Here is a 72089-nt window from a genome sequence, read left to right on the forward strand (position 1 = left end):
TAATTCAGTAATGAATAAATGTATGTCACACTTAGATAAGTTATGAAATACTACAGGAAAGAAAGGATCACTTAATTTGTACTTTGGCTTATAATTTTTATGAATTGGACCCAGAAAATTGATCAAAATATTTGTCCAGATCGTCAGCGTTTATTTCCTTTTCACAGGCACAGCACTTTCCTTCCTGTTCATGGATTGTGCTAGCAATCGGGTTTTTGGGGGTCGACCAGTACATGTAAAACAAGCTCGTAGTTTTTTCCTTTAGTGATTTGCTGAATTTTTGTATGCAGTCAGCGCCTATAAAATTATACAAAATTTGAATTAGTTTTTAAAATACTAAGAAATTAATTATTTATTGTTTTTACATACCTTCATATGTTCACAATTCGTTCAGATCCGAATTATATTTATGTGCTATATAAAATGATACGGCACATGCAGTATGCTTCTGCACTTTTCTTGTTGACGACGTTGAAGACGAATTTAGGCATGTTCTATAGTTTTCAAGAACAGCCTCAATATCGGCATATATCACCACCGGAGGAGATAATTTTTTATGAAAGCCCTTGAATGAAGTTGTAGTGTTTGGTTCAGGGTAAAACGAGGCCACTTTTCCGCATTCAAGTTTGTTGTGGGTAGTATTATTAACTGTGGAAAACTGTAGACAGTTATCACAAAAATATCCTCCTGATTTTGCCTTGGAATGCTGTGAGTAGCATAATCTTTTTACACTTGTAATGTAAGCGTAATGCATACTGTCCTGGCTTACGTTATTTATTCCCAATATATTGATGTGGTTGGTTTGAATACATTTGGTTCTAAACGTTGGGCCAATAATTTTATCACCATCAGCGTCGATCTCATAAACATTTATACTGAAGTCTTTATTAATTTTCTCGAAATGGATAATCCCTTTATTCGTTATTGGAAACTCGATTCCTGAAAAATCCAATCTTATTCCGTCATATACAATTATTTCATTATTAATATTAATGTGGTAAGTTGTGGGCTTTGTCATTTTCTCTCGTGAATACTTTTTTTGCTTTGCTGTTGTAAAGGAAGCACTCTCATGAGTTTTGTTAGCTATGAATGCCAGTATGCACCATTTGAAACAAAATACGTCAGTATTCTGTACGTTTATAAATGCATTTCTGGCTTTTATATTCTTCGGGGCCTGAATGTATCCGCTAGCAGGAATGTTTTCTAGCTTTATTATAGTAATTTCAAAATAATTGAAATTTTTTATTCCCCAACCAGAGTCTTTTTCTTGAAACTCACTGATAATGCTTTCATTTTGGTATACAGATTTATAAGATGTCCCAAAATGTTTTGTTGTTTCAACAGTAACTCCTTCGTCTGTTTGTTTAATATAGGTACCATAAACTCTTAGGTTGAATTTAATGGCTCTATATTCTATCATGCAATGCTTTATAATTTCAATTATATTTTTTTGGCAAAGCTGATAAAAATCTTTTAAATCAATAGTGTTTTGGACTGTACTATTGATTCGATATGATTTAACAGGAAAAACAGTTTGAGAGTTAAGAAGAATTATGTTTTCATTATTTTTTACTTCTCTGGCTGATGCATTTTTATGCTTATCGGTCAATATATGTTGACGTTCCCTTGATGCAAGATATTTATCACCACAAGTAGGACATAAAAGTTCTAATTTTAAATCATTTGTATTTTCGCTAATCTTAGCTTTTTTTCCTTGTTTGAGTACTTCCTTACCCTCATCCCTTCTCATCCGTTTGAGAGCATTTGATGATGTTGTGGGATGATCGTCCAAATTATTTTGCCTACTAATTGTGGTTGCCGTTTTTCAGCATTCATTAAAACATTGAAGGCATTTATAGGTCCATTACAATTTTGATAGTGCTCGTCAAATTCATAATTATGAACTAAGCAAGAGCATAAGTCACACCTTATTTTTGATTTACACATTAAAACCCCGAAGGCATTCCGAGGCTTTGAGCACTGAGCATAATGAGTTTCAAACTCACTCATCTCCACATTTTTGGTGCACAAATCACAAGCAATGAATGACTCCATTTTTAGGGTTTTGGTTTTAATATTTTTATTCAAAAAATATATTGTTATATGTTGTAATGTTGCTAACAATTTTCACCCACTCGTTATAAAGGTAAAAAGCACAATAATGTTGTTACCAATTTTCACCCACTCGTTTAAAAGGTAAAAAGCACGATTAGAATTGTTAGGCGCGATTGCAAGGAACGATGTGGATCTAATTATTTTATTAGAATACAGTACTGAGGCATTTGAAGAACTGATCCTGAGCAATTTGAGTGGTGTCATTTTTATAGTCCAGAATGTTCACTTAACAGGTTGACATCTACAGGGAGTGCATTCAGGCATGTTGTACTCCTAAAACCAATCCGATTGGTTCTCGAACATAAGGAGCAGCCCAACACCCCAGTGGAATGGTTATTAGAAGGAAAACGAACACAAGGATTGATAACAAGTTACCGGGGATGAACGTGGTGTAGGAGGGGTCTGGATGTAGGTAAATATCAAAGGTGTGCAACTTCGACATAGGTTAAGGAAAGGCAATCTCTGTGTAACAATCAGTGTGTTTGGTATTCCACGGAACCCTCCCTTTTTATTGCATTTCAAATATTGTGACCCCTCGTTATCTTCTGAGAATGAGCAGGAGAAAGTGAACGTGCGTACCCACGAACCCGAATCTCACCCCTACCCTCGAGTCCTTGCTCATGACTGCTTGTGCGCGAAGGTGTGAAATTTTAATTTTGTGAGTTTTTTTCAAAATGTGCAGTTTTTATTTTAGAACAGAGAAAATTATACCATTGGAAAGGGCTTGAAAAATGCTTTCCAATGACACCAAATTTTTTTTTTTTTTTTTAGTGAGGGGGTTTACTATTTACGGTAGCGGAGGTCATCGTCGTTTTTTGCCTTTTTCAGTCGAGTAGTGGGAATATACGGGAGGAGGCAGAATTTGAAATTCGGTACAACTTTCCGCTTCAGTGCACCGTTTTAAGAAATTCTTAAAACTAAACTTCTTATCCTACACATAAATATTATTGGGTGGCCTTTAGATATAACCCTGAACATTAAAGTGATTCTTCAGCTCATTTTTCCTAGACACACTCCTCAAAAGGAATCGTATAACATATAAGAAAAACTAGAGTATAAGACCGCAGCGGCGGTCATCGCAGCGGCAGTCTCGGCAGCGTCCAAACCTCCGCTGCGAAAACCGCTTCCGTATATTCCCACTACTCGACTGAAAAAGGCAAAAAACGACGATGACCTCCGCTACCGTAAATAGTATACCCCCTCACTAAAAAAAAAATAAATTTGGTGTCATTGGAAAGCATTTTTCATGCCCTTTCCAATGGTATAATTTTCTCTGTTCTAAAATAAAAATTGCACATTTTGAAAAAAACTCACAAAATTAAAATTTCACACCTTCGCGCACAAGCAGTCATGAGCAAGGACTCGAGGGTAGGGGTGAGATTCGGGTTCGTGGGTACGCACGTTCACTTTCTCCTGCTCATTCTCAGAAGATAACGAGGGGTCACAATATTTGAAATGCAATACAAAGGGAGGGTTCCGTGGAATACCAAACACACTGATTCTGGGATGAGTATACGCTTGCAATTAAAAACAACTCATACAAAATACATTTAAAACCGCCTAAAAAACCTCCGCAACCGCTTTTAATAGCTACTCACGGCAAATTCACATTGAAATACAAGCAGAAACTAATATCCCCGACAATGAAAATACTGCAGAGGAAAATATCATTGTCGAATTGACTAATCATCTACATTCTGTATACCCATCAGTTCCAAAGAATCGGGACGATCCAATTCAGAATGGGTAGAGTTTTATAACACATTACTTGGGGGGCCTTGGCCAATTTATAAACAACTTTGAACCAAGAGCTTTTTTCTATTCTTTAAACAAAGCCTCCAATTGATTCCCACCCAGATCAGTTTCACACTCTCCGCTTCAAACGGATTCTGTAAACATCCAAGCTGATATTGTAAACACCAGAGAACCAAAAAGGGACCTCCAAGTCCGCTAACGTAAACATCGATTTCCGGCAGAATTTTAATTCTGCAAAATTTCAATTTCAAATTTAATAGACCAATTTCATCATCCTATTTTCCGACTATCTTGAATGATTCTCTTAATCAGATTTTTGAGTTAAATCTCTTAAGCCGAGGTTTGATTGTGGATTATTAAACCAAAGTCAGGCTTTCCATTTTGGAATCCGAATGGATCGGTGAAAATTGATATCGGTACTAATAGCAATTGTGTAAACTAGTGAATAAGAAATAGCAATAAAAAATATATTGTTTTTTTTTTAATTCACTAAGCAATAATTTAATTTGTACGCCTTTAAACTACGATTTGTGCAAATAAAACCGTATAAAAATTATATTTCAAAGGTTTTTCATTTAGATTTTTTTCAGCCTTATTTTTTTTTGATTTCTCAAGAACGGCCCTAACGATTTCAAATACAATTTTAAATTATTTAGCCATTCCACAACTCTTGGTATACGAACCTCTTTTGTAAAAATAAACGTTAACACTATTTAAAGGTACTAAAAATTTAAAACGATGTTAAACAGCACAATATTAGAAACTAGTCTGGCGCGTAGTGTATTTTGTTTAACATTTAATATAACAACCAGCGCATGTTCTCTCTAAGCGCCGGCAGCGCCCTTGCACTCATTGCACGGACAGACGGACATGGCTAGATTGACTCGTCTAGTGACGCTCATCAAGAATATATATACTTTATGGAGTCGGAAACGTCTCCTTCACTGCGTTGAAAACTTCTGTCTGAACTCATTATACCCTCTGGATGGGTATAAAAACACCGAAGATATAATTTTTCTTAACTTTTTGCCCTATAGTTCCTATGGCAGCTATATGATACAGTTGTCCGATCCGGCTGGTTCCGACTTATATACTACCTGCAATAGAAAGAAGACTTTTTGGAAAGTTTCAGCCCGATAGCTTAAAAACCGAGAGACTAGTGTGCGTAGAAACGGACAGACAGAAGGACGGACAGACGGACATGGCTAGATCGACTCGTCTAGTCTCGCTGATCAAGAATATATATGATTTATGGGGTCGGAAACGTTTCCTAGTTTTTCTAGAGCTTTTTTTAACAAAAAACATGCCTTCTGATGCTGCAGAACCACCAGAAACGCAGAAACGCCCTTCCTAAGTTTCAGTTCTCAAACGTAGACAATAGAAAAAGAACCAAGAAGGGCATTATTGTAAAAGAATAAACTCTGATAGTTCAAGCTATCCACTAGCCTATTGGAAAGAAAGTAGAATTTGCCGTTTTACTTATTTATTTTCAAAAAAAATTGTTATGTTTTACAGAGCAATTAAAGTGACCAGACAGCTCTGGTTTTGTGCGTCCCAGCAACTTTGAATGAGATTGAGATGATATTTTTGAAGGCAAGCCAAATAAGTTCCGAGCGCATGCCATCACTAAAGTTAAACGTAGCTCACCATCTCCTATTCATTAACAAAAAAATGGGGACTGCCGAATATTATGTGTAATTTAAAGAAAATCTGGAGTCTACGTTTTTATGCTTTTCGATATTATTTTTATACTCGTTACTCGTAGAGTAAAAGGGTATTCTAGATTCGTTGGAAAATATGTAACGGGTAGAAGGAAGCGTTTCCGACCCCATAAAGTATATATATTCTTGATCTGGATCCGGGTCGATCTAGCCATGTCCGTCCGTCTGTCCGTATGAATGCTGAAATCTCGGAAACTATAACACCTAAAACAGCCATAATTGCCAAGCCCACTCTAAATCCCAAAAACGGCTTCAACGCTTAAATAGATTCGTGATTAAAAAATGTCTGATACGGCGGACTCGGTTGGGGCTCAAAATGAATTCAAAAGTGACGTTGACCACTACCGAGTCTAATCCCAATCTATTTTCCGGAAAATGAGCTCGATTATATCTTATTAAAACAGGCATTTGATTCTGCGCAGACATTGTTGGAAAGACTGGATATTGCAGAGAACTCGAGCGACCATCGGATTGAATTTGCCGAGGTTTTCATGGATGTGAAGGCGAATCTAAGCCGAGGCTCATCGCAAGTCACAATTGTCGGCTTCAACCGCTGCAAATCCAACATCTATTGACATCACTAATAATGCGGATTTTTCTTTTCTAGGAAGCCTCGGTTGCCAAATCCTACTCTGACTGGCCGGATTTTCTTGCGACTTTCACTACGGTCATCAGAAATGATGTTAAGCTAAGTAACATTGAAAAACTACAAACGTTCGAGTTTGGACGGCGTGGCTCTGGAAACTATACGCTCGCTCAAGCCCTCGAATGCTAATTATAATGATTTGATAATAAAGTTTTACACTTTCAGGTACACGTTCAGGAAATAATCGATTTAAAGGGTGTCGAAAAGGGATCGTCAAAGGATCTTCGGAAACTCAGTGATTTCGTGAATTCGCATCTGCGAGCCACTAGGACCCTGGCCACTACGCAACACATTTTGGATGAACTTTTAATTTACATCGGAAACTGGATCGTAGGACTCGGAAAAAATAGGAAGAGGACTTGTTAATCACTGAGCTGTCTACCTGGGATGCTATGAGGTCGTTTTTGGAAAAGATGTGAAAGATGATGGAAAACTTGTATCAACCCTTGGTAACTCAAACACCAGGCCAGCAGGTGGGAAAAAACTTGCACAAATATAAGCAAAATACACATATTGCTTATGCTACTATCTCAAATCACTTGATATGTTTATTTTGCGATGCACGGGATCATTATTTGCCAAAGTGTTCTCGATTTTAAAATTTGAGTCTGAATCTTCGACTGTTTGCGCAAGGGGCATAGTTTGCAGCAATGCAAGTCGACTCCCTGTAAATATTGTCGCATGAAGCACCATTTATTATTACACATGAACCATGACCCATCCCCAACATCCACCTCATATTCATCTCCATCATGTGAACCATACTTGAGCTCTCAGGCATTACCATCTACTTCATCAGCATTAGTATCATGTTCGCATACATCATTGCACCCTGATCATCATTTACTAAGCCCTTTACCCAAGACCTCAAATATTTATCAACTACGTTTTGCTTCCAACTGCTATTATCTACTTTAGAAAAGGAATTTAGGTATTTATGCCTTGCCGAGCAATTTTAGATTCGGCCTCCCAGCTAATCTTTATATCCTTTCGCAAGCCTCAATGATCGTCATTTTAATCAATCACAACGAATTGACCTTTTTCGAAATAATTTCTATGGGACAAATCCATTTGGATCGGGCTTTGCCAACTCTTCAGAACACGAAACTTGGTTGAATAGTCTCTGGAGGGTTATCATCGAACATGCTAACTCATAAATCGGTTTTAAAAGCCAGCATCAAGGACCCAGCTGATCATTCCGATGACACACTTGCCTTCATAGTAATTTTTAGAATTTGAGGAAATTGAGGACTTTACTACGTCTAAGCCATCTTTTTAGCGGAAGACTTGCGAGATGTATGAGGAGGTATTTGAGCCTGCTATTGGCACGATAAAAATCTTTAAGGCAAGCATTTACCTTAAATTGAATTCTTTACCAAATTTCTTCAAGAGCAGGCCAATTCCGTTTGACCAATTGGATAAGTTCAAGGCAGCGCAGCGTCTCATAGAAGGTATTTGGAATCCCATAATTTTAGCTTACCACAAAAGCTAGGTAGAGCCCTACGAATCTGCGGCGATTTCAAGAAGACGTCAGTTCCCAATTTAACATCGAGCACGTATTTCTGCAAAATTGACTTCCCAGATACTTACCTACAAATGGAGTTAGACGATGCAGCGAAATAAAATATGGTTGTCAACACGTTGTTGGGTCTCTTTCAGTACCAACGTTTGCCGTATTTAACAGCTAGCGCTCCAACTACATTCCAGCGTCACCTTGAGCAACTTCTAAATGAACTAGAAGGTTGTGAAAATTATCTCGACGATATAATTATTTCGGGTCCTGCAGTGGATCAAACCCTTGCCAGACTTGAACAAATTTTATGCGTTTTACAGGCGAATGGCATAAAATTTAAAAAAGAGAATTGTTTCTTTCTAAGGGATGATATTGAGTACCTTGGGAGAAGTGTCAGTGCTAAGGGCATCCTTCCGGATTTTTCAGGACTAGAAGCCGCGAATTAATTAAAACGCCCTCTAATCTACAACAGCTGTATGCGTTCATGGGAAAAGTGAACTATTTCAGCTATTTCATTCCAAATTATCTAGTTACTCCTCAACGAGAATCTTTCGCTTATTTTAGCCACAAATGAATCCTCTTTCGGCAGCCCTCTCAATCATATTTGGGGTAAAGAAGTTTTATCAGTATTTATATGGCAGGAAATTTATTATTATAACTGATCACAAGCCGTTGGTTACAATCTTTAATTCTAGCAAGCATTTTCTTACAATGACTTCTAACAGACTCCAGCGTTGGGCTATAATGTTGATGGCTTACACTTTTTATATTAAATATCGCTCAACCACAACTCATGGATACGCAGGCACAATCTCACGTATTTCTCAGATCCCCTTTTCGATAAGGAAGATAACATCGCGTATATCTTGTCAAAAAATGTCGATATCATCAACGAAAATCTGAAAAGCAATATAATTTTGAAGAGAGTATACAACTTTGTATGTGGCTAACCAGAACAATAGAATGATCCCGAAATACTACCTTACTTGAGCCGCAGATTTGCCTTGACGATAAACAACAAGCTGCTATGTCTTCGTTCTGATGTCAAAAGAATTATTATTCCTCGCAAGCTTCGAAGTAAAATTCTGTTACTTTTTCACGACGGTCACTGGGGCATGAAAAAACTATCACGTCAGCATGTTTGGTTGCCAGGTATTGACGATGATATAGCACAACTGACTAAGAGTTGCAACAGCCCCGGTAAAAGAGTTTCAAAGTTGGTCGAAAGCTGGAAAAGGATACACATAGACTTTGCGGGCCCTATATTTGACTCAATGTTATTAACTACATTCATAACCCAAATATAATCGACTACAACTGCAAATACTAAACAATTGTCATAATGGATAATGGACCGCAACTCACTGCAGAAAGCTTTAAGGAATTTTGCCTTCAACATGGAATTAAAAACCTAGCAACAGCTCCTTATCACCTAGCATAAAATGAACTTGCTGAGCGCTTCATCCAAACCTTAGAAACTTCTGTTGGCAAAAACAGAAAGAACGCTTATTCAGTAAAAACAGCCATTACGAAATACCTTGGTTCGTATTATTTCACCCCGAACATAGAAGGAAAAAGTCCTGCAGAACTTCTACATGGTCGCCCAGTGCGTACGGTCTTATGTCAACTCTCTCTCTCTCTCTCTCTCTCTCTCTCTCTCTCTCTCTCTCTCTCTCTCTCTCTCTCTGTCTCTTTCTCCAGTCCACCCAAGATTCCAATAGATAAACCTCAATCGTCACAGCCACGTCAATCTGGTATCCCCATCCGCAGCAGTACTCGTTTGCGGCAAAAAGTCAACCGTTTTCCACCCCCATATTTCAAAACGCGTGAATCTACTAATAAAATGTAAATTTAGGGGAGAGATGTTATGTATATTAGTCATAAAATCTTGGCCGTTTGCCATATACTTTATCGATATTCTATGTTATCATGTACACTTTACCCAAAGAAACATAAAAGTTTTCATGGTAGAAATTTTTTTTCTGAAATCTGAAATTATCGTTACTATTTCTGTAGCGTTCTTCCTTGTTATTATTAAAAATTATCAGTAATTGGTAAAATAATATAATATAATTTTCAGAATATTTCCTGTAATTAATGTTTAATTTTCTAAAAATCGGAATGCTCTGTTTATACAAAAGTTTCCTCGAAAACGAGATGCTAGAGTAATGAAACATCTACTTCCTTTCTTTTCATTAAATTAAAATCGTTTTAAAATATTAAAAGATGTTTTATACAGGGAAAGATGAAAGTATGATTAAAAATAACGAAGATATAAAAAGTTTCATTTTATTTAACTTTAAATCATCTGACCGTTCCTATAGTAGGTTCCTATAGTTCTTTTTTAAATTGTATTGGGAGTTTTATAAAATTAAAAAAATGATATTCCCAAAAGTATAAGTTAATAAGTCAAAAAACACCGAGGTATAGAAATTATCAATCCTCAGCAAGGCAAACGCTATATCCGATACCCCTTATTATCAGTTACCTGTGTCACAAGTCATCAATTTTGGCCATGTTTGTTGGTTAATAAGTCTGTGCTAGTGACATATATATAAATTTACTTTATAGTGCTTATAGTTTATAAAAAAAATTTAAACAGCAAAAGAGAAGTGGAGATATACAAGCAGCAAAGCGGTATTGTATAGCCCCACCTAACGTTTTGGCCATTTGTGGGCGTTAGAGTGTCAAACTATTTTTTTGGTCAATCGATAGGTATTGATAAGACTAAAACATTTCAGAAAAAACAACTAAGAAAGTTAACTTCGGCAAGCCGAATTTAATTTCAATACGATACTTTGTTTCATATTATTTTCCCACCCATTTTCGGATCTTTCCGATTTTGATAAAATGAAATTCGAAATTCAGAACTAATTAAAAAATGTTACTTCCAAGCGTAGGGGGTTACGTGTTAAAAAACACCGAAGACATAATTTTTTTTTAACTTTATCTACGATAGTTCTAATGGGAGCTATAACATATAGTCGTCCGATCCGGCTGGTTCCGACTTGTATAAATCGACTCGTCTAGTGATGCTGATCAAGAATACTTTATGGGGTCGGAAACGTCTCCTGCACTGCGTGGCAAACTTTTAACTGTAATTATACCCTCTGCAAGGGTATAAAAATTCAAGTTCTGAAAAGTATTGACCGCTTAGAAAAAATTGAAGTCCCAAAACTCGATATAAGGTAAATGCTCTATGGAGTGCGACACTGAAATCATCACCATTGAATCATTATTTATTTTAGTTTTTTCGGGAGCTAGAGCTTTTCTTATATTTTAAAAAATGTTATTAAATTGGGAATTAATGAGTTACCAGATTAATATTATATGTAAGTACTAGTTTAAAGATTAAGTCCGTATAATATTCATTTGGTATTAAAAGTTTGTTTATTGAAGTTTTATGTTTATATGTTCTTCATCCAATATTGGATTTTACAATAAAGACCTTAATATAAAATCTGCTCTTAGAAAAAATAATGTTGTCTCACTTAATTTAATTTTTTTTTGAAATGGTATAAGGTTTGCTTTGTTCTTGTTTATCAGTTCAATATTCTCCGTTTGTAAAATTAGCTTTACCGATCAGTTTCATTATTAACTTATTTAGTGCTTCTGTGTCGTTATATATAGAACATATTACCCTAATAAATAAAAATAATTATAAATATTAAGTGCCAATATGGCCTTTTGCATACCTTTTTTTATAATTTTAATTACTCGTTACTTATTGTTGTGTGCTGTTGGATTGGGACCTGTTCACTGACCACAAATAAATTAAAATAATTTATGCTAGTGCTATGCTTAATATGGATAATTCAGATTGTTGAAATATGTTTAGGTGGCTACAAAGAAATTAAAATAAAAATGTTACAGCATTGAAAAGTTTTTTAAGCCATCATTTTTTCTTAGCAAAATTAAGGCAATTAAAAGTAATAGGAAGTGATTTGTATATTAAAACAAATGTTCGATTTTTATAATACTTTTGCCATTTATATTTTTGTTGTATGATAAATATTCCAAGGCCTAACCTCTTTCTTTTTATATTTATTCTGGGTCTTACCTCGAACTTCAGAGATAAAATTTAAACTAATTTCAATTAAAATTTGTTTGGACAGTCTTAATGCTGATTGGGTAGATGCCTCAAACCCTAAGAAGCCTTTGCAAATTGGATAACCGAGCTCATTCTTATTACTTTGGATCCAGCTCTATCACCGTCACTAACAGAAACGACTGCACTTTTGATGGAAGAGCCATTCTCGACAGGGTCTTTTCCCCCCACAGACTTTTGGATATCCGTTTGAGCGTCGTCCCCTTTCATGTAGTGTTTGCGCTTCCGGAGCGGTAGCGTCATAATGTTCCGGTCTGCCATCATTAGGGAGTCGCTCTCCGGCGAAGAACTTCGTTCGGGTGACTCAGTGCTCGATCGGAGTCCGATTGCCGCTTCAACGCGTCGCACGATGTCCGGATTAGGTAAAGCGGATCTGAAGAGAATAAATTAAAAATTATCAGCTGACATTATAAATTCAGAACTTAATGGTTGGTACCTTAAAACATTAACGGTTTAGAACTTATATATAATAAGGTTAATATATTTATTGAGCAAGTTTATGTACAAGTATATACGTATACTCGTATTTTTAAAATCAGTAGGTGATTTAACGAAACGATTTAGAAGATCTTTTAACCAAAATATAAGTCTTCTATATAAAAAAAAAAGAAGGTTAAGACCGAAGTGGTGGGAATCATACATACTCATATTTGGGAACCGGCGCATAGCCTTTGTGCAGCCCGTGGCGAGCAAGATCACCCCTATTAAAGTGTTCTATCAGCATGGTTGCTTCATGAGTGTCATCGTAGTTGGTCGCGAGATCACTGACATTCAGAATACGGACTTGTGACTGGTGCGTCTGAGCCCGCATCTCAGTTGAAGGTAAGGATCCGTGCCCACGACGAAGTTGCATCATTTGCCAGGCGGCAGCATGCACGTCCTCATCCTGTCTGTGATCATCAATTTCATGATGGCGACGCGCTATATTGGCTGCTTCGAGCAGGGCGGGATTAATTGTAAGGCCAGGGCCTTGGGACTGGATCTCGAGAGGAGCGTGGTACAAGTCTATAGTTGGCACTGGAGCGGGGTTCTGACCTTGTTGAATGCTTAGGTCGGTCGGCCTCTCATCCGTATGGCTGCTGCGGGCAAGCTGGGCGCTGGAAACCCCGCTGTCCCGGCTTAAGGCATCCGCCTCCATATGGACAGGCAGGAAGAGGCACGGTAAGGAAGGAGGTGAGGCCTGACTGCTTACCGATGGCGAGTACGTGGAACTTATCGAACTGGGCGAAAGCGGAGAGGAAGAAGCGACAGGAATGGCAGGTGGGTCGTCTTTGGTTCCACGTGGCTGACGTGCCTGCCGAGGTTTCTTCGTGGTCAGCGGCGAGCTAGTCGACGATTGGTTGCTACTCTCAGAGTTGCTGCTGACTGAACCCAATAAAACTGATGTTGCCGAGACTGAAGCCTCCGCCTCATCGGGGATTTCATTGGCGTGCCCCTTGATATGCGCCTCCATCTCCTTTTTGTTCTTGAACGTCTCGTCGCAGATGGTGCACTTGTAGCACTTGGAACCGTAGTGCTGCACACGGTGCAGCTTGAGCACGTGGTTGTATCCAAAATCTCGGAAGCATATGTCACAGTGGTAAGGTTTCTCGCCTGTGTGTGTTCGTGAATGCACCTTGAGCTGCTTGGAGCAGGTAAAGCCCTTTCCGCAACCCGGCTCCGGGCACTTGTACGGCTTCTCTCCAGTGTGGGTGCGCATGTGGATTACCAACTGACCGGACTGAATGAACGTCTTCTCGCACACGGCGCACTTATGCGGCCGCTCGCCTGTGTGAATGCGCATGTGACGGTGCAGCTTCCCGGAGTGCTCGAAGGCTCGTCCGCACACGTCGCACTTATACGGCCGCTCCTTTGTGTGGATACGGCGGTGCACCTGCAGGTTCTCTTTGACGCTAAACAGCTTGTGGCAGAACTCGCACTCAAACGGGCGCTCGCCAGTATGGGTACGGTAGTGACGGATCTGCAAGAAAAGGATAAACTATAAGTAAGGATAACTATTTATTGTTAATTGTTAGTAACGCATTTCTAATATAGCTTTTGGGTTTTATTCATGGGTTTGCAATATGACCATTTATTTTTAGGGAGTACTGTTTTGTTGTTGTTGTTTGGGGAGGTAATAAGCTTGAATTTATCTATGTTGACGGCAGTCCACATAGTGATAAAGCGCACCAGAAGGGTGTGGGAAGGCAAGCACTGTATATACACGAAAAAATGAAAATCTACAGTAAACCAGTAATTCTAAAAACTTTAAGAAGATCAATTGGTTTGGGAGAAAGAGTGGTGAAACTGTAAAAGTGAAAAGCGTCGAATGACACATCAACTGCCAATATCGGATGCTACTTATCAAAATAAACACGGAAGAACGCTATAGTCGAGTGCCTCGACTACCAGATACCATTTCCTCAGCTTAAAAGGGAAAACAGAGAATATTGTTTCTAGCATTATATATGCAGGCGCTACAGTCTTTCGCGAATTGTGGACGTTAAAGGAATATGCATGCCAAGTCTTCTAGCTTTTATAGTTTCCGAGATCCCATTTATATCTCATACATTCCGACGAATCTAGTATACTCTTTTACTGTACGAGTAACGGGTATAGAAATGGCCACATTTATCAGTTCACAATATTCTTGATCAGGATCACTACATGAGTGGATCTAGTCTGTCTGAAAGAGCTAGAGGCGTCGAACCTGGAATGCAGATTCCTGGGCTTTCTGCGCAGCGCAAGTTGGTTTCAGCAGGGTGCCACGCCCACTCTAACGACCACAATTCGGAAAAGACTGTAAATTTTTTGCGTTTGAGCCAAACAAAATTTTGCCACGCCCACTCTTATGCCCATAAATTGTGAAAGATTTTTTGGTAAAAACAAAATTTTAACTGAAATGTATTAGTATAGAATAGGTATCGTCGAGTAACGAGTAATTATAATATAACATCTTTTCAGTAAAATCAAAAATCCGCTCAATGTCAGATTAAGCCCACTGTTCACATTACCGTCTCCTAGACATCAGGGGCAGAAGCCAAGGGGGTTGCGGTAACAGCATGCATAATTTCCCCTATTAACACCCACCCCACTCCGTACATGTGCAATATCGGCAAATTATAACTCTTTTTTTTTTTTGTAAACTTTATTGAGGTGAGTTTAAGGCTAAAACTGCAAGAATAACTTGATAATATCAAAGCGCGACCTTGGAATTTTAGTGAAACTTACCAGCCTTGCGGGAACAGCGAATGTTTTTTGGCATATGTTGCACTGATACGGATCAGCTCCGGCAGCAACGTTGGCCAAGGGCTTTATGGTCGGACTCTTGGGGATACCCACTGGCAGACCCGCATTATTTAGCTCGATAGCAGCCGATGATAGCGTCGGAACGACAGTCGCTCCTCCTCCGCCATTCAGCGGCTCATCAGCATTTTTAGTGTGTGACTTGGTGTGCGAGGTGTGGGCCGACTTGCTACCAAAAGTCATGCCGCACTGGTCGCATCCAAACTGCGGCTTTTTGCGTACCTGCGTCACCGTAGGATATTCTGAAAACACTGCAGAATGCTCTGTCTTGATCGCCTGAGGGGGTGGGGCTGCTGTTGGAGTCTTGCTCGTAATGCATTCATGTTTCTGCTGCTGGATGTCCAGTTGATAACTGACAAACTGCTGCTGCTCCTGGTGATTGTGGTCCTGCAGCTGGAGTTCAAGTTGCCGCTGCTGTGGCGTCTGCAGCAGTTCAAATTGCTCTTGCTGGCCACCGGTCAGTGGCACTCCGATACTCAAACTCGTGGTCGTCGCCGTCAGTGGAGGCGTCCCTTGAAGACAAAACTCCGCCTGATTAGATTGCTCCGTTTTAATGAGCAGCTGGCTTGCGGAATAGTATACCATGTTAATTGAATCTGCAGAAAGAAAGATGAAGAATAATGTTTAAATTGTATTGTTTGACTCTTATAGGAATAAAAAAAAAAAAAAATTATAATATCCAATCAAATCATTATATCTGCGCTATTCACAGAAATTATACGGTGGGATTCGGCGGATATGAACGTATGCATTAAATTGATAATTGGTTCCTTGTACGTTGCTTTAGAAACCAACATTTTTTTTTGAGTAACATTTTTGCTTTGCTTATAGTTACATTTTTAATAAAAAACCTGGTGGAACGCTTTAGTCGAGTGCATAAATATAAGCAGCAAAGCAATTTTGTATATAATGTGGGCGGAAGACAGATATAAACATTTTGTCCATTTGTGGACAATCTCTTCTTAAGTCAATCGTCATTTCAAAAAAAATGTTCTATCCGAAAAACTTTGGCCGGCTCAGTTTTGGGTGGTTTGTGGGCTTAGGAGTGGGCTTGGCAAAACATTTTTTGAATCAAACATGAGGTATTAACGAGACCAATACATTTCAGTAACAATTTTGTTTCTGTTCATACGGACAGACGGACGGACAGACGGACGGACAGACGGACGGACAGACGGACGGACAGACGTATGGCTAAGGCTAGATCTATTAGGCGTGTGATTCCCTTAACGTGGTAAAGGGCGATCGCACTTTAATAAACAAAACTACTAATATCAAATGTTTTTTACAAAAAATATAAACATAAAATAATTTGGTTAATTTGACACGCTTCAGCGAAGTATTGGCTGCAATTTTAAGCAATAAAGGAAGTTCATTTCGCAAGCCGAAGCTTTGACAGCTATAAGTTAGAGTCATCCGATTTTATTAAATTTAATTCGAAATTCAGAACTAATTAAAAAATGTTATTTCCATATTATTTTCCTACCAATTTTGCCATTGTTTCTATGGCAGCTATATGTAGTCGTCCGATTTTGATAAAATTAAATTCAAAATTCAAAACTAGTTAAAAAATGTTATTTCCAAGCGTAGGAGGTTATATTTTGAAAAACACCAAAGATATATGTATACCCTTGCAGAGGGTATAATAATTTCAGTCAGAAGTTTGCAACGCAGTGAAGGAAACGTTTCCTACCCCATATATTCTTGATCAGCGTGACTAGACGAGTCAATCTAGCCATGTCCGTCTGTCTGTTTCTACGCAGTCTCTCAGTTTGAAGCTATCGGGCTGAAACTTTCCAAAAAGTCTTCTTTCTATTGCAGGTAGTATATAAGTCGGAACCAGCCGGATCGGACAACTGTATCATATAGCTGCCATAGGAACTATAGGGCAAAAAGTTAAAAAAAAATTATATCTTCGGTGTTTTTATACCCTTGCAGAGTGTATAATGATTTCAGTCAGAAGTTTGCAACGCAGTGAAGGAGACGTTTCCGACCCCATAAAGTATATATATTGTTGACCAGCGTCACATAACGAGTCGATCTAGCCCTGTCCGTCTGTCCGTTTGACTGTCCGTTTCTACGCAAACTAGTCTCTCAGTTTTAAAGCTATCGGGCTGAAACTTTCTCAAAAGTATTCATTCTATTGCAGGCGGATCGCACAACTATATCTTATAGCTCCCATAAGTACTATCGCGGAACAAATTTAAAAAAAATTATATCTTCGGTGTTTTTAACATACAACCTTCTAAGCTTGGAAATAAAATGTTTTAATTAGCTCTGAAATCGAATTAAATTTTATCAAAAATGGACGACTATATCATATAGCTGCCATAGGAACGATCAGAAAACAACCGGCTTCTTATCCGGCAAACCATAGTACATTTTTCTCGACAATGCTGCCAACATTTTTGCAAAAGCGGCATGTTTTTATATTTTTTCTTAATAACTACAACTTCTTTTCTTAATAACTACAACTTCTTTTAATATGAAATTTTTACCAGAATTAGATTTTCTTATACTCGTTACTCGTAGAGTAAAAGAAAAATACTAGATTCGTCAAAAAGTATGTAACAAGTAAAAGGAAGCGTTGCTGACCCGATAAAAAATATATATTTTTGATCAGGATCCCTAGCCGAGTCGATCTAGCCATATCTTTCTGTCCGACTGTCCGTCCGTCCGTAAGAACGATGAGATCTGGACAACTATAAGAGCTGAAATATTCAGACTTGGCATGCAGATTCCTTTGTTTCCAACGCAGCGCAATTTTGTTTCTAACGCCCACAAGCAGCCCAAATCTGTGGTGGCCACAGTTCTAATTCAAAAAATTTTTTTTTGCTAAAGTGTATTTGTCTTATCAAAACCTTTCGATTCATTAAAAAAAATACCATTCTAACGCCCCCAAACGGTTAAAATGCTTAAAACTGTCTGCCGCCCACATAACATATACCAAAATACCTTTTGCTTCCTTAAGCTGAGTAACGGGTACCTGATAGTCGAGGCACTCGACTATATCGTTTTTCCTTGTTTTTTATTACAATACTAAGTACCGTACTATAAATAATTCGTTAACATAACATTTCGATAACTTCTTCGAAACTTGGTATTCTAAAATTCGAGCAAATTGGTACTACTGCCAGGCTGGAAAGTTTGCAGACGTTTTTTTAACAAATTTTTTCAAACCGCTTTTTATATGCTTGTACTTAAATATAACCCGAAGTAAATATTAAATTGTAGTATGCAGATAGATCATAGATTTCAGTAGTGTTGTCTTAAATAAAGTTATATTCTTAGCAAGCATTTGTAAGTTGGTATATTTAATCAAAACGTCTGTCAAAATACGGAGGATTTAGAAACCGTCAGAAATGACGTATGTGACACCGAAACTTGCTTCCCGGTGGAAAATTGGTTGGAAGAGATTTCTGTGACACCCCCGAAAAAGTCAATAAAAATTCGATAATTATTCAATACTCGATATTTGGTGTATTTGTCCAGCCCTAACCATTTTTCGAATTGCTCGAATTTCTGTGATACCTACTGTTTTCCGAACCAACTGACACCCCTGGTAGGGTGAACAACTACAAGAGATTCAGATCATTTTATTAGGTTTATACTCTTTACATGTACTTGATACAAAAATTGTATATTGTATTTAGAAAAAAGGATTTAGCATCTGGAAGGAACAGTCCTTGATAACGTGTATATACACTTTCCCCTCGCTTAACACGGATTTTCTTACACGAATACAAAGTAGATTTAACCCGCTAAAAACCTCTTTCTTACACGATTGCAAAATATCAATATATATATTAAATTGCTGTCAATAAACGCGTTAGTGTATTGGCGCTTGTGTCATACGGATGGGGTGCTTCTCGAAAAAAGGTTCTCCCACATTTAATGTGTCATATGTAAAGTGTATTTTAGTAGCCGCACAAACATTTTGAGCTTTGTAGACGCGTAAATAAAAAGTTAAGTTATTAGCTGTGACAGACCATTTTTTTTCAACGCGTTGGCAGCTTTTGTAAATTACACAATATTCCTTATAGTTAAAACTGTCAACATTAAAATACCACCTAATCAAAGGCTTTTGTAACTGGTTTTTGTGTAAATATAAAGAAAACTAAATCTTCAAGTTAACTTTTATTTTTAAATACAGCTACAAAATTAGTCTCGCTCTTTCCACTATTTTATAACCGTTACTCATAGAATAAAAGGGTATACTAGATTCGTCAGAAAGTATGTAACAGGTAAAAGGGAACGTGTCAGGCTCACTAGCCCAGTCGAACTAGCCATGTCCGTCTCTCCGTCCGTCCGTATACACGCAGAGATCTCGGAAACTATAAGAGGTAGAATATTCATACTTGGCTGATTCCTGGGCTTCCTACGCAGCGCAAATTTGTAACTCTTACAGTTTTTATGGTAGAAACAAAATTTTAACTGAAATGTATTTTTCTCATCAATTCCTATCGATTCACAAAAAAAAGGTCCCACGCCCACTCTAACGCCCACAAATGGCCAAAACGCTTAAATCTGTACTAAAAAAAAAACGGTAGGTGGTATTCTATATCGGCATCACTAGCCTTGTCCCCCCATCCGTCTATCCATATGAACGCTCTGAATCATATCAGCTATGCGCTCAGATTTCAATTACTTTGCACTACATCACTGCAAAATTATAATCACAGAACGCCTTATCGAAGCTGACATTCTTTGAAAAGTGGTGCTAATTTTAACAGGAATTTCCTAAGATTGATCATTGCTTAAAAATGTTCATACATTGAGCACAGTTACGCAGTTCCTGTTTTCTTCTTATTAATTGTTATTTAATTTACTCTTATTATTTTTATTATGTATGCACTATTTGTTTATCAAACAAAAACAAATCTTAGGAAGACAGCACAAAATGTTTCCCTTCTATATAAAAACTAGTGTCCGTGGCAAAAATATTATATATTATTATATATATTATAATAAATATTATGAATGCACAAAAAGGACGAATATTCAGTCTTACTTTTTTTATCAAATATCTTTATATGAAAAACATGACAATTTGATATGGGGGATTCATATATTTTAATAGATATGATTTTTTTATCATATCAATATCAATGCGTATTATTTTATATGAAAATTGATGGGAAAACATCAAACTGGTATTATAACTATTTTTCTCTGATTTGGACTCTGCGTCTCGGGAAAAAAGTCTATATTTATGACTTACACTCAACATAAAGAAATTGGAATACTCTTAAAGGGTGGCGATAAAGGGAAAACCCACCCTTTGAACTTATTCTACGCACTTTGTTTTCCTTTCGGTCTTTGTAAAAAAAAGGGGAGAGAGATAAAGAGAGAAACCAGTATATTTGGGAGCTCTATGGTGTCCAACCGGCGTTTATTTCCCCCTGTCGTTCTGCTATCTCTTTTACCTTCTAACTCAGTCTTGTTATCCCACACAATCCCATACCTTCTTCATTAACGAAAATTGCGTATACCGAAACAAAATGGCGTCCCGAGAAAACTTTTATGGTCTGAACTTTTACGGAAATAATGCCTTCTATGTAACTTAGTTACCTTTTGCTGATGATGTTCTTATGGCAGTCTTTGTAGTTTTGGATTTGTCAAGAAACACAGTGTTCGATTTTTTTAGAATATTTTTAATCCAAATTTGTTTGGGGGCCCAAGTTGTTGTTTTATTTTTGCTTTTATTCATATTGTTTCTAATACCTGTGCGTATTAATATTTTTAATTGTTAAATAATTTGGTTGAGCGTTGTAAAGATTCTTAAATATTTTTTTGTAATTTTTGTAGAGATCATTTAGTTTATTAATGTGTATACTTGATGTGGCTCTAAAAATCAGACTTCCATAGCAGCCATAAGAATATATACTCGTTTTATACCTATTGTTGTATTTTTAAACAAGAATTTTCATTTGACGAGTGATTTTTTCCTTAATCAGATTTTTTTTGATGATTTTAATAATTTTTTTCATATCCTTTGATTGTTGCACAGGAAAGATGTGTCGATGGGGCTGTATATTTTGCGAAGGCTGCTGCTGATGGTTTCGGTATTGGTAGTGACCGCCTTGACTCGAGCCCTTATTCATGCGCATTTTTCTAAATGATCTCAAAATATCGTTCATTGAAAAGTCGGTCATTTTAAAGGTGTGGGCCCGTCACACACTGACAACACACGAACAAACACTTAACGCAGTAGTAAAGGAATCGAAAAATGTTCTCATCGCTAGTCACGAGGTTTTCTCTTTTACGGTGTAACTGAGACTGGTGGGTGAGTTCCCGAAATATCTACCTCAAAGCCAAGAAAGACCTCTACTCGGAAAAACCAACCACCAACAAGCGTAATTCCATTTGATCTGAGTTACCCCTCTATTGGAAAATGTTTGAGAGCAAACTAAAGGGAAATTTCCGAGCGTTTTTTTGTTTGAGTGCTTTGTGACTTTGAGACAACTCAAAGTTTTACGGTACAACAGAACTTGTTTTAGTTTATGACACAATTGGTATTTTTAAAAAGTAAACATATTATCGGAATTAAATGTGTTCTAAACTGTTTTTATTAATCTTTATTGTCAAGATTCAATATGATTGGTTAAGTCGGGTTGATTGTTTAGGTTTGATGGTTTCCTATACAACAGTCATATAAACTATACACAAAAATAAACAATTTGTATAATATTTAAATGATCCGAATTGGACATTTTTGGCATCAATAATAATTATCATTAAATAGTTTTAGCAAAACAATAATGCTTTCACACTTCTACCAAATCTTTAAAAATGAGGTCGCGACACATGTTTTAGAACATAGGCGTTTTTGTGCCATAGAGTGGTCGCGTCACGCTGCCGAAATAAACCTTAGATTCTTAGTGCCTTAAGAATCTACACGCCTTTCTCAACTTTCTAGCTTTTATATGAACGTACATTGCGAGATTGACTTATCCTGATTAAGAATATATATACTCTTACTTAAAAAAATCTAAAATACCCTTATATATTACAGTAACAGGTATAAAAATGTCCATCTGGTTCTGAAAACTTTTTCAACTTAGATGAGAAGGCTATTTTATCTCTTTCAATGTTATTACTATCAATGACATATTAGTTATCAATTTATAACAAAAAGAATTATAACAATAAATTTAAGAAAAAGAAGTTCGCGAAATGTCAAGAAATAGCATATGGGAGACTGAATATTGGAGAGACAATCGATAATAACTTTTGATGATATCTGCGAAAGATTTTGTAGAAAGCCGGCCAGTTTCCACCATCGACGACCAAACGTTTGTAGGGAGCTCTCCAAAAACAGAACAAGTCCGAGAAACAAATGTTGAATTACAAAGTTTCAGTGAGGGATGGTAAAAAAAAACATTATTTTTTGTTGCTGATGTTTATTCGGCAGTGCGTTGAGCCAGCGTTAAAGTTCATTAACATTCGACGCCAAAACTATTTCTGGGTTTGTCTGGCTGGTGTCAAGAGCATGATCACCGATTCCTCGCTTTGGATGCTAGCACTTTTTTCGGTATCATGCAAAAGGTATAACTGAAAAAATATTTCGGGGAAAAATATATTATCTATTATGAGCTGGTGAAAGAGTAGGAGAGGTGCAGTGCTGTTCCTTAGAAAAATTAAACTACCGTTACTTTGTTGGGATAGCTCTGAAATAAAGTGACTTTAAACTGGTCTCTAGGGGAAATTTATCTTAGTTAGCTAAGTAAATACTTAAAATGTTAAGTATTTGGTTACTTTTGTTGTCTTCTTTGGGGACTTTCAATGTCAATGAGCATGACATAAGCCAATTGTAAGTTTTTCCTCTCTTTATTATTCGCCATTTGTCGCAATAAGATTTTTATACCCTTGCAGAGGGTATTTATTGATTTCAGTCAGAAACTTACAACGCAGTCAAGGATACGTTTCCGACCCCATAAAGTATATATATTCTTGATCAGTATCATTAGACGAGTCGCTCACGCAAGCTACTCTCTCAGTTTTAAAGTTATCGAGCTGAAACTTTCCCAAAAGAATTATGGGGAAACAAATTTTTAAACAAGAAAGGATTTTAACTTCGGCAAGCCGAAGTTTGTATACCCTGGCAGTTATAAAAAATAATCAACTTTAGTAAATAATTTTTATACCCTCGCAGAGGGTATAATGATTTCAGTAAGAAGTTTGCAACGCAGTGAAGGAGACGTTTCCGACCCCATAAAGTATATATATTCTTGACCAGCGACACATAACGAGTCGATCTAGCCATGTCCGTCTGTCCGTCCGTTTCTATGCCAACAAGTCTCTCAGTTTTAAAGCTTTCGGGCTGAAACTTTCCCAAAAGTCTTCTTTTTATTGCAGGTAGTATATAAGTCGGAACCAGCGGGATCGGACAACTTTATCTTATAGCTCCCATAGGAACTATCTGTAAAAAAAATTTAAAAAAAATTATATCTTTCGTGTCTTTTAACATATATCTTTTTAAGCTTGGATATAAAATTTTTAAAATAGTTCTGAATTTCAAATTAAATTTTATTAAAATCGGACGACTATATCATATAGCTGTCATAGGAACTATCGGATAATTCGTGGGAAATAATATGAAACAAATTATAGCTTTGGGGCTTTTTGACATATTATCTTATAATATTGGGAATATACATTTTTATATTTTTAAGAATTTCGAATTCAATTTAATAAAATTATTGATTATTTTTTACAACTGCAAGGGTATACAAACTTCGGCTTGCCGAAGTTAACTTCCTTTCTTGTTTCATATTATTTTCCCACCAATTTTCCTAGCGTTCTTATGACAGCTATATGATATAGTCTTCCAATTTTGATAAAATTTAATTCGAAATACAGAACTAATTAAAAAAAGTTATTTACAAGCTTAGAAGGTTATATGTTAAGAAACACCGAAGATATAATTTGTTCATATTATTTTACCACTAATTTTCCGATCGTTACTATGGCAGCTACTTGATATAGTAGTCCGATTTTTATAAATTTTAATTTGAAATTCAGAACTAAATAAAAAATGTTATATCCAGGCTAAGAAGGTTATATATCAAAAAGCACCAAAGCTATAATTTGTTATATATTATTTTCCCACCAATTTTCCGATCGTTCCTATGACAGCTATAAGATATAGTCGTCCGATTTTGATAAAATTTAATTCGAAATTCAGAACTAATTAATTAATGTTATTTCCATGCGTAAAAGGTAATATATTAAAAAACACCGAAGATATATTTTTGTAAATTTTTTCCCCGACAGTTCCTATGGAAGCTATAAGATATAGTTGTCCGATCCCGCTGTTTCCGACTTATATACTACCGGCAATAAAAAGAAGACTTTTGGGAAAGTTTCATACCGATAGCTTCAAAACTGAGAGACTAGTTTGCGTAGAAACACACAAAAAGACGGACAGACGGCACGCTGATCAAGAATATATATACTTTATGGGGTCGAAAACGTTTCCTTCACTGCGTTGCAAACTTCTGACTGAAATCAATATACTCTCTACAAGGGTATAAAAATCATATCTTTGGTATTTTTCACATATAACCTCCTACTCTTGCAAATAAGATTTAACAATTTCAAATTAAATTTTATTAAAATCAGACGACTATATCATATAGCTTACATTGGAACAACCGGAAAATTGGCGGTAAAATAATTTGAAAAAATTATATCATTGTATCATCATATATCATATTACGGTAAACCTTTCTAATTAGTTCTAAAATTCGAATTTATTTTTTTCAAAATCAGACGGCTGTCATAGGAAAGATCCGAAAAATGAGTGGGATACTCTATTCTATAATATTGGGAATATAATTTTTTATATTTTTAAGAATTTTGAATTAAAATTAAGAAAAATTGGACGACGCTTATATAGCTGTCAATGAAACAGTCAGAGAAATAATGAAAAAATTGTATTTTTAATATAATTCAATCCAGCAACAATCCTTAAAAATTTTACATGGTCTTACTAACGTTGATTATTTCTTATAACTGCAAGGGTATACAAACTTCGGTTTTTGGGTATTGGTATTGTTCTACGACTTTTTGAAAGAACAACAACTTTTGATATACAACACTTTTTGTCATAAAAATTGCGGCTTGGCAGATATTGAGCGATAAAAAGTTCGAGTGTCTGCATTTCAGTATAAAAAGTATATAATTGCTTACTTGAATACCCAAAACTATGCAACAGTCATTTGATGAGGAAAAATTCTTGTTAGATATTTATACCCTTGTAGAGCAGTGAAGGAGAGGTTTCCGACTCTATAAAGTATATTAATCAGTATCACCAGATGAGAAAATCTAGCCATGTCCGTCTGTCCGCCCGTCCGTATCTACGAAAACTAGTCTCTCAATTTTAAAGATAAATGGCTGAAACTTTCCCAAAAGTATTCTTTTTTTCCATGTAGTATATAAGCCGGAACCAGCCGGATCGACTGCTATATCTTATAATTCCGAAAGGAACAATCGGACAACAAATTTAAAATATTTTATTTATAAACTAATATTGATGTTATCTGTGTATCCGAAACGTGATTTGTCTCCGATGTTAGTAATATGTCAATTATGTGTAAAAGTTTTAATCTTTTCTTTTAATTAAATTTTTTCTCTCCGATCGTAGTCGTTAAGGTAGAGGAGTTGCTATTTATATAAACAAGAAAGGTAATTTAAATGCCGTTTAGATGATACTATACTTTTCTTAACTCATTCTATATATATTGAAAAGGCGAATTTTTGAGGAAATTTACTTTTTAGTAACTGTAAAAAATTTCAAAATTGTGAACAATATCGTTGCCTGCCATTTCCAGAAATGATCTGATATTTTTCACGTAGAACATTAACATTGACTACAATGACTATTACATAGAGTATAGGGTATATTGACTATTGAAAACGCCACAAGACAGATAATTTTAACAACGATTTTAAATAAAATAGAAAATTGGTCAATGGAAGCATTTCAGAGGCGAAACGAAATTACTACATACATAAATTCCGACATTCAAAAAACGATAAAGATACATGTTAAATTTTAAGAGAATTGGGGTTCAGCATTATTAAACAAACTTTAAGCTGTGATACTGATCTTGATGATCTAAGTCATAAGTTCTTTCAAACGCCATTACTTGAAAGAACTAATAAAACCTACCTGACATCCCTTGAATCTTGTGGTGAAAATAACTGTTGTAGAAGGGTATTATAAATTTCGTCAGAAAAAATGTATCAGGTAAAAGGAAGCGTTTCCGACCCCATCAAAGTATACAAATTCTTAATCAGGACCACTAGCCGACTCGATCTAGCCATGTCCGTCTGTCCGTATGAGCGCTGAGATCTCTTAAAACTAGAAGAGCTCGAACAGTTAGACTTGACATGCAGGTTCCTGGGGTTCCAGCGCAGCGCATGTTTGGTTCAGCGTGGTGCCACGCCCACTCTAACGCCCACAAACCGCACAAAACTGTGTTGGCCACAGTGTCATTCTAGAAAATTCTTATTTGCTAAAACGTATTTGTGTCATTAAACCCTTTAGATTAACCTTAAAAACGGGTCAAATATTTATTTGATGTTTATATATCTCCATTTTTTTTCTCCTCAAGCCGAGTATCGGGTATCTGATAGTCGTGGCACTCGACTATAGCGTTTTTGAGCGGTTAATTGCTAACCAAATTATGAGTTTTACAATATTTTATCAGAAAAACTGCTGTTATAAAAATTACTAAAGATATTACACTACAAATGGATATATACAATATAACTTTATTGACGCTTTTAGACTTTAGTAAGGCTTTTGACACGGTAAACCATGAAATTCCTTTAACTAAACTATCGTCTTTACCTGTTTTTAAGCTCTGCCACAAGTTTTATGAAAACCTAATTATCTCAACGATCACAACTAATAGTTACACAAGAATTTAAATCATTTATTCTGTTCATAAAAGTCCATTCTTAGGCCTCTTTTACTAAGTCTTTATGTTAATAATTGCCAAATATTCTAACAAAATGTGACATGCACATTTATGCCGACGACTTCCAAATATGTAAACTGTCCTGTTAGCCAAATTAATGAATGTGCTCGTGTGTGCAATAGCGAAATAGATGATCCTTAAACCCCCTCAAATCAAAATGCATAGTAATACATAACCGATTTTTTAACACAGATCATGTGGAAAAACTTTTCTTAAGTGGTCAAATTAAACTATGTACATCGGTAGAGCAAGCCACTTGGGGTTGACAACAAATTCCACTCTATCCTGGAAAAAACACGTAAATTGTACAATTGGGAAAAATTGTGGTATATCTACAGAACTTAACTACCCGAAATACTTTTTATCAATAAATTTAAAAATCCGAAAACTAAGCTGAAACGACTACTATTCTATGGAGTCTTTGGAAATTGTGATGCTACTAGCCAGCACAAACTCCATGTAGTGAGACATATATTTAATCGCAAAGGCACAGATGCAACTTTCAACATTTTTGATATGCCTCTAAATGTCTGGATCGAATACAAAACGGTAGTACAAAATATCTCGTTAGCAAATTAAAATTCAGTGCTTCCAACAGAACAAGTAATCTAATTTGTCAAAAATAAGTCATGCCTATGCTGAGAAACACATTTTTTATCTTTAAACTTCTTTTTAATCTTTTCAACATTAAACTACCAAATCCATTTAAAACAATTAATTCTGCCACGCAATTCAAAGCGAAATTACACACACATCTTTAAAACAGTATCTAATTCAAAACAAAACTAAGTACTTAAGAATTCAATGTTTCATATGTCATAGCTGTAATGTTGTGTATTAGAACTATATAGTTAAGAAATTGTTATTATGTTCATGAAGTAAATTGAATTCTGAATAGCACACTAATTTTAAGTATTCTTCTACTTTTACCGATAGGAAGAGTTAAAACAAAATTAAATAAAATAAAAAAAATAATTTATCATAATCGGACGACAGTATCACGTATCTGCCATAGGAACGACCGGAAAATTTGTGGGAAAATAATATAAAACAAAATAAAGCTTTGGTTTTTTTTGACATTGACAACTAATTGCATACCAGGACTTTAAGAAAATCAATTGGTTTGGGAGAAAGAGCGGTGAAAGTGTAAAAAATGTATAAAATTTAATGTGTTGTGGTGGGGATAAATTCCTTCCGCTATTTGCCTAATTATATTCTCACTTAAAAAACGCCTTAACTGTCTAAATCGGAAAAGACTTTTGTGACGAAAATGTAATAAACGATCTACTATATAAATACATTAATATTTTATTTTACTTTCTATATTTTTACTTTTGGCATTTCAATATGCCATTGCTTAGTTGTTTAATTTTAATGAAGCGTTCCAAATGTAAAAAATTTAGAAAGTGTATTTATTAAGTAGATCGTATATTAGTATTATATTACTTTCGTCACAAAAGTTGATAACAGAGCTTTTGTTTGTTGAAGGTCAACTATATCGTCGATCATCACTATATTTTTACCTCGTTAAGTTGTGTTTCAATTTGATTTTAAACTATTGGAAATATAATTTTTTGTAGTTTTAAGAATTTGGAAGTATTTAAAAAAAAACTTTTTTTGAATATCAGTGAAGCTAGCAAAAATACCTAATCATGTTTTTTACTCAAAACTGTTTTACCCCGTGAGCTGCGGCCAAGTTTTCAGTGTTTCGCAGCACAATAAAAATAGATAATCAAAAATACGTAGCCTGCGAAATATAAAAAGTCTCCTTACTTTTTGAACACAGCTCGTATATAATATTTCGTTCAAAAAAAATAAAATAATAAAAAAATGTTTTCCGGACACTTTTTCACTTTCACTTTTTTCCGGCTGAGGCAGTTTTAAAAATGACAAATTCCTTCGGACAAATGACAACATAGCTGCAGGCTAATGACATATTGTCGGAAATGACTGCATATTTGAAAGCGCCAGTAAACTGTAGCTAGGAATGTACCTATATACATAATTAAAAAAATAACACATTAAACAGGATTAAACTTTCATTAGTTTTTATTTTATTTTTTAAGTTTAGGAACACAAATAGTTTTAATTGTTTAGGGGATAGTTTTTTTTGTGCCTATTTCTCTAAATTTGGATGTTTGGTTTTGTCGCACAAAAGTAATTAAGTAGTCCAAACCTCTTCCTTTTGGCGCTTCTGAAATATATAAGACAGAATTAATATTATTAGGTTTGGTTTATTATTTGTTTGTTAATAGTTACAAATCTTACTCAAATTTTTGAAGAACCATAATATTTATATAAAAATACGCTTGAAAAAAAATGTTCTTTCATTTCACAGACTTAAGCCAAAAAAATGGGCTTATACATTTCACAGATTGGTTTTTGATTTGAGCTTGCACTTTACACTGTAAATATGTATTTGCAATCACATTTACCTTTTCACTCAATTTTATAAATTTCAACTTTGATAAGTCCGCTTCACTTACCTTATATAATATAAGAAAAGAAATTAAATTATTTGGTCGGCGGGAGCCTTGTATGTAAACTACAAATTATTTACAGGAATTAATTTAGTACTGTTTATGTTTACCGATACTTAAATACATAGATAGGTCGTTGTATTATTTTGACATCAATAATTCTAAAGTTCTTAAGTGATAAATGATTTTCTTCGAATTTCTGAAACATTTAAAGTATGATATTTTTATACCTTCTGCAAGGGTATAAATATATCATTCTTGATCAGCGTCACTAGACGAGTCGATCCAGCCATGCCCGTCTGTCCGTATGGAAACTGAGATCTCGGAAACGAAAAAAAATCGAAGGAGAGTAACCCCTGGCATGCAGATTCCTAGGCTACCTGCGCACCGTAACGCCCAAAGTTTGCGAAAATCTGCGCCTACAGTTTTTATAATAGAAAACAAATTTTATCTTAAATGTGCCACGCCGATTCTACGCACAACCGCCAAAAACAGTGGTGGCCGCAGTTATCAAGCTAGAATTTTTTTTGCTAAAATGTATTTGTCTCAATAATTCTAATCCGTTGACCAACAAAAATTTTGCCACGCCCACTCTAACGCCCACAAATGGTTTAAACGCTTAAAACTGTTTGCCGCACACATAACATATACTGAAATAGCCGGAGGATGGCGCCTTATAATATCACTTTGTTGTTAATATATCTCAATATCCCTTTTGCTCCCTTAAACTGAGTAACAGGATCTGATAGTCGAGGCACTCGACTATAGCGTTCTTCTTTCTTTTTGTACCCTTGCAGAGAGTATATAGATTTAAGTCTGAACTTTGCAACGCAGTGAAGAAAACGTTTCCGACCCCATAAAGTATATATATCCGTTTCCGTCTGTCCGCCCGTTTCTACGCAAACTAGTCTCTCTGGCTGAAGCTCTTCCAAAAATCTTTTTTCTATGGCAGGTAGTATATTCATAAGTCGAAACCAGCCGGATCGGACAAATATATCTTATAGCTCCCAAAGGAATTATCGAAATAAAAATTTAAAAAAATTATATCTTTGGTGTTTCTTAACATATAACCTCCTGCGCTTGGAAATACTATTTTTTAATTAGTTCTGAATTTCATAATACATTTTATCAAAATCGGACGTCTACATATTTGGCTGCCTGAATGATCGAAAAATTGGTGGTAAAATAATATGAAAAAATTATATCCTAATGTTTTTTTTATCGTTTAACCTTCTACGCTTGGAAATAACATTTTTTAATTAGTTCTAAAATTCGAATTTAATTTTATCAAAATCGGATGACTTATTATATAGCTGTCATAGGAAAGATCGGAAAATGGGTGGGAAAATAATATGAAACAAATTTTAGCTTCTATAATATTGGGTATATATGGTATATAAATAATATTATGGTATATAAATTATTAATTTTTTAAGAATAATGAAAAAAAATTAATAAAAATCGGACGACGGTCAGAAAAATAATGAAATTATTATACGACCCCATAAAGTATATATATTCTTGATCAGAATAACTAGACGAGACGTTCTAGCCACGTCCGTCTGTCCGTCCGTCCGTCTGTCCGTCCTTCTGTCGGTCTGGCCGTCTGTGCATCTGTCCGTCCGTTTCTACGCAAACTAGAGTATCAGTTTTAAAGCTGTCGGGCTGAACCTTTACCTAAAGTCTTCTTTCTATTGCAGGTAGTATGGTCAAAAGTATTTTCACAAAATAAAAGTAATCGATACTCGTAACTTGATCTTGCTCCGCTTAACTTTTGGCATCAATGAAAAGGTAATTTATGATCGTCTTGGTCGTCTTGAAAATATAAATAAACAAAAATAATTGAAATTTCAAAAAACGGTGATGAAATATTTTTTTTTAATATCCCTGAAGCCAGCAACAATGCTTAAAAATGTCACACGGTGATACTAACGTAATATTTCTTTTAACTGCAAGGGTATACAAACTTCGGCTTGCCGAAATCAACTTCTTTTCTTGTTTAAATATTTTTTTGATCATTCACATGTGAGCTATATGATTCGTTTGGTTGATCCGGCGCGTTCCGACTTATCGTTTACTACGTGCAACTTTTTGTTAGGTTTCATCCTGAAAGCTGCCAAACTCAGGCACTGGTTTTCGTAGAAACGGACTGACGGATTTGGCTAGATCGACTCGTCTTGTGTTGCTGATCAAAAAAATGTATACTTTATGGGTTCGTAAACGACTCCTTCACTGCGTTGCAAGCTTCTGAGTGAAATTATGCAAGGGTATAACAAAAACTTTTGAGGTCAAATAAAAATACCTCGTAACGAGGTTACGGGTCAAGGCGATCACGCACCAACGACGTACAAATGTTCTGTTCCGACTTTTGCAAAGATTGCTTGTTACTTCGTCTAAATAAATACACTTTTTTTAATGTTTTCATCCAACACACAGAGGCGGATTAATACAAAGGTAAACATAATAAGGACAATATTTTTGGTAATTTTTAGGCCATACTCTGCGTAAAAAGTTACAATTTTGTACTTATTGCAGGACTTGAACCGCGAAAACAAAAGAGTTTCGGACGCACCTTTTGTCCCCTGAGCCAAGCCAATATGATTTTATATTGCGGCAAAATGCTTTTAATGGTTAAAAAAATTATTTTGATACTACGTATTCTTGTTCTAAGCAGCCAATTACCTAAAATCTGCCAAAAGTGTCCATATTGGTGACCCAAAATTTTAGGTCATGGAATCCTAAATTTTAGGCCATATATGAACTTAGCTCTTGGTGTAGGCCAATTTTACCTAAATTCTAGACTGTTTTTGGGCAGTTTAGGTGATTTTTCTTGCTGGGTGTACCATCGAAAAACAAATTTATATTATTTATTGTACAGTATACATTGTACTAATTTGTATATTATTATTCACAATGCTTTCTATCTTTCAGATTCGGAGAAACCATTTCATAATCGAATAACTGCTTCTGGATTGCAGTCATTTCCAACTGGAATTCATCACTGTGTGTCCCGGCCGCTGTTGTTCAATGAAAGTGTTGAGTCGCAGAGATCGAGACAAGCTTCCCACTACACCCTAAAGCAACGCTTAAAGGAAGGCTGCCGACACCTTATCTATGTATTTACTTATATAAGTACATATGTATATTTATATGTGTGCAAATTGTTTGCCGCATGGTACAACTAAGTATAATTGTACCATGGTTATGGTACGCTTATATATTACCCAGCCAGGAAACCTCTTTCGTTCTGTTCTTAGTCCCCCAACTACAAGGTTTTTTATTGGTGCTATTGCAAAAGTCACCGCAAACAATATGATTACTCATTGAAGAGAGCGCAGATATTGTGATAAGAGATTGGAAGTGGAGAGAACGAGCCAGTACGCTCATCGGTAATGTATTGTGGATGACTAGAGCACGTCCTCCTTACGACAGATTGGGTTTTTTGCTACACAACGACGGAGTCAAAATTCCATGCACGCCCTCCACGTGTAGTTCAAGTTCAAAAAACCCCGAGAACGATTAAAATAGCGTACGTTGCCACTGCCCCACACGAGTCGCTGTGGCGGGAGTGTGAGAGTGCAGCCGAGCTATGTATGTCGCCGCCTTCGACTACGCTACAGTTGGCGAAGCAGTCTACCTGTTTCTCTAAACAAGCTAATTGACTTCTGAAGTAGCTCAGCAGTGAACATACGTACAAAGCTTTGATTTTTACTTAAAGTCGAGCGATAAACGTATGAGTTTGTAAATAGTAAACTGAAAATAAAAGCTTTAGCTGTTAAGGAAACATACAAGAAAAAGTCGATTGGTAAAATTAGAGCCGTTCCCAACAATTACATTTTCAATTTTACCGATCAAATAGTGATTCTTACGTAATTTGTAACTATGAGAAAAGGCAGAATTGAGCCAACCGGTGAATTGTAGTTAAAAACATACATATTTAACAAAATATAAAAATTTAATTACCGGTTGCTTGTAGATTCGTCGGAAAGTATATAAAAGGTCAGGTCACAAAAGGTCAGATCAGGATCAATAGCAGAGTCGATCTCCGTCTATCCATATGAACTCTGAAATCTCGGAAACTATAACAACTAGAATTTCTAGATTTGGAATGCAGGTGCAAGTTGTTAGTTTGTTTCAACAGGGTGCTACGCTCAATCTAACGCCAACAAACCTCTTAAGAAAGAAAGCTATGATGGCAGAGCAGACATTGACAAATACATTTATGAGTGTAAAAAAACAACAACAATCAATAAAGTGTTATTGGGAATACCTAAAAATTAATATAATAAACAATTTAATGCAGCATTGCCAAGTGTTATATTAAATGCTGTCTTTTTTGCTTATTCTCCGCATGGGGTCGAACGAAGTCGTTTCTTTTCTTAAAGATAATCAAACCGAATCGATTCGGACCCGGGTAAACTTTTGAAAGGGACTCCAAAGATCCAAAAAAGAAAACGTATGCAATATTTTACAATTAGTTTAATATCATATTCACTACAATTTTCCGATTGTTCCTATGATATAGTCGTCCGATTTTGATCAAATTACTTTAAAATTCAGAACTAATAACCAAGTGTTATTTTCAAGCGTAGGAGGTTATATTTTAACAAACATTAGATATATAATTTTGTCATATTATTTCCCACATATTTTCCGATCGTTCCTATAGAAGCTATATGATATAGTCGTCCGATTTTGATAAAGGTAAATTCGAAATTCAGAACTACATAATTAACTAATGTTATTTCCAAGCGAAGGAGGTTATATGTTAACCAAGAAAGGAAGTTAGCTTCGGCAAGCCGAAGTTTGTATACCCTTGCAGTTATACGAAATAATCAACGTTAGTAACAAGTAGTAACGTTCAGTGATATTAAAAAAAAATAATTTCTCTGAACGTTTCTTCGACAGCTATATGTTACAGTTTTCCGATTTTTAATAATTTTAATATGAAATTCTTAAAAATATAAAGATCTTTTTTCCTAATATTGTAGAATAATTTGAAGTTTAGAACTAATTAAATAATGTAATTTCCAAGCGTAGGAGGTTATATGTTGAAAAACACCAAATATATAACTAATTCATATTAATTTCCCACCAATTTTCCTATCGTTTGTATAGCAGCCATATGATATAGTCGTCCGATTTTGATAACATTTAATTCGGAATTCAGAACTAATTAAAAAATGTTACCTCCAAGCGTTGGAGGTTATATGTTAAAAAAAAAGCTATAAGATATAGTTGTCCGATCCGGCTGCTTCCGACTTATATACTACCTGCACAAGTAAGAAGACTTTAAGGAAAGTTTCTGTCCGATAGCTTTAAAACTGAGAGACAAGTTTGCGTAGAAACGGTCGGGCAGACGGACATGGCTATATCTAGTGATGCTGATCAAGAACATACCTTTGTTAACATCAATCTTTATGCCAAAATTTCTTTAGGTTGAACAATTCGTTAAAGAAGCTATAGGCATCTATACATAGTGTGCCATCCCCGAAACAGCCGACGTGCTGCATACATATCTCTCTCGCACTCTTTTAAGCTAAAAACAACAGTTTGAGCTCACATTTTATCCGTTCTTTGTGATCATTTCACATTCGGCACTTATCTTTCCGTAATTACTGTATTAGCCTAATTTTTATAATGATTTCAGTCAGAAGTTTGCAACGCAGTGAAGGAGACGTTTCCGACCCCATAAATATATTCTTGATCAGCGTCACAAGACGAGTCGATTTAGCCATGTCCGTCCGTCCGTCCGTCTACATACTTTCCGACAAATCTAGTATAGGCTCTTTTCTACGAGTAAAGGGTATTAATTTCGCTCTTAGTGACTATACCGAAATGGGACTTTTTGACATGTTTTAAGGGATTGGAAAAATGTTGGTATTCTCTCTTATTTAAAGAATGGTACAAAAATTTGGATGTACAACAGGAGGTTAAAGGCAGACAACCTTAATATGGGACCCACGATATGTATACCGCTTTTCTGGCAAATTATAGGAAGCTTTTGCTTCTTCTGGTTACCGTATAAATAGAAAATAATATTGTCTCGTGTTTTTAGTTTATGTCAGGCGAAGCAAGACGTAGACTAAACAAGAAAGGAAGTTAACTTCGGCAAGCCGAAGTTTGTATACCCTTGCAGTTATACAAAAAAATCATTAATTTTATTAAATTGAATTCGAAATTCTTAAAAATATAAAAATTTATATTCCCAAAATTATAAGACATTATGTCAAAAAGCCCCAAAGCTATAATTAGTTTCATATTATTTTCCTACCAATTTTCCGATCGTTCGTAGTCGTCCGATTTTGATAAAATTTAATTCGAAATTAAAAACCAAATAAAAAATGTTATTTCCAAGCGTAGGTGGTTATAAGTTAAAAATCACCGAAGACATAATTTTTCCGTATTATTTTAACACTAATTTTCCGATTGTTCCTATGGCAGCTATATGATATAGTCGTCCGATTTTGATAAAATTTAAATCGAAATTAAGAACTAAATAAAAAATGTTATTTTAAAGCTTAGAAAGGTATATGTTAAAAAACACCAAAGATATATATTTTTTAAAATTTTTCTCCGATAGTTCCTATGAAAGCTATAAGATATAGTTGTTCGATTCGGCTGGTTTCGACTTATATACTACCTGCAATAGAAAGAATACTTTTGAAAAAGTTTCTGCCCGATAGCCTTAAAACTGAGAGACTAGTTTGCGTAGAAACGGACGGACAGACGGACTTGGCTAGACTGACTCGTCTTGTGACGCTGATCAAGAATATATATACTTTATGCGGAAACGTCTCCTTCACTGCGTTGCAAACATCTGACTGAACTCATTATACACTCTTCAAGGGTATAAAAAGAACGCAATAGTTGCTAAATAAGAAAAGGAAAAGAAGATGGAGATATAAAAGCAGCAAAGAACATAAGTTATCGAAATATAAAACCCTAATTTCCTTTTTTTTATAGTTTCCGATATCTCAGCGTTCAAATTCAGAACCTAAACCTAAAACCTTGCTTCGAAATTCTTAAAAATATAAATAATTGTATTCCCAATATTATAAGATAATTGTCAAACAAGGAAGAACCCTATAGTAGAGTTCCTCGGCTATCAGATACGCGTTAAGGGTGAAAAGGGAGAAAAAGGGAAAATATAAGCAGCAAAGCTATATTTTAGGGCGCCACCCATCGGCAATTTCAGAAGATGTTATATAGGCGGCAGGCAGGGCGTTACATTTTTTAGGCCAGTCAATAGGTATAGATGGGAAAAACACATTAGAGTGGGCGTGGCACCCCGCTTGCGCTTGCCTAGGGAGCCCAGGAATCTGCATGCCAATTTTGACTGTTCTAGCTTTTATAGTGGGGCGCACGGACAGACGGACATGGCTAGAGCGACTCGGCTTGTAATGCTGATCAAGAATATGTGTACTTTATGGGGTCGGTAACGTCTCCTTCACTGCGTTGCAAACTTCTGACTGAAATCATTATACCCTCTGCAAGGGTATAAAAGATATCCGTTACTCAGTTAACGAATTTTTAAATATATGATTATGGCTTTTTTAACGTTTTTAGTAATCATTGAAAATTACTCCCACCTAGTTTGTAAAGTTGTACAAAAATGTTTTTCCTTTTCCTGTAAGAATTTGGTATCATTTGATTTATTTTCCGCCTTCCACCTGCTAATTGCGAAAGTCAAAAATACAAGGCCTGTTATATAATCGGAGAGTTCGTTTACCTATCGGTTTTATCAGGGGTGTCATAGAAATTGTCAATGGTTTTGGAGACCATGAATATAATACTAACCAACCAAAAGCATTGGTGTTACAGAGCTTATACAGTTTCAGAGTAAATTTGTTTTGATTTAGGAACCTTTTTTTAAAGCCTGCCAACTGTTAGGTTTAAATTTGTCTATTTATTTTTGAATCGGTTTGTGTAATGAATAAATTTCCTTTCGACGGAAATTTTGTTGTAAGAGATTTCACTGATACAGAGATCTGTATATCGTATAATTCGAATAAAATGAAAATATAATTTAGGTACGGCGCCATTCATAAAGCAGAGCCAGATACCATAGCTTCTCTTGCGGAAATACATGCATTTTAATAGCACAATAATTATAAAGGGTCGATCAAAAACTCCAAAAAGTGCCAGCAGGTGGAACGTGAAGGAACGCAGCCACGACAAATGGCAGGCAGAAGGAAACGTTTCCGCACACCAACAGTATATATATATTATTGATCAGGATCACTAGCCGAGTCGATCTGGAAGTGACCATCTGGCCGTATGAGTGCTGAGATCTCAGCTAGTGGAGTCGGACTTGGCATTCAGATTCCTGGGCTTCATGCGCAATACAAGTTTGTTTCAGCAGGGTGCCACGCCCCCTAACGCCTACCATTCGCGAAAGACTGTAGGTCTAGTATCTTTTATGATAAATAAAATACTTAAACTGAGCTGTATTTATTTCGTCAAAAATGTAGCTAAAGCCAAAAAAAATTTTGCACGCCCACCCTAACGCTTAAAATTTGCGAAAGACTTTAGAGCCTGCATCTTTTATGGTAGAAACCAAAAATTGAAATGTTTTGATCTCGTCGATACCTATCTTTGACAAACCTATCTAAACAAAATTAAACCATGCCCACTCTAACGCCCACAAACTGCCCAAAACACAGTTTTCATGCTAGAAGAAAATATTGTACTGAAATGTCAATCTATCGATTTACTTTAAATAAGTTTGCAATGCCCACAATCATTTAGATTTATACGAGATACCTTTAGATTTCGAACTAAATAATGGAAAAAGTATACGCAATATTTTTATACAGCATAAGCCCAAAAGAATTGTAAGTTTCTTAAAGTGTTGTTTTAACGAATGCTAGTAACATCTTGTGACGAGTAACCAATAGAAACTAATTTTCAACATCGATCGAAGCATTACCAAAAATGTAGAATACCTAAAACAGGGTATATAGTCTGTTGTCGTGATGACTTAAAAAGCGGGTTCTTAAGATAATTAAAATTTGAGTAATCATGAATAACATTCTAATATCTGATAAAGTTGCATTAAGGTTGTGTTTAAGGCTTTATTTTTATTTTCTAATCGAAAACTGCGTAATTTATTAGTCGCCGAAATAACCGAAACAAAATGAAATTCATAATAGGGCGTAAGAGTGATTGTCATAAGTATATTTGTACAAGAGCTCACCATAAATTTTATGGAAGAAATCCGTAAAAAGATAATTTTCTTTTTATATCTGTGGCTGTGTCTTCGATTTTTGTAAGTTCTAGGAGAGTGGAGCTTCCGAGCACACAAATCAACCAGAGGCAAGTGTTTTCTTAAAACATTTTTCACGGATGCTCCGTCAGACCCGTTTTCGAATCGCGTTTGCGAAAATTCTCTCTCACATTTGACGTTGCTTAATTATATATATACGGAGACCGTTATAGGAGGAATATGTTTCTGTTTTCCGTTTCGTTGTTGTTATTGTTAGTAATGGAGCTTCTGAATAGCGCTAGGTAAGCGATCTTGGTGTAATAAACTCGGAGGCAATCATAGGTTTTGGAGTGCTGAGCCGCTCGTTAACAGCCTTCTCGATTTTTCGTTTGTATGTATAGGTTTCTAGTCACGAGTGTGTGCGTGTGAGTGCTGTTTATTACAACAAGCAATCGTTGTTTTTATCTTTGCGCATATTCATACGACACTTTAAACAATATTGACCTAGGTTGTTATGTATGAACATTGTACATATGTATGTGAAAGTGTATGTATCTAAAAGTTCTAAAAAGTTTTACTTTTTTTAATTTTCCACAAACTTGTTTAATTTTCATAGATGTAAATGTGAATATTAACCATTTGATTCTTGCACTTCATATAAAGATAAACTTTTGTGAACTATTCGAAAACTTATTTAATTTCGATAGTTGTGAGTGTACATAAAACATAACACTTATGTAAGAAAATAAAAAATTTCACGACATTTAGGGCAATTAAGATTTATGGCGATGAAGTTCTCTGCAATTTGCAATTTATGTTTCTAAAACTACACGAGCTCCAAGTTCCCGCAGAACGTCCGACCGTTGCCAGGTCGTCAAGAAATACAATGCGAGAACTGAAATATTTGCCGAGAACAAGGCTCGCAGCGGTAAAGGGAGCTGCGTCGACTGCGCAGTCAGTACAGAACGAAAGTGACTGTATATGTATGCCTGAACCGGCATTTGACGCAGCTGTTTCAAGCACACATACACTACACTAGGAACTCATAAATGATGGTCCGCCCTCGCAGTTGTTGTTTTATATTTTTCTCTGCCTCTGCAACGGTGGCGACGTCAACTGTGACAGTGACGAACGTAGCAGCGCTCTACTTACTCAATAACATTTTTATTATGATATTTTTGGACACGTAAAAACCTTTCGTTTTAATTAAATTCTCGGTGGGTTTGTGTCTTTCCATTCTTATCGGCTATGCTACCGTATCCGTGAACTTCAGATCATCCGAACAAAGAGAATATACTGTGCAAAGTTCGCTGTTTTGATTAGATTTAAGAAATGGTTGGACTATTACTAAATATTACTTGTTCCAACCAAATTTCTCCCAAAAGCAAATATCGGTTTCACTAGCAACAAAGACAGGAAGTTAACTTCAGCAAGCCGAAGTTTGTACACCCTTGCAGTTACGAGAAATAATCAATGTTTGTTACACCATGTTTAATTTTTAAATATTGTCGCTGATATTGATGATATTAATATTTTTTTTTATTAAATATTTAATTTTTAAGGCAGCTATATGTTAGATTGAAATGATATTCCCAATAGTGTATTTTCTATCGTTCCTATGGCACCTATATGATATAGTCGTCAGATTTTGATAAAATTAAAATCGAAATACTAATTAGGAAACATTATTTCCAATAAATAATTTGTGTTTTTTAACATATAATTTTATTATATTATATAATTATAATTAAATTTTTATGTTTTTTAACATATAATTTTATTAGTTTGTTCGTTCTGAATTTCTATATCATATTTCTATTTCTTTCTATATCATATATCTGCCATACGAATGATCGGAAAATTGGTAAGAAAATAATATAAAAAAATTATAGCTTCGGTGTTTTTTGATAAAATTTTTTCTAAAATTTTTAAGAATTCCGAATTATATTTAATAAAAATCGGATTGCTCTAACATGTAGTTGTGAAGGAAATGTCCAGAGAAATAATAAAATAATTTTTTAATCTGACTGAAGCTAGCAACAATCTCTAAAAATGTAACATGGTGTTACTAACGTTGATTATTTCTTATAACTGCCAGGGTATACAAACTTCTGCTTGTCATAGCTGAATTCCTTTCTTATTACATATTGTTTTCCCAGTAAATTTCCGATCGTTTCTATAGAAATTTTATAGTTGTCCGATTTTGATAAAATTTAATTTGAAATTTAGAACTCATTAAAAAATGTTATTTTACAGAGAAAGTTATATGTTAAAAAACACCAGATATATAATTTTCCGATCTTTCGTATAGCAGCTATATGATACAATCGTCCGATTTTGATAAAGTTTAAATTGAAGTTCAGAACTAAATAAAAAATGTTTTTTTATCACGAATGCAGCAATGTATCATGTATGTATAACAAAAAGGTAGTCTTACGCCCCTTTTTTACAGAAAATTATGCATGCATTTTTCATCATGATTAGTAATTATGTGCGTTTAGCAGAATTATCGTATACATAAATTCTATTAGTGATCAGGTATAATGTTCTTCTACGAAACAAAACCTAAATAATAAAATAAACCCCTGGCCGTCAAAAATGTTTTTCTCGTTTGGTTCCCCACAACGAAAATCGCTCATTTAAAATGTCGTGTGGATAAGTGAGATAAGATGTCACAGATGATTAATCAAGGATCTATGTTTATGAGCCCAAAATAATTCAGCCATGGACCATGTTGGTTTTCGAAAACGATCAAAATCGAATGAACGTTGTGGTCGCCTGTTACTTCGGTATAACTGGTGAAAGATTTTCGTCGCCCCAAGATGCTGTTAATGCGTTCGAAACCAAGTTTTGGTGGTGTCTAAATTTAAGTGAAACAAGGAGGAACGCTTTAGTCGAGTACTCCGACTATGAGGTGCTTGTTACTCAGCTTAAGGGAGCAAAAGGGAAATGGAGATACATAAGCAGCAAAGCAATATTATTTAGCGCCTCCTACCGGCTATTTTAGTATGTGGTACGTGGGCGGCAGACAGATTCTGAGTTCAGAATTTCGAATTAAATTTTATCAAATTCGGACGACTATATCATATAGCTGCCATACGAACGATCGGAAAATTGGTGGGTAAAAAATACATTTTTATTGGGACAAAACATTTTATTATGCCACCTTCGGGTAACGGAACCAGAATTACTAAAGTTATTTTGTAAAGCCCATAAATAATCTCAAAAAGATACGTATTTTAAACGTGGATCAACGCACATCTTGCACTTAAGGTAGCACTTACCTGACTTTTTATTCAAACAAAAATGGAGTAAGCTTCAACATGATTGTATACCCTTCAAGAAATAATAATTATAAGAAATAACCCTTAAGAAATAATAAAACGTTAGTAACACCATGTGAAATTATTAAGAATTGTTGCTGGCTTCAGGGATTTAAAAAAAATTTGTTCATTATTTCTCTGACCGTTCTTCGAACACTATAATTTATAGTTGTCCGATTTTTAATAATTTTAATTCGAATTCTTAAAAATATAAAGAATTATATTCCCAATATTATAGAATAATATATCAAAAAATATATCATGACAACTAGAATATATAGTCGTCCGATTTAAATAAAATTAAATTCAATATTTAGAATTAATTAAAAATGTTATTTCCAAGCCTAGGAGGTTGTATGTTAAACAAGGAAGAACGCTATATTCGAGTGACTCGACAGACAGAAAATTGTAAGCGTTTAAGCCATTTGGGAGCGCACAAGTGGGTGTAACAAACATTTTTTAAGGTCAATCGAAAGGTTTTAATGAAACAAATAAATTTTAGCAAACACCAAAAAATGTCTAGCATGACAACTGTGGCCAGTTTTGGGCAGTTGGTGTGCGTTAAAGTAGGCGTGGCGCATTTTTTTTGGGTCAATCGATAGATATTGATCAGACAAATAAATATCAGTTAAAATTTTTTTCTCTATTTTAAAACTGTAGGCGCTACAGATTTTCGAGGATTGTGGGCGTTAGAGTGGGCGTGGCACCCCGCTGAAACAAACTTGCGCTGCGTAGGACCCCAAGAAATCTTCATGCCAAGTTTGACTGTTCAAGCGTTTATAGCTTCCGAGATCTCAGCGTTCATACGGACGGACGGGCCATACAAAAATTTTAACTGAAATGTATTTGTCTCATCAATACCTAACGACTGAAAAAATGTGCACACCGCACAAAACTGAGGTGGCCACAGTTGTCATGCCAGAATTTTTTTTTCCTTAAATGTATTTGTATCGGTCAAAGCTTTTGATTGATCTACAAAATGATTGCCATGGCCAATCTGACGCCCCCAAATGGCTAAAACGTTAAAACTATCTGCCGCCCATATGTATAACATATACCAAAAAAGCCGGTAGATGGCGCTTTAGAATATTTCTTTGCTGCTTATACATATATATTTCTATTTTTATTTTTCTCCCTCAAGCTGAGAAACTGGTATCTGATAGTCGAGGATAGCGTTTTTCCTTGTTCTAACATCGATTTGTTTGCTGTATGTAAGAGCAAGAAGGGTCGGCGTAAGGAACAAAAGGTATGCTGAATACCTTAATGATAATGCAAAAGATGGTAAATTTAAAGATTCCAGTCAATTTGTTCATTGAAATGAAAAAAAAAATTAATAAAAAATGTAATAATAAATTTGTTCTATCAATATAATAATTTCTAATAATTTTAAATTTTAATAATTTTTTGAAGTGTAAGGGGAGTGACAAAAAATAATAATATTCTAAGCACATATTGGTGGTTAAATTTAATAGTTGTAGTTTTAAAAATGCCTGTAATATTCAATTTTTTTCGTTTTTTTCGGGGACGGGAGAAGTGGCTGTGGTTCAGACACTTCCACTTTTTTTATGATAGTTTTCTTAGGTCTATAGTATCATAATACATGAAACCAAGTAAAAAATCTATTCTGATTTACTAGTTACATTAAATGCCAGATAAATTGGACATTTACCCTTGCTGCGGTCGGCAAATCCACGTAAACAAGCTGCACCGTAAAAATTACTTACACGAATGAAAGAGAAAATATCATTGTATTGCGTTCGGACTGTTGATTTTCATATGTACATTGTACAAACACATGTGCTTTGTATATACAAATAATTTGTTTTTGACAAAGAGTGTATTGACCTGCGAAACGTCGAAACAAAAATATTTAATGTAATGGCGTGTAAATAAACAACGAAGTTTGAGAATTAAGAAGATCCCGAGAAAGAGCACAAAACTTAAGGCGGCGAAAAAGCTCTGAACTTATTTCCTGCGCTGCTCACAGATTTGGAGAGGGGTTCAGACTGTGCAATACTTAATCCTTTTTTGACAACGACCAGCGCAACAGAAACTTGTAGCCCAACCCCAGAAGGTCTGGCAACTTGCAAAGAGGGCGACGCGAGCCGCCAAGTCTACATCGGCAGAATCCGAACAAATGTTCGCGTGGCGGCCGAGCAACGGCTTTCGACGACATTAAGAGGACGTGCAATGGTCTTTGCCCATATTGCACATGTACGGAATAGGGGTTGATATGGTGAATTATGCATGCTTTTACCGCAACCCCTTTGGCTTCTGCCCCTGAAGATTTTGTTTGAAAAAGATCATATTATTATAACCGTTACTCGTAAAGTAAAAAGAATATGTATTCTTGATCAGGATCGCTAACCGAGTCGACCTAGCCATGTCCGTCTGTCCACCTGTCTGTATTAACGCTGAGATCTCGGAAACTATAATAGCTAGAAGAGTCTGATTTGGTGTTGATGTAAATTCCCTGGGCTTTCTGCGCAGCGCAAGTTTGTTTCAGCGCCTACAGTTTATATGACACAACAACAATTTTAATTAAAATTTATTTGTCTCATCTTACCTGTCGATTGACTTAAAAAAAAAATGCGCCGCGCCCTCTCTAACGTGGCCACAGTTTTCATGCCAGAAACATTTTTTTACATTTACATGTCGAGTGCCTCGACCATAGCGTTTTTCCTTGTTAATTATGTTAACTATTTGTTTAAAGCTTCGTCACCTTATTTTACTTCTTATTCTCATATATTTGAATGAGTATTAGTATAACATAAAGGTCAGAGTAGTAAGTGAAGTGTCTCTCGGCATCCTCCTTGCCTTCTTGGGCTGCTTTGGGCTTCTTCTCTTTCACTTATGGCTCCTTTGCCTTCCAGGCTGACAAATATAAAAAAAAAATCAAAATTATAATTATAATTATTTTCAACAGAGTAGTGAGTAACGTTTCGCTCGGCATCCACCTTGCCAATGGGCCTCTCCACTTTCACTGGATCGCTGCTTTGCGTTGCAGGCCTACAAAATTCAATTTTAAAATTCAATATTATTGCTTACAATATATTTAAACTTAAACAAATTGGGAAATAATTATTTTCAACAGAGTAGTGAGTAAAGTTTCCCTCGGCATCCTCCTTGCCTCTGGGCCTCATGTTTACAAATATTTAAACATTAAAAATAAAAGCTCAATCAAAATAATACTGGCCGATCGTCGACAATTCGGACTAGACTATTTCTTCCTGTATGCGTTTATGTGGTTTTTGACTATGCTTTGATTTGTTGTTCTTTGCGGAGCGGCTAACTAGCAATCATCCAAAATCACTGAAGAAATCCGGTATTTTGTTCGTTATTTACTTAGGTCATCAGCGTTAGCCGTCTATTGCCTCTCCCTCTCTCTCTTATGGCTAGCATTGTATCAAACTGATTTTTGTGGTCTGCTCACTACGAGATTCGTGCGGATAGATCAGAAGGTTGTGTGTTCCTCCCGCCAAATTTCTAAAGTGACTGCCCCGTAGATATGTAGGTATAAGCAACACACAACTGTGATTATTCTCGTTCTATGTATTACAATGGGTAGGTTCCTTGGCCGGCCTCGGTGTCGCCACGCGCTGATTCCACTGGCTGATTCCACTGGCTGATGATATTGCTCGCTTGTTGACGAGTTGGCTCAAAATTCGTATATTCCTGTGTTACCCGCACCTGCTCGCATTGACTCGTGGCCGCTTGTGCTGCCATAGACTTGCTAAGGGATCGGCCTTTTGGACCTTTGATTGACGTTTGTGATTTTCCTGCGCTCCTTAACGACTTCTGCGTGGTTGACAATGTCCTCTGCTCTGTTTTTTACTGTGCATTTCTTGGACAACCGTTACGGGACTTGCTGAATCGCTAGCCTATCTAAAACAACGCCCCTTTCTTGCCATTTCTTTGGCACTTGGGGTTTCTGACAGTTTCTTTTCCGGGATCTCGCTGGTAATCGCAGGGCTCTCCCGGAAAACTCCTATAAAAATCACAAATCAATCTGCCTCTCGTCCTTCGCGCCAGGTCCTGCTGTCGGGCAATGCACAGTGGGCTTTAAACATCTTTCTCCCCGAGCTCACGGCTTCCCGTCGCAGGACTCTATTGTTTGTCTCTGACAGATCCTCGAAATAATGTTGGAAGCAACCCACGTTAACTTAGTGGAGCTATGCTGCACGTTAAGGCTAAATGGTATACGATGGGGCCATTGTCCAAATGAGTAAGGACAGATAAAGACCGTTAACATAGCCACAGAGGGCGTGGCACATTCGTTTAATAAACATAGCGTTCACATGGGCAGACAAACATGGCTCGGTCGACTCCGTTAGTGATAGGACGATTCATTTAAAAGTTACAATCAAATATGATCAATGTTTTGTCAAGTCAACTGAGATTCCACATCACAGTAAATTAGCCAATACGGCACCAAGGCTCTAAGGTCAAGGATACGAAGATGGCGCTATAGATGTGTTAGTGAAAAATACACATTTATTTATTTCGCCAACAGATAACAAATCCGTAACTTTCTGCTTAAACACATCAGCAAGGTTTTTTTTTATTGGTATTCCTAGACGCGATTGGGTCGAATCGCATGCTATGCGATAAGCTATTTAATTTAAGGCGTGGTTTTCTCTGAATAGAAAGAAAGAAAGGTCCAATTGTTCTTAGAGTCCTACTCTGTAAAGATAGATTAATACTGTTTAATAAAATGGGGAAACTAATTTTGTTCAGTATAAGAGCAACGTGATTTGGTATTTTTGATCTTGAAGTGAGGACAGATGCACAAGACGACATTAAGCAATATATGAAGGAACCGGATCGGTGAAATTGAGACTTTGCACTCGCTTAACGCGACGAATATGGGCGACTCCAGTCGGGTTCCAAAAAAATGCTGCGTATTATAATTTGGAACGAACAAAAGGAGAAAATAAGCTAGGGTTGATATATTGGTCAGAGAAAAGTGTTGCATAAATTTAGAATCGAAAACCATTTCCATGTCGACGCACTCTTTTTTTGAGGCAAGTAGGAGAGTGTTAAAAGAATACGAGCAGATTAAATTATTTATTCGCTTGTTGTAGCTAACTAAAAAACATTTTGAGAGATCAATGTTTAATGCCGGAAGCACCAATTGCCTAGTCTTTTTAAATCATTTTGGAGGAGTGTGCAATCCGAAGTTGAGTTGACAGACTTCAATAATTTAATGTCTTCTGCGCGTAACAAAACCTCAGAGTCGTATATGGGGCTTACATAGAATCTTCAGCAACATTGTAGTGCGAATAAAAATATGATGATCCTTAACGCATGGGGATTACACAGAATCTTTAGCAACGTTGTAGTGCGGATACAATTGGGAAGAAGATTCATAACGCATGGGTTGGAAGAGCGCAAATTGCTAGAGAACATAGGCCGAACTCCTAAATCGTGACAGGGCGCGTTATTAAAGAGAAGTAATCCGGGTAATGCTAAGCCAGAATCTCCGAGAGGGAGCCTCACAACGAAGTTGTTCAGCTATTACTTCAGCTTTGCACTCGGCGCACGAATATGAATTCATAAGCCAAAGAAAGCTGATCGGAGACTGGTATGTTGGAAGCATATCTTCATCTTCCCTTTCGCACTTCACTGAGTAATGGTATCGACTATAGCGTTTTTTCTTGTTTAAAATGTTTTTTATTGTGGAGCCGTGGTTGCTAACGTTGTTAGAACGTTAGTAGAAAGGATATTAATATTATTAATTTATCATTTTTGGTATTATCAAAATTTGAAAACGATATTTTTAAATCAATACACTATATTTCTTTTATAGCTACCAATTAAATACAGATTCACTTTACGAAAAGCGAAGAAAACACATGGAACTGCTCATACATATGTACATAAGTAAAAATGTGTGTGTGTATGTTTATAAGTAAATTTTTAATACTTTTTTTTACGTCAGCCGGCTAATTAAACACATTCTGTACGCACTCTTTTTTATTGCACCTGTAATCTGTACCCTCGAATGCACCTATGCTCTTTCAAAAATCAAATACCTGTGAGCATCACTCGATGTTTCCTTTCGGGCATGCATCTAGATGCACTATTAAAATACACCCAGATGACCCCGCCTCTAACCCGCACCTTTCATGCTTGTCGTTTTGTGATATTTTTTTAATGTGCTCCCAAATTCCCGTTCAGGAATGCATCTGGATTAGAGGTTTGAAAACATCGAGATTTGAAACATCGAAGTTTTATAATAAAAAGTTTTATAACATCGAAATTTTCATTTTTTTTCAATCGATACATCGCACAAATTTTAAACAAATTAACAAATATATTTTCAAGTTTTATACAAAGTGGATTTGCGGTTCCTCAAAATTCTCCTTTCTGTGTCATCCGTTCCTTTAAAATATTTATTTTCATTTGCCACAACTACAAAAGAGAAAGTATTTAGTTATTACAATTGAAATAACGTGGAGTGGGAATACGAAAATTATAATTTATTGTTGCATATGTGCATGTGCAAGTGCACGTGCATGTGACACATAAGCACATTGCACTCATTAAGACTTACATTGTGGAAATATCAAATCATTAAAGGCGAAAACAGTATATACATATCGAATATCGATATTTTTGTCATTTCTGGATTATACTTACTATTTCTTTTATACTTTTCGTCCTCTTTCTACTTGGTTCCTTGAACAATAAACACGTGTGTCTGCTATAAATTAAAATATCGGCAACAAAGTGTTTTCTTTATTTGTTCCTACTGGAAATATACAAAACGAGAAATCAAGGCACTATCTAAAGGCTCTGCGGATTGGTCTGTTTTCTACAGATTTTCTACAGGTAATGGGCCCAGATCCCCATCGAAGATAAGTTTACCTTGCGATTTACATTTATTATCATGGAAAAATCAAAATGAAATATAAAGCCGTTCGACGGTGAAAAATATGTGATTTGGAAATTTCGAGTTAGAGCGCTTATAAGCGAAAATGATTCGATTAAAGTAATTGATGAAACTGGTGGTGAAGTTACTTAGAAAATGCAGTTTAAAAAATGATGAGTGGAAAATTTAAAGAAATAGGCCAAAAATACAAAAAAGTTTTGTCACAAATGATTGCAACTAAAATTGAAAGGCGATATGGATTTGATAAACCATTTTAATATATTAGATGATCTAATAACGGAACTTTCTGCATCTGGCCATCTTTTGCTTTCTCTACCTGTTTCGTATGACGGCGTCATTACCGCCATCGAAACGCTCGCAGAAAATATTTTGACTTTGGCTTTCGTCAAAAATAGATTACTTGATCATTAATTTGTATCAAGTAAAATAAATTATAACAAATGGCATGAGGATTAGGGCATATAAGTCAGGGAAAATTTCTTGAAATTAAAAACCACAATTTATTTGAAGACACTAATTTGCTTACTAATGTTAATCCAGTTAATGATTTATGCGAAGCCTGCATAAAAGGAAAACAAACTCGGCTTCGTTTTGAAAAGGTTAAAAATAAAGATCACAAAAATAGGTCATTATTTGTAAAACATTCCGATGTCTGTGGTCCGATAACACCTTCAACAATAAATAAAAAGAATTACTATGTTGTTTTTATATATATTATATTATTATTATTAAACACATTACTGTGTAATATATTTGTTAACTTTCAAGTCAAAGGTTTTTACTGCATTTACGGATTTTATTTTAAAAAGCAAAGCCCATTTTAATCTGGAAGTAGTTAATTTGTACAAAGATAATTAGAGGGAATATTTATCAAATAAAATGCGAGAATTTCGTGTTGAAAAAGGCATCAGCTACCATCTAACAGTTCCACACAAACCTCAGCAAAATGGTGTATCCGAATGGATGATAAAGTCTATAACTGAAAAAGCTCGTGCTTTAGTTATGGGAGCCAATCTACAGAAAAGTTTCTGTGGTGAAGCTGTATTAATAGCAACGTATTTGATAAAGAGAAGTCCAAGTAGTTAAAGATTAATTGAAAACACCATATTAAACGTGACATAACAAAAAACCAAATTTAAAATATTTAAGTTTTTTGTTTTACAGTATATGCTCATATTAAACTACGAAAAGTCATGGAAAGGTATACTTGTGGGGTATGAACCAAATGGGTATAGAGTTTGTTGGAAAAGAAATATTTGTAACAGCAAGAGATGTTGTTATTGATGAAACAAATATGGTAAAATTTAGAGCTGTGGTTGAGGATGACATGCATCTTAATAATGAAGATGGTGAAAGTATACAATCAAATATTGATAATGAAAATGTCCTTAACAATATTGGGAAATCTGATCAAGCAGATGAACAGCCTAGTGATATGGAAGAATTTGAAAATGCCGAATCAGAAATGTCTGGTGAAAAGTCTTATGAAAAAGAAGACTTGGAATCGCAGATAAATATTAGAAAAAGTGATCGAATAAAGAATAAACCAAAAGTATCTTATAAATATTTAATAAATAATTGTGTAATGAATACTAATATTTAATCTATTCTATGTCAAATAAATTTGTCGAGGTTAAATACAGTAAAGATAGAACACATTGGGAGAAAGCTATTAAAGAACTGAACTCACACTCATTAAATAAGACTTGTTAAATTGTACAAAAACCTAAAAATAAAAATGTAGTTATATATATATATATACACATATATATATATTAAATAATAAGTATATATGGACGTTGATGCACTTCGAACAGTACAAACAAGTGGCCCAACGACACCAAGCACGTGCTTGTTACGCGCGGGGCCCTTTTATCAATTTGGGCAAAAAATGTGAGTTCGCGAGGAAGATACATACATAAAACAAATAGAGACGGGACACAAAGGGCTCGTGCAGACAAACATTTGATGTACATCGTGGCAAATTTAGAGGATAATAATTTCGTGTTAGTCTAATAGGAACATTAAATGTTAGGCGGTTTAAAAAATCTGCAGAATCAATGTCACCTCTTATAAGATTTTGTACAAAAATAGTACCAAGCATTGTTCTACAATTTGCAAGTGTGGTAAATTAAGCAATTGAAATCTACTCTCGTAGGAAGGTAGCCTTACGTTTTGAACCCAGTTCAAACTACGCAGGGCAAATAAGAGAAATTTTTTTGTACCGACTCAATACGGTCGATGTGCATTATGTGATATTGTGGACACCAAACCGACGAACAATATTCCAAAATAGGACGGACAAGGGAGGTAAATAATAATTTGGTCGTCTAAGGGTCATCAAATTCTATTGACCAACGCTTTATAAACCCAAAAACACTAATGGCTTTGTTAACAGTGGATATAATGTGGCAGTCAAATTTAAGTTTAAGGGTCAAGAAGAAACCTAAATCGTTAACTGAATATATACGGTCAAGTGGAGCCTTATTAAAAAAAGTAACTGATAAACGTAGGAGTACAGTTCAAATTTAAAAGGTTGTACTCACACCATCCATCAAAAAAATCAATATCTGACTGTGAGTTAAATCCCGACGCCATATCATTATATGATAAACAAAGCTTAACATCATCAGTATACATTAGTACACGAGAATTTGTTATGATTGTGGGAAGATCGTTATTAAGAAAGTAAACAGGAAAGGGCCCAAATGTCTACCCTGAGGGACTCCAAAAACATGAAATCCAAGTTAATGGATTACCAGGAAACCTAAGCTTGTCTAATTTAAATAAAAGAAGACAGTGGTTAACGGAGTCAAAGGCCTTACTAAAATATGTATATACAATGTTTTTCCTTAAACCCATTTATTACAAGTCAAGAAGGTTGGTGGTGGTCGATCTTCGCTTAACAAAAGCATGCTGACACGGTGATATAAGCTAGGAACATAGATGATGTAAATGAGAAATGATAATACGTTCAAATGCTTTAGGAAAAAGTTTAAGAATCGGTTTACAAATGGTTGACGCACAAAACTTAAGCACACATCCAGGAAGTCCATCTGGACCGGGAGAACAAGTTGGCGTTGTTGTTGCTAAATCTCTTAAGAGAGAGCTTTCGGTGATTACAGGAAATACAATTTGCCCTATTTAAGGGATTAGGGTAGTTAGAATTTGACCAAGCTGTCAAACTATAAGTATGTTGGAAAAACTCGGCAATTAAATCAGCAATTTCAGAATCCGTCGATGCCTCCATTGAGTTTAGACGAACCGATGAATGCAATGCCGATGACTTACGCTTGGCATTAACAAAGTTGTAAAACTGTTTCGGGCCGATTGAAAATTCAAATTTACATCGATTTAGATGCATAGAACATTAAAATCTGTTAAAGCCACCACATATCTGCTGGTTTACCCGACTTTTTATACTTTTTATAAGTGTTAGATTTAAGGTTTTTAAGCCTTTGAAGGGCATTGGTAAACCAGGGAGGCCAGGGATCAGAGCAGGGGAGGCAAATTGTCAGTTCCATAGTTGGATGATATCGGTCTTCAGGTACAACAAGAGCGTCAATTCTACATACTGTGATTTCAGATGGGTCTGAAAGAAACACAAGATCTAATTGTCTTCTTAAGGAATTTTTTATAAAGCTTACTTGCTGGAACGATAATTCTAAAAGACCATCCACAAAACCATGGGCGGATAGCGGCATAGCGACAAATGAGTCAGTAGGAGGAGGCCAAGAAATATCAGGTATCACTTAAATATCAGGTATCACTTAAAACAATCAAAAAGTCTCTGTTAGAAAGAAGGGACAAAAAAGATTTAATTGCAGACAGATGGTGCTCATAAATTACTAGGTCAGAGGTGAAATATAAGAACATGTAACAAAAACAGGTAAAGATTGCAAAGAAACTTTCACACTTAGAAATTCAATTTCATTCGGGATATGAATGGGCATACGTTCAGATGTTAGGCTAGAGGTAACGGCAATCAGCACACCGCCACCCCAACGTGAGTGGCGATCGGTCCTATAAGTATTAAAGTTTTTAGACAGAACTTCAAAGTCGGATATCTCTGGTTTCAGCCAAGTTTCCATTAAAGCTAAAATATCTTTAGTAAATACAGAGGAGTGAGCATAAAGCTTGGGTAGCTTCATATTTAGTCCCCTAACATTTTGATACACCACAATTAAACTTTTTGGTTTTTTGGCACAGTGGAGGGCGTGTTATTTGTTCTCGGTTTATTTGGAACAAATTCCTTAATTACTAAATCATAATTAAGCCAAAAGCTTTCAGAAAGTAAAACATTAAAAACATCATGCGAAGCAAATATTTTAAAGGACGATATCCTACGAGCGTATGAAAATCGAAATGGTTTAACTGCAATATCTTTGGATGGGAATTTTTTACGTATAAATTGCAAAACATCCTCAGATGTGGTATCTGGGGTGAATCTAGAAACAAATAATTGCTTCCTTTGTGGAACAACTAAAAATTTCTTACACCCCCAGCAGCAGTCTGAACCTCACTAGGCTGAGATCCAGGAACGGTGCCTACTGTACCAATCGGCACCAATTTCCTTGACTTATCCAGTACAGAAGCTTTTAGTCCGGAAACATGGACTTCACTCGAGCTAGCTGTATCCATACGCACAGTTGGTTCGCTTACCCCTGTGTCGACAGGAACTGCTTCTACCAAAATCGGATTTGGGTTGGATTCCATGGTGGTATTAACGGCGATTAAGCTGTCTTTTTTGCGTTTAGGCGACTCGGTTAATAATTTTTATTATTAAACTGGGCACAGACGGTATTGAACCCATCATTGAGTTGCCTAAAAGCACCCGAGATATTCAACAGGCTGTCTCGAGTCTGCTTCATAAAGCCGCTCATCTCAACCACCATTTCCTTGCAGGAACCACATGGCCACATAAGACCAGAGTTAAGATCAAAAAAATCTTTTACTCTGCCGGTGAATCCTGCACATTTGACCTGCATCATCGAAACGCAAAACCCGGAAAAAATAAAGGGGTCTTTCGTTGAAAAGGCAAGTGTGCAGTTTTTCTTGGAACAGACAAAGGCCATTATAAGAAAATAAAAACAAAAATTAAATGAAATAAAATATCAAAAATACCTGAAAGTAAATTTGGCACTGGCATCAAATTAAAAAATGACAAAAGCACAGTACACAAAAAAAAAAGAGTGCAAGATCGCGAAAGTTTATCAAAACGTAAGAGAGCACGAGAGAAAAAATATTTTATCGACTGAGCGAGGCTTATGCGACACTAACAACTTTTAGCACGAATAAATATAAAGTAAATCAAGCAAGAAAGAGAGAGAGAGTTGCAGAAATAGCACCGAAAAAGTCTACCAGAAATTCAGCAGGTTACAGTTATAAAATAGAGCGAGGGAGATTGAGAGGAAGTAAAAGAGTTTTAGAAAGTTTAGGACGTAAGTCATAAGCAACGCTAAATCGATTAGATTGTATATGGGTTTTTACAATCAAACAAAATGAACTCGGCGAACCAATAAAATACAAAGCCAGACTTGTTGCTCGCGGTTTTACTTAATAATACTTAGTTGATTATAATGAAACATTTGCACCTATAGCAAGAATCTCGAGTTTTAGATTGATTATGTCTTTATTACATTATATGGATGTTAAAACAACATTTTTGAATGAAAGATTAAAATAAGAAATTTAATATATTTAAATTTATATGCAAATACCCGAGGGTCTAAAAGTTGATGAAGTTTGTAGACTACATAAAGCTATTTATGGTGTCAAGCAAGCTGCAAGATGTTGGTTTGAAATATTCAAAAAAGCATTGACAGAAATAGGCTTTGTTAATTCACCAGTAGATACAACAGTATATATCTTTTTGACAAAGGGGATATATTCTCTAATATATATATACTTTTATATGTATACGATTAAGTAACCTCTACCAAAAATAAATAAATAATGAAAGATTTTAAATTATTCATAACGAAAAAACTTAGAATGGTTGATTTAAATGAGATTAACTTTTTCTTAGGTATAAAAGTTGATAAAAGTGATGGTTTTATAAGTCTTAGTCAATCTGATTTCATAAAATCAATACTTTTAAAATATAATATGAAAAATTTCAAACTGTCCTCTGCCAACTAAAGTTAATCATTGCTCTTAGCTCAGTAATAAGTGTGATGCCCCATGTCGAAACGTAATAGGATGTTTACACACAGAACTGGAAATGAAAGATAACCAAGGATGTATAAGTAAATGAAATTGTTTACCTTAAATTATAATTGTATACCTCACACAGTCTGATTTGGTTTTTATGGGTTTTTCCCAATCCTTGCAACAAATGTTGGACTGGAATCGTACAACTCCCACTATAGAATATACAGATATTTTTCTTATCTTAAGTAAACTATAAAGAATATATATACTCTTTTTGAGGATGTGTGTGGAAATATCACATCATTAAAAGCAAAAACAGTATCTATATATATATGGAATATCTATATTTTTGGCATTTCTGGATTATACGGCCTAACTCTTTCTTTTATACTTTTCGTCCTCTTTCTACTTGGTTCCTTGAACAATAAACACGTGTGTCTATGTGGATTAAGGATTAAGGCTTATTATCTGTGTTCCACCACCTAAGGGCTCTGCGGATTGATCTGTTTTCTACAGAATTTCTACATACCTTTAAGAAATCGATCCATCCATCTTCAATAGCTTTCAACACCCCAATCAATTAATGAAATATCAAGATATACGCTAAATTTGAATGATTTTGTATTAGTATATTTATTCTAATATAAATTACTACACAGCTATTGGTACTTGCCTTTTATCCGCTCTTTCTTCTTGTAAAAAAAAGTGATGCGAAAATTTTCAATTCAACCGTCGAAGTTAAACAAAAACATCGATGTTAATATCGATGCTAGAAATTATATCGATATTGGGTCTTCTTTTTCAAACATCGATATACCGGTAAAACATCGATGGATCGTCAAGCTTCTAATCTGGATGCAATATAATAAAACACACCCGGATGGCTCTTTCCTTGGGTAATTTGCATAAAAATAGCATTAGCCACATGGGCTAAACCATAAGAAATAAGTCATAGACTAATGGGTAATCTGAATGATATACAGCCCTGTAAAATTATGGCCCGTCAATATAACAGGTACGAACTTTTGGTCCTTTCACTGATTTTCAACACTGGAAAAACTTTCCTTCCCATGTGAATGGACCGCAGGTCAGAATGGAGAAAGGGGTAAGCACAGAGCGAGAATCCCCCTCCCGCGCCACTATGAACGCTGAGATCTCAGGAACTATAGGAGTTTGGCACGCAGATTACTGCGCTTCCTACGCCCAATCTACAGCCCACAATCCGCGAAAATCTGTAAGTCCTTCAGTTTTATGATAGAAAAATAATGTTAACTGAAATATATTTGTCCCATCAATACCATCAATACGCCCTCCATCCACTCAAAAACTGTGATGGCCACAATTGTCATGTTAAAACATTTTTTTTGGTAGAACGTATTTATCTAATCAATACCTACGGATTGACCTAAAAATATTGACTCGTCCACTTTAACGCCAAAAAACCGACCAAAACTGTGGTGGCCGCAGTTGTCATGTTAGTATTTTTTTTACTAAAATTTATTTGTCTCATTTACACCTTTCAATTGACCTACAAAAAATTGTTGCCACGCCGAATCCGACGCCCCCAAACGACTAAAATGCCTAAAACTATCTGCGGCTCACAGCATATACCGAAATAGCCGGTAGGTGGCGCTTTCAATCATTCTTTGCTATCTCCATTTTCATTTTGCTTCCTCATTCTGAGTAACGGGTACCTGATAGCCGAGGCACTCATTTCTTCTTTTATATATAGTAGTTGGCTTCGCACACCCTCCTGGTTCGCTTCGTCACTACGTGGACTACCGTCCACAGCGATATGGTCCTGATATATACGCCGCGTATTTAAATCTTCTTTAAATATTATAATAATATTTTCGGATTAACATAAATAAAAAGAGTCGATATTATCATGTCGACAAAAATGCAAAAAAAAAGCTTTTAATTGCGCGTTGTATTTTTATATCAAAACTCGATAAAGTTTAGCAGCGAGAAATTCATTGTGAAAAAAATCTATGTTAGGCCAAGTTTCGTCCTCATATGTGAAGATGCCAAGTAGAGAGACTTCGATTTCTTAAATATAAATCCTGAAACATGTGTTGTTAAGCCTTTACAATCTGAGATTGAGCTTTTCTCTCATGATGTTCGTTCACTAGACACCGTTAGCCTTCAGCGTTTGCCACAAGGAATTGAAATGATCGCGTCGAATTTTACAGGCGGATAAGGTTTGGGTAACCTGGACCCGAAAGTTAATTTCGACAAGCCGATGTTTGTATACCCTTGCAGTTAAAGGAAAGAATCAAATTAAATTAATTAGTAACACAATGTAAAATGTTTAAGGATTGTTGCTGGCCTCAGTGATATTAAACAAAAAATGATTAAACCGTTTCTTTGATAGCTATATGTTAGAGTCGTCTGCTTTTTATTAATTTTAATTCGAAATTGTTAAAAAATGTATAACAAATTTTATTCCCATATTATAGGATGATATGTCAAAAAACACAGACGCTATAATTTGTTTCTTATTATTTTCCCACCCATTTTCCGATCTTTCCTATGACAGCAATATGATATAGTCGTCCGGTTTTGGTAAAATTAAATTCGAAATTTAGAATTAGTTAAAACATGTTATTTCCAACCAAAGATATAATTTTTTTTCCGATAATTCCTGTGGGATCTATAACATAGAGTCGTCCGACTTATTACTACCCGAAATAGAAAGAAGGCTTTAGCTTTAAAACTGAGAGACTAGTTTGCGTAGAAACGTACGGACGGACAGGCGGAATTCGTAAAAATACACGGTCACGCTTGCGCTCAAGCACGAAAATTAAATAATAATTACTCAGATCGGATGACCGGACTATTGTAAAAAAATACGAACGTTAATTTTGTTGGTCGGTTACTAACATTTGTTGTGAGGTCTGTGCCACCGTAGTAGATAGGAAGCGCGGGTTGTTGGACAATTTGCATATTAATGGCCCCCGGGACAATTACCATAATTTTAATTTTAATGGGTTCGAGGTCATAAAATGTCACGATCATGTCCATAAAGAGTATAGTATTCCCCCCCTTCGCCACAACATCCCCATGTGACAATATTGATCACTTATCCTCGTCCTCATTATAAGCAATTAATAGTCAAGTGAGAAACGTGCACGTGGAAAAGGTTCCACACCTATAGAACCCGAAGGTCGTTATCACGTACCCTTTTGCCTCATTATCCCAGGTGTTGCTATGCACTTGAGAAAGGTCGCACACCCAAAGTATCCGAAGGTTGTTATCTCAGAGAAATATGACCGATCATGTTTGGGAATAATGTTTTCTATAATTGCAAAACAAGTTTAGAAATCAAAAGAACCCCAATAAAATAAATCTCACAAGTTAATGATTCTGAGATGTGGGAAATATTTTGGAACCCATATTTTCGTTTCCGCCCCAGAACGTTTTTCTGGAAAATTGTCAAATATTATCTCCTATCCACAAAGGGTCATAAAGATATCAGCCAGAGTCAGAGAACCGAACATGGGCCCTTGTGATTACCTGACCGCAATAATCGGGACACACGCACAGGCCCGAGGGGCACCCTCATTGAGAAGATTACTGGGCCGCAATAAAAGAGGCAGGCTCACTGACGTTCCCAAAAGGGTACAACGCACAAGTATACCTCTAATTTAAACTCGAAATAAAAAGTCACAAGTTTATTTTCTACCATAATAATACATTTATTAAATTATTTTGGTATTGCGAACATTATTTGTTATGTTATTTCTTTCTTTTTCCAGTCTTTTTTTACATATTATGAAATACTTTCATAATATTGAGTGCCTAATTTTTATAATCCAAAATTTGATGGCATACACAAGTATCGACTCGATCGGTGGCTACATCATTGCTCCATGCACAGGTGTCTACATGATTTCCATTAATAGATGTTTTCATATTATCTCCATTACATTGAGGGACTTTTAATTGAATAAACTGAAGACATACAAAATATGCATTATACAGAATTCCATCAAATTCGTTCAGAGTGCTATTTATTTTAAGTGAATCTCTAATGTATGTCTAACTTTATGTATGTTGAACTTCAACAAATGAAAATTATTCATTTTTTCCCAAAGTCGAAATAATTGTTTCCAAACTGCCCCTATTGGCTACCTGAGTATGACTCTGTGTATAAAAACTGATCTTTCTTTTCCCACCTGCAAGCCAAGTATGTGTATCTTTTTCTAACCAACCTTCTCCTTCGTTGTATAATATTGTGTCTCCCTTACTGATTTGATGGTGTCCCTTTATCGTATCAATCAAAACCGCAAAACCGTTCTTTCAACTTTTTAAACTTCTCCAAAATAACAGGGACATTACATTTTATTTCATACACTTTTAGAGGGTATAATAATTTCAGTCAGAAGTGAAACGCAGTGAAGGAGACGTTTCCGACCCCATAATAGTATAGTATATATATTCTTGATCAGCATCACTAGACGAATCCATTTAGCCGTGTCCGTTCTTCTGTCCGTCCTTTCTACGCAAACAAGTCTCTCAGTCTTAAATCTAGCGGGCTGAAACTTTCCCAAAAGTCTTCTTTCTTTTGCAGGTAGTATATAAGTCGGAACCAGCCGGATCAGACAATTATATCTTATAGCTCCCAAAGGAACAATCGGGTAAAAAATTAAAAAAAATATATATCTTTGGTGTTTTTTAACATATACCTTTCGAAGCTTGGATATAAAATTTTTAAATTAGTTCTGAGTTTCGAATTAAATTTTATCAAAATCGGACGACTATATCATATAGCTTCTATAGGAACAAACGGAAAATTAGTGGTAAAATAATATGGAAAAATTATATTTTCGGTATTTTTTAACATATAACCTTATACGCTTGGAAATAACATTTTTTGTTTGGTTCTGAATTTCAAATTAAATTTTATTAAAATCGGACGACGTTATCATATAGCTGTCATAGGAACGATCGGATAATTGGTGGGAAATAATGTGAAACAAATTAAAGCTTTGGGGCTTTTAAACATATTATCTTATAATTTTGGGAATATACATTTTTATATTTTTAAGAATTTCGAATTCAATTTAATAAAATTATTAATTAATTTGTATAACTGCAAGGGAATACAAACTTCGGCTTGCCGAAGTTAACTTACTTTCTTGTTATTACTAAAATCGACATTCAAGTGAACTTACAATTTTAATCAATTATTTGTGATAAGTTCTCCATATAGTGTAAATTTTTATTATTGTTAATCGCGGTTCTTGTGGGTCGCCGACAAACTCACATTCCTCCTGTTTTGGGTTAACATGTGAGTCCCAACTCCGAAATGCGATTGATAGGAATTTTTTCAGGTAATACTCTTATTTCCATTTAAAAAGTTTGTTTATTTCTTCTTTATTCAAGCACATCGTCAAGAATCTTAGTCAACATCAACACTAGTTCTTGATTACAATTTAATAAAACATTTATATAAGCCTCAGAACTTCCCAACACATTTTTAATGGTACAGAAAATTCAAGAATATTTCCATTGCTCCATCCAGGGTTTAATAGATTTTTACTTTAAAGATTCTCCATCCATTATGGTTTTGGGCACCGCCTTGAGGATCGGGAATCTTAAAATTTCAGGCATCCTTGTCTTCGATATCAGAGTCTTTTTATTAAATTTATTGAACTTGTTGATTACAATATTCATCTGGTTTTCATGGTTCGTGATGGTGATTGAGCTTTTTGGACATGCTACGGTTGTTACCCGTTGTTACCTTGATGGAGACTTTGTCTTGGATAGTAATTACAGGCGTGTACTGCTTCTGTACTGTAGCTGTACTGTATCTGTACTGTATGTGTACTGTATCTGTACTTTATCTGTACTGTATCTGTACTGTATATGTACTGTATCTGTTTATTTCTCAACTTTTACCAGCTGTTCTAGTCTATTGTTAAGAATAATCAAATTTCTTGTTCTCTAGACGACGATCGATGTGAAGTAAAGACTTAGACTGTGAATTTCAACGCGTGTGAGTCTTAAACGTGGTAACACGTTGTATTTAACTATTAACTTGATGGTTTAGACTTGAATATGGGATAGTTACTATGTTTCTCAAATGTCTTACCCGTTCCGTTCCAGAATCATTATCTATAAAATGAGAAAAAATCACTTTTTTCCGATAGCGACGACCCAAGACGCAAGGCACTGATAAAAGAGACATGCGACGACCCAAGACGCAAGACACTGATAAAACATATTTTGAAAACATTGAGGGTCTAATATAGAAACGAATTTAAATTTAATTTCTGACTCAACTTTATGGTACACTTTTTTCTATTTCGAGTTTTCTACTTCTATTCTGTAAAACTATAGGAGTCAAACAGAATAAGGGACCTCTAAGGATGTTGTTGTTAGTAGTGGTAGTTTTATTCTACTAATAAACAATTTCAATTCATGATATCAGATTTTTAATTTTTAACATATTAAATTCCTTTACTAAGTCAAGTCTTTTGCCCAGGATTTCTTTCTCTTTTTTTTATCTTATACAGCCACAGCATCGACAGCAAGTCTTAAACACCAAAAGGTGATTTTTATAATTGGTAAGGTACACGGAGAGAAAATTGTATTCTTCAGAGTTGAAAAAATTAAAAAAAAAATTATATATATATATATACATATATATATATATAATGATATTTTGAAAATTGAAAAAAAATTTTAAGGTGTTTGAATCAAGTTGAAGTGGCGGTATTTACATTTATTATTTATTTGAATATTTCTCTCTGCATAGTTGAAATCACTTTGGTGTAAGTAAGTAAAAACAAAATCAAATAAGCTTATCCCTATATAATTTAGGTGCCATTAAGCAAATCACTCATTGCTAGCCATAATCCCAGAGTCAAAAGAAAAAAGGGTGAGATATAAAGCATTGCTAAAGTGTCCTGACGCAGGTGCAAATACCGTTTTTGATAACCGTACTATAATCCCAAAGTAAAAAAAAAAGAAAAAAGGGCGAGATATAAAGGATTGCTAAAATGTGCTGACGCAGGCGCAAAGACCGTTGCAAATGAACAAATTCTTGAAATGTTATCCCTTCATGAAAAAAGTCATAAACAAGTCATATATATATATATAAACAGTTATGTCGGGGAAGACATTTCTTTCTTTGTACACACCAAATGTATAAACCGACACCTAAATGACCAATTGTATCCTTTGTTCGAAATGTGTCTGACTTTCACTTCTAACCGTACCATAAACCCCAGATCAGAGTAAAGGAAAAAAATATTGATAAGCGGAACATGACATCAGAACTACCCCGATTCTGCTAAAAACCCACAACCACAGATATAACCAAGCTGTCACGATCTTATGTAAAAGACAGGATAAAAGTAAAAAGTTAATTTAATAAATATACAAAATACGATGATGATAAAAAAGAGTAAAAAAGACGATTTATACTTTACAACTAATGAGAAAGATCTCCAATCTAAACGAAATATAATTTCAAGAAGGTCTTCCGATGAAAGTAATTCCTATAACGAATTCTTTTCACAGACGAATATAGAGGAAGATGTAGAAAAATAAAAAAAGAAAAAAAGGAGATGGAAAAGACTGAAGAAAAAGGGGCAATAACTTCACCAATGTACTCGTATAGAGAAGAGGTAGATATGGGTCTGGACGCAGATCTAGAAGATAAAAAGACTAGTTATAATTATGATTTTAATATCAGTAATTTGGCCAGAGGAAATGTGTTGGATAACAAAGAATTCATTAACATTGGGGAATAAAGAACTAAGAGCATACAAATATAGCCATATAATTGGACAATACTTTCAATCCTACAACGTCTACTCCACTTCGCTCAAAAACAGGTTTTGCTTACATGCCGTTCAGAAGTCAAATCCAAACTATGTATACTGGAATGATGTTAATGAGTTAGTTGAACGATTGGAAATTTTGGTGGCATCGAAAGCAGCGGGTAACACTAATCACAATAATGAAATTTTTTCCATACTAGAGAAGTTGCGTGAGGGAAGGATTATATTTTAATGGGTATAAATAGCAAGTGCACTAAACAATTATAAACAACATGTCTGTCGACAAGTTTGGACATTTTTCTGTTTTTTCTGATAAGGAAAGATCAGAAAATTTGAAAATACGTGTTAGGTCCTATGAAGGATTATTCATCGATGAGGACGGTAACCTAAATGCTCAAAATAAACGTATCAAGAATGAAACAAAAGCTTTAGATAACGATGATCTAGCCACGAAACAAAAACATCATCATCAACATATGATGAGAACATCGGAAAGGTGGGAGAAGATTTAAGAAAAATTATAACTCAAAATATTAATCGTCGACTCACGAAAATTTCAAGCTTAGAAAATAAAATTGAATTGTATAATAAGAGGGAAAATATGTAACAAACCCAATATCATTGCCGAAAAAAACCACAATTAAGATAGAAGGTGTCGCTTTTCAGCCTATTAGAAAAAAACGATTCAGCGAGAAATTGTAACGATTTGCATGGACCATTTCGAAAAAACCTTCACCGAAGGCGAGTGAGTGGGAGCCTTTTCAAAATCACACGATGATAACAGATACTTGTTGACTGTTATAGACACATTTTAGAAATTTGGTTGGGGTGATGCATTAAAGTCAAAGAGTGCTAATGATGTTTCCCAAGCCTTGATAAGAATATTTAAATCGGGTCATGGAACACCAAAAAAACTGCAAGCTGATGATGGTACTGAATTCTTTAATTCGGAATTTAAATTATTAATAAAAAGTTATAGGATAAATCATTATTCAACCTTCAGTACTCTAAAGGCATCTATAGTTGAACGTTTTAATAGAACTCTTAAAGAACTAATGTGGCGAGAATTTAAATTCAATGAAAAAAATATGTGGATAGATATGTATAAGCAATTAATTAATAAATGTAATAATCGGGTGCATGGAACAATTAAAATGAGTCCCTTCCCATGAAAAACAAATATTACAAACGTCCTAAAACTAAACTAAAAACTAGCTGGATAAATAAGGAAGACATTTTGTAGTGTAACAAGTGATATATTTAATTTATTTATTTTTTTTTATATATATATTCAGCTTATCTTGTACTTAATTTTATAATATTTTTGTACAATCTTTACTTAAGTAAATTTTAAAATAATAAATAAACTTTTTACAAACTCAAACTATTTTTTTTTTTGTTTTCCAAAGGCTCGATCATAATAAAACATCTATAATTCTATTGATTTATATTATAGTTCCTTTTCAATGTGTTCTTTTTGCAACTTAATCTAGTGATTCACCATCGTTAACATAATTGCTATGTATCATGTCACCAAAACAAAATAAATTAATTTCTAACCATTCAACATTTTCTTAGATATTTTTTTCAATTAGTCTCTGATGTTTTATTAATGTCGTACAATGATCTTCATTACTTAACTCTAAAAATTGTGTTTCGTTAAAATAACCTTTTCTTTTGTTAACTTTGCCACAAATAACTTTTTTATTAACTTTAACTGTAGTTATTTTGTGTGCTTTTGATCTAAACATTGTTCTATTGCCATAAAGTGGGGTGCCAGCTTATTTTTTATTAACTCTTTTGAAGTTATAGAGTTGAATCCTTTCGTCTGAGTAGTCCGATGTATCAAATTTGGCTTCAATATCATTACGAATATTATTATAAAAATCCTCAGTTTTTATTGTATAGTTATATGAATCAATATCCTTATAATTTAGTAGTAACTTTTCCTGAAACTTTGGCTTCATATATTGATAATGAAAATCATACATTTTCCACTTCGATAAGTCTAATACTTCAAATTCTTATCAATCTTTTGATTTGAATTGCTTAGAAATTTTCATTAATTTTAGTTGCACTATGAAAATTGGATTTTTAAATTAAAGTTTTGCCACAATGTGCTTTTCGTCCAGTCTTTTTGCTGTCCGGAGCTTCCCAAGTACCTACAAGCTTTACATCGACCCTGCGCTCAGGGTCCTCTACCGTTTTTCTGTAAACAGAGCTACAAAGGCTTTTGTAAGAATTGGACTCCTCTATTGATCTTCTTCAGTACTAAAGCATTCTGTAAACATTGTTGCAAATTCATATTACATAATTTTTCTTATTTCCCAGGTCAGCAATTAATTTTTTTACCTTATCCTCTTTTGAGGCCAGAGAATTTGATGGACAAAATGGAAGATCATTATGAAGATCATCTAAACGGTACGGATATATTAGGTCCACTTCTAAAAAATATCCATATCTATCATCAATTGGAATATTATGAATATCAAAATTTTCTAAGTCTATGGTAGACATCCACTTAAAGTTTTTATATGGTAAAGGTTGTGACATTGACCAACCATACATGTTATTCACATCCACATACATTAAAAATGAAGACTCCTTCGAGGAATCGTAATCTGACAAATATTTATTATTTGCTTTTGTGTATCTATGACAACATTGGACCAAATTACCTCGAATGCTTTTTTAAATGAATCTATATTTATCTATATCTGTCAGCAATTCAAGTTGAATATCTGTGGTTTTCAACATTGCCTCCCAAGAAAGACCTGGTGTCGTAAAATACTGAGCTAAGTCTGATTTGCACACAAAATTTTCGGAAATTTTCAAAAATGAATGTTACAAGGAATACATCAGTTTTCAAATATAATTCTAAGTAAAATGTGACCAAACCTTAAGATCATGAGCATAATCTTCCTGAGAGCATTTCCTTTCCGTTAAATAATTATAGAATACTTCCCTTGGTGGAAGGGAAGTTTCTTCAAGTCTATTAACGGAATCTAAATATTCATACGGAAATATACCGTTCTTGCGCATTAGTTGAAATTCTTTATCATTAGTGAAAAATGACTTGTAGATGGCTAACATTATTTATTTGATCGTCAATTAAATTATATGCTAAGGTATTCAAGGGCATGTACCTATAGGTATTTAGAAAACGAATTTCAAAACTAGTTATTTTTTTCGAAACAGAAATATAGTTTTCCTTATTAATTGGTATTACGGAAATTTCACCGGGAATTTTTCCTAGTTCTTGAATAAGTAAATGACGGTCGTATTTCGAAAACTTATGAAAAAATACTGGTATGAATTTGTTTACTTTATATTTCCAGATACATTTAGAGTGCGCTGCACCCCTAAAGTTACCTGTGAAATGACAGTGATCTCTAACGCTATCAGTCCCTAAAACTTTCTGGCAAATAGAACAGTTCACCGAGTTACCAAATATCTTTTGGTCGTCTAAATTCTTTCTAATAGGAACTATTTTATTTCATTTCGTAAGATTTTCGATTAATGAATTTAAAAAACTGACAAAAAACAAACATTGCAAAAAAATTGCGCCCTCTTCTAATTTCCTCTTTGTGCAGTCATTAGTCTTGAAACGAAATATGAAGAAATTAATTGTTTATAAGAACAAAACAAAATTTATAAGGGGATTTACCTTGAAATATGTATTTTTAATGTACATATAATGTCCATTTCCGCCGTCCTCCAAAAACAATATGTATATTGATGTGAAAAGGCTTTTTATTCCTCCGATTGAAAAAGTGGTCCAATTATTTCCTTCGTATCTTCATTATATCCGAAAACGTTTAAGCTCATTTGAGTGTTCTTTTTTTTAGAAAATGTTTTAAACATTTTATTTCGAGGGGGAATGTCAACCCTGTAATCTATTTCATCACTTAAACGAATTATTTCCAGCGATATGTCAATGTTATACGCCGAACATCTTTGTGGATTTCTTACAATTTCGCCTTTTTCGTTAAAAGGAAACGAGGTAGTGGTATGAATGATGAACCAGCCATCGGTGTATAATGATTCAGATTCATTTCCAAGCGAATTAATTTTATAAGAGACCATCCACTCTCTCTCTCTTGATAGTCTTGAGTTTTCCATGGTATGTTCATGAAATCAAAATCTTTATTCGTGATCGACATTTTACTTTGAAAGCTTTTCATTTCGCTTATGGGACTCTGAGCGGACATGGTTTGACCGCCGATTTTTTTGCGGGATTGCGCCCTCTTCTTTCTTTGAGTAAGAATGGTCCAGCGTAATCACAGCCAGAGTGCTGGAAGGGTAAAGCTTCTCTTATACGGATGCCTGGTAGATCGGCCATGAATTGGTGCTCCGTGAGTTTACGTTGACGGAAACATTTAATGCAGTTGTGAACCAGATTTCTTATCAAGTTCCGTGCACCAAAGATCCAGCACCTTTGTCGGGCAATTACAAATAGTGCAGAAACTCCTGGGTGAAGATTTGATATATGTTCGTACTCCAAAATCATTTTTGTGATGCGGTTCGATTGCAGTATAGGGTGTTTTGCATCAGCTGGTAATTGTGAGTTGTCCAGTCGTAATCAAAGGTGAGCATCTTTCCATTTGTCAACGCTAGAGATTTAATGACATTGGTCTTTTGGATGAAGCGTAAGGCGTAAGCTACAACGCACACCAGCTTTGTCCAGGCCGAGGTGCGTTGAGCTAAAGCTTTGATTGGTGACAATGAGCACGCTTCCTGAGTGGTTAATGCGGTGGTCTTCACTTCTTCTTTGCCATGGTTTTCTGAAAGGGAAGAACAGAATTTTTTATAGCTCAACTTTACCGCTAGCATTTCCGGATCTTGCAGCCATGTCCCACACACCATAAGTCGAAATGGAGAAGATCGGGAGCAAACATTCCTCGAGTGGCGCAGTCCGCCGGATTCTCCTTAGTGCTTACGTGATGCCAAACGTTGCGTGGTAAGGCTTCGAGTATTTCTGAGGTTCTAATAGCTTCAAATGTTTTGAGCTTAGATGGTGGATGTGAAAGCCACGCCACGACTCAATGTCCTTGTGTTGTAGCGCAGCCTTGACTGACATGAACAGTCGGCTCAGTAGCAAAGCGCCATACAGCTCGAGCCGCGGTAGAGACCTCTGCTTCAGCAGAGAAACTCTGGTTTTTCCTGCTATGAGCGAAACAGATACGGTGCCATCTGCTCTCACCACTCTGCTATAGATGACTGCGGAATATGCCTTGATGGAGGCACCTGAAAATCCATACAGTTCGATGTGATCTTTATTGTTTTGGACATACCGTGGCAGGCGAAGATCTCTCAGTATGTGTAGGTCGTTGCGGCATTTATTCCACCAGTCCGCAATTTTCGGAGGAAGCTCTGTGCCCCAGCCGAGATCGAGCAGCCACAATTCTTGAAACAGAATTTTAAACTGCACCACCACTGGCGAAAGAATACCCAGCGGGTCAATGATGAGTGCCGAATCTGACAGCACTTGGCGTTTGGTGTTGTCCGGATTTATTGTAAGACAGACTTTGTAGGATAACATATACAGGGTTGCCTATATTCGACGGACCCATCTGACGACGCCATAACTTTTGACAGAGATGTCAGATCGCTTAATGACATACCGCGTTTGAAGCGTCAGTCCAAGCAGATTTTTACCATGGAACAATACACGCCACGCGAGCGCCCTTAAATAGTTGAAATTTACATTCAACAGAACAAGTCAATTGTGAAAACTCAACGTGCTTTTAAAAAATTAAAAAATGTGAAAAGTGCGCCTTCTAAGAACACCATTAAGCGTTTATACGAAAAATTTACGACTGGTGAGGCTCTTTCTAATCCGAAGAGGCCAAATAAAAGTCGACCAAGGCGATCGGACGAGAACATCGCTGCCATCGAGCCAGTGTTGAGATGTCCCCAAGAACATCCCAAAAACGCCGTTCTCAGCAGTTGGGCATGGCTCGGTCCACTTTACAACGGATTTTTTGCGTTGATTTGCATTTGTTCCCGTACAAAATTCAATTGACGCAAAGATTGTTGCTTACGAACAAGCCTCGTCGATTGGAATGGGCCCAATGAGTCATCGAAATGGCCGAAGATGACGATCAATTTTGGAACAAAATTTTCATGTCCGATGAAGCCCATTTCACATTGAATGGGACCGTAAATAAGCAAAACTGCCGTATTTACGCCACTGAAAATCCTGAGAAGATTCAAGAAGTGCCTCTTCACGACGAAAAAGTCACAGTTTGGTGCGGCGTTAGTTCGAAAACGGTCATTGGGCCGTTTTTCTTCCAAAATGAAAATGGCCATGCTGTTACCATCAACCAGGAGCGTTATCGCGACATGATGACCAATTTTGTGATGCCAATTATTCGTCGAAAGCGTATGAGGCAGTTCTGGTTTCAAAAAGACGGCGCTCCACCGCACACAAGTCGCATAACAATCGATTTTCGGAAGAAATTGTTTCCGGGCCGTTTGATGTCGAAAAGTGGCTATTTGGACTGGCCACAAAAGGTTTACGTTAACAAGCCAAGCACCCTAGAAGAGCTCAAGGACAACATTCGTGAAGAAATAGCCGCTATTCCGGCCGAAATGTTGGCGAAAACGATGGAAAATGCTTCAAATATGGGCAACCCTGCACTCTTCTGGATCCCAATGAACGCCCAGAACCTTTGCTGTACACTTGTACCCTTTTCCTTGTAAGTCGGTGGCTGCGAGAGCTTTGTCGGCGATACGTGATGAATTTGAAACCCATTTTCCAAGTTCCATACCAGCACATTTCATCAGATGAATCAACTCGATTTGATTGTGAATGAGCTCCTCCTCGGTATGTGCTCCCGTCAGTACGTCGTCCACATAAAACTGCTCTTTCAGGATCCTTGCAGCGCTAGGAAACTCGTGTTGATAATCGTGGGCTAACTGATCCAGGACCCTTACTACCAGAAATGGTGCGCAGGATGTGCCGTATGTTACTGTGGAAAGTTCGTAGTGCTTGATAGGAGTTGCTTCATTTTCTCTCCAGACAAGACGCTGATAGCCGCAGTGCTTGGAAGCCACCCAGATTTGCCGATACATCTTGACAATATCAGCTGAGAAGACGAACTTGAACATTCTAAAAGGCATACAAATCGGGAAAAGGTTTCGCAAAATGCTGGGTCAACTGTGCAGAGCTTCATTTAAGGACCTTCCATTGGTGTCCTTGAATGAACCATCAAATACGACCCGTAACTTTTGGGTGATTACAGGGTGATGTGGCAAGGAAAAGCTTGGCCGTTTGTCAATGTCTTCTGGCGATAGTTCTCGCATGTGGCCCAATTGAAGATAGTCCCGCATAAATTGCACGTACTGTGAGTGTAGATTGGGGTCTTTCTTTAGGCGGCTTTCTACACCCTTGAATCTTGTGAGTGCTCCCTGTAATGTATCTGAAAACTGTTCCTTGGAGTTTTTGAACGGAAGTTCGACGATGTAAGGCCATTTGGGATCACGAGTGTGTGTCTTGACAAAGTGCTGTTCAACTTCATCGGCGTCTGGTTTCCCATGAAATTCCTGGTTCAAATCCTCGAGCTCCCAAAAGCGACGTAGAGATCCATCAATGTTAATAGTCGTGCATTGTTGTTGTAGATGAACAGCCGGTGGTTACGATAGATGTTATAACCCATCCAAATATTGTCGAACTAGCGATGATTTTGCCCCCATTGTCGAACATCTTTTAACCGGTGAACACGGTCCAAACGAAGTCGCCGCCCAGGAGTATGTCGACTGGCGCCAACTGATAGTCAGAATCCGCAAGCTCAAAGCCAGTGAATGCCTTGAGTGTTGAAGAGCCGATATCGTGTCTTGCCAATGTGGAGGTAATTTTGCTGAGTATGTGAGCACGTACCTTCATTGTGTGATCCGAGATCCTCGACTGCAAGTCCGGGGTGCTGCAGCCTCTAGTTGTCTCAGCCTTGATAGAGGAACTCCCTAACACCAAGATTTGTGACGGCAAGCGTGCCAGTCCGAGAGCCTGAACGCACCGCTCGGAGACGTATGACAGTTCCGAACCACTGTCCAAAAGCACACGGCAGGTCGCGTGCGATCCCTTTGCATTTTTGACAAACACTAAAGCTGTTGGCAATGCACTCTTTCGTAGCTCTTGTGGCTGCGTTGCGGTTGTTCACAAGGCTTCAGCTGTGGCAGTCACTTGTGCCCGTGCAATATGGCTGATGGTGACCGTAGCATCTTCGGGGTCGCTTGGGATGTGCCTTTCATCTCGTGTGTGTGTTGTAGAGACTGCGGCTTGCGAACCAATAACCTCTGCGTGTAGCAGAGAGTGGTGGCGATTGTGGCAAAACTTACATGTGAATTTGGACTCACAGTTACATGGATTTGGCCTCAACTGACAATTCAGCAAACTGTGTGCAGGCGTAGATCTTGTGCTCCTTAGAGTTACACTTCATTCAAGAGGTTGCTTCTATCGATACCAAAGCGTGTGCCGATCGCTTTACCTTGCCATGTTGTGGACCCACCTTAGAGTCTAAGTCTGACTCACTTTTGCTGAGCTCAAATTCCTCGCAACGTCGGTCTAAAAACTTGAAAAGATCATCCACAGACGGAGATTCCAGATCCCGGCTTCCTTCGATCCATTTGCGACGGGTTTCAGCATCGATCTTACCTAGAGTAAACTGTATAACCCAGCAGTCCCTTTGAGTTTGCCCTGCTGCTTCCACGCCGCGTAGAATTTCAGTGGTTCCGTCCGTCACCTTGCGCAGAACTGTTACATCTGCTCTGGCGGTCGAAGGTAAGTGACAAATGTCTCCAGCAGAGTGTTAACAATGTGACGTGGTCTATTGTAGCGATCAATCAGGCAAGTCCAAGCAGCCTCGTAAGCTGCATCCGTAATTGGCATATGGCGAACCAAGTGCGCTGCTTCTCCAGTGATGTACGTTTGTAAGTAGTGGAACTTTTGTATTGCTGTCAAATGCTGCTTGCTATGGATTGTGGTCTCGTATATGTTCGGAGTGGCCAGCCACTCCGTGTAGTCGCCAGTAAACAGCTTGATGTGGATTTTTGGCAGTTCATTATGCATTACAGTTGCTGCCGAGTTTGCCCTCAAAAGCGTG

At 35.9% G+C, this 72089-nt stretch overlaps 1 protein-coding gene across 4 annotated transcripts; it reads right to left on the reverse strand.

Annotated features, from left to right (window-relative positions):
• Window positions 1-11117: 11117 nt before the first annotated feature.
• On the reverse strand, window positions 11118-39765 carry LOC108033099 (Krueppel homolog 1). Of its 4 annotated transcripts, none has more exons than XM_017107309.3 (4): window positions 38813-39765; window positions 15069-15739; window positions 12503-13818; window positions 11118-12231 (listed from the first exon to the last, which is right to left on the reverse strand). In XM_017107309.3, the coding sequence occupies exons 2-4, from the start codon at window positions 15726-15728 to the stop codon at window positions 11898-11900; spliced, it is 2310 nt and encodes a 769-aa protein (XP_016962798.1). In that variant the 5' UTR covers window positions 15729-15739; window positions 38813-39765; the 3' UTR covers window positions 11118-11897. The 4 variants fall into 4 exon arrangements, with proteins under 4 accessions (XP_016962798.1, XP_016962823.1, XP_016962790.1 ...); XM_017107334.3 differs by lacking the exon at window positions 38813-39765 and adding an exon at window positions 21079-21298; XM_017107301.3 differs by lacking the exon at window positions 38813-39765 and adding an exon at window positions 20715-20870.
• Window positions 39766-72089: the final 32324 nt, after the last annotated feature.

Source organism: Drosophila biarmipes, unplaced genomic scaffold (assembly GCF_025231255.1).
Source record: "Drosophila biarmipes strain raj3 unplaced genomic scaffold, RU_DBia_V1.1 ptg000013l, whole genome shotgun sequence".
NCBI lineage: Eukaryota > Metazoa > Arthropoda > Insecta > Diptera > Drosophilidae > Drosophila > Drosophila biarmipes.

Bases quoted from the DNA above. Each gene is read 5' to 3' on its own strand.
- LOC108033099 (XM_017107334.3), bottom strand. From the start codon at position 21,298: ATGACCGACTTTTCAATGAACGATATTTTGAGATCATTTAGAAAAATG. The intron at 15,740-21,078 runs GTCAAATGAAAA...TTCTTTCTGCAG, and splicing joins GATTAAGGAAAAAATCACTC to ATTCAATTAACATGGTATAC. The intron at 13,819-15,068 runs GTAAGTTTCACT...CTTTTCTTGCAG, and splicing joins TCGCTGTTCCCGCAAGGCTG to ATCCGTCACTACCGTACCCA.